The 69682-nt window shown below is 40.3% G+C and overlaps 7 protein-coding genes across 10 annotated transcripts in view; 3 read left to right on the forward strand and 4 right to left on the reverse strand.

Moving 5' to 3' along the window:
• The first annotated feature begins 464 nt into the window (after positions 1 to 464).
• Positions 465 to 1487, forward strand: kcnj15 (potassium inwardly rectifying channel subfamily J member 15). The gene has a single exon (XM_073480050.1). It carries the CDS (start codon positions 465 to 467, stop codon positions 1485 to 1487), a length of 1023 nt encoding a protein of 340 aa, XP_073336151.1.
• A 1709-nt stretch (positions 1488 to 3196) lies between these two features.
• vps26c (VPS26 endosomal protein sorting factor C) lies at positions 3197 to 7210 on the forward strand. The gene is made up of 8 exons (XM_073479885.1): positions 3197 to 3383; positions 4418 to 4561; positions 4831 to 4980; positions 5354 to 5434; positions 6167 to 6241; positions 6329 to 6479; positions 6557 to 6709; positions 6796 to 7210. Exons 1-8 carry the CDS (start codon positions 3327 to 3329, stop codon positions 6876 to 6878), a joined length of 894 nt encoding a protein of 297 aa, XP_073335986.1. The 5' UTR covers positions 3197 to 3326; the 3' UTR covers positions 6879 to 7210.
• A 605-nt stretch (positions 7211 to 7815) lies between these two features.
• ttc3 (tetratricopeptide repeat domain 3) lies at positions 7816 to 30608 on the reverse strand. Its single transcript, XM_073479883.1, has 46 exons — positions 30295 to 30608; positions 28121 to 28188; positions 27975 to 28026; positions 26337 to 26496; positions 26137 to 26212; positions 25401 to 25454; positions 24939 to 25071; positions 24616 to 24701; positions 23313 to 23407; positions 22888 to 22950; positions 22231 to 22285; positions 21844 to 22006; positions 21360 to 21384; positions 20803 to 20902; positions 19608 to 19638; positions 19331 to 19391; positions 19131 to 19215; positions 18786 to 18929; positions 18344 to 18424; positions 17997 to 18106; positions 17776 to 17902; positions 17503 to 17625; positions 17310 to 17411; positions 17127 to 17219; positions 16963 to 17027; positions 16727 to 16863; positions 15598 to 15918; positions 15073 to 15348; positions 14926 to 14969; positions 14254 to 14304; positions 14082 to 14161; positions 13840 to 13995; positions 13132 to 13744; positions 12952 to 13020; positions 12322 to 12471; positions 12094 to 12233; positions 11885 to 11953; positions 11705 to 11801; positions 10782 to 10885; positions 10615 to 10699; positions 10287 to 10388; positions 9732 to 9943; positions 9006 to 9120; positions 8696 to 8821; positions 8226 to 8318; positions 7816 to 8094 (listed from the first exon to the last, which is right to left on the reverse strand). The coding sequence occupies exons 2-46, from the start codon at positions 28175 to 28177 to the stop codon at positions 7984 to 7986; spliced, it is 5292 nt and encodes a 1763-aa protein (XP_073335984.1). The 5' UTR covers positions 28178 to 28188; positions 30295 to 30608; the 3' UTR covers positions 7816 to 7983.
• A 771-nt stretch (positions 30609 to 31379) lies between these two features.
• On the reverse strand, positions 31380 to 33210 carry LOC141007523 (uncharacterized). The gene is made up of 3 exons (XM_073479884.1): positions 32878 to 33210; positions 32492 to 32794; positions 31380 to 32314 (listed from the first exon to the last, which is right to left on the reverse strand). Exons 1-3 carry the CDS (start codon positions 33190 to 33192, stop codon positions 31670 to 31672), a joined length of 1263 nt encoding a protein of 420 aa, XP_073335985.1. The 5' UTR covers positions 33193 to 33210; the 3' UTR covers positions 31380 to 31669.
• A 1740-nt stretch (positions 33211 to 34950) lies between these two features.
• rabgef1 (RAB guanine nucleotide exchange factor (GEF) 1) lies at positions 34951 to 43201 on the forward strand. Of its 3 annotated transcripts, none has more exons than XM_073479946.1 (9): positions 34951 to 35232; positions 37604 to 37795; positions 37982 to 38193; positions 38602 to 38768; positions 38865 to 38946; positions 39432 to 39564; positions 39892 to 39983; positions 40195 to 40451; positions 40578 to 43201. In XM_073479946.1, the coding sequence occupies exons 2-9, from the start codon at positions 37617 to 37619 to the stop codon at positions 40989 to 40991; spliced, it is 1536 nt and encodes a 511-aa protein (XP_073336047.1). In that variant the 5' UTR covers positions 34951 to 35232; positions 37604 to 37616; the 3' UTR covers positions 40992 to 43201. The 3 variants fall into 3 exon arrangements, with proteins under 3 accessions (XP_073336047.1, XP_073336048.1, XP_073336049.1); XM_073479947.1 differs by having other exon boundaries at positions 35152 to 35252; XM_073479948.1 differs by lacking the exon at positions 34951 to 35232 and having other exon boundaries at positions 37548 to 37795.
• A 1214-nt stretch (positions 43202 to 44415) lies between these two features.
• kcnj6 (potassium inwardly rectifying channel subfamily J member 6) lies at positions 44416 to 48925 on the reverse strand. 2 transcript variants are annotated; one of them, XM_073479443.1, is made up of 3 exons: positions 48028 to 48925; positions 44593 to 44833; positions 44416 to 44538 (listed from the first exon to the last, which is right to left on the reverse strand). In XM_073479443.1, exons 1-3 carry the CDS (start codon positions 48923 to 48925, stop codon positions 44481 to 44483), a joined length of 1197 nt encoding a protein of 398 aa, XP_073335544.1. In that variant the 3' UTR covers positions 44416 to 44480. The 2 variants fall into 2 exon arrangements, with proteins under 2 accessions (XP_073335544.1, XP_073335543.1); XM_073479442.1 differs by having other exon boundaries at positions 44416 to 44833.
• Positions 48926 to 60996: 12071 nt separating this feature from the next.
• Positions 60997 to 69682, reverse strand: part of kctd7 (potassium channel tetramerization domain containing 7) — a 9348-nt gene continuing 662 nt past the window's right edge. The window contains exons 2-4 of the mRNA XM_073480011.1: positions 67478 to 67647; positions 64649 to 64827; positions 60997 to 63918 (exon numbers count right to left, since the gene is read on the reverse strand). Coding sequence (XP_073336112.1) covers positions 63542 to 63918; positions 64649 to 64827; positions 67478 to 67647 — 726 coding nt within the window. The 3' untranslated portion in view covers positions 60997 to 63541. The remainder of the gene's footprint in view (positions 63919 to 64648; positions 64828 to 67477; positions 67648 to 69682) is intronic.

Raw genomic sequence — 69682 nt, forward strand, 5'->3', positions numbered from 1 at the left:
CTGTCACCACTACTAAAAATGAAACATTTACACTGTGTTGAGTAATTTGCCTAAAGGAAGTTTTAATATCTTAATCTAAGTCTGTTTTCTTAGACAAATGAGATTAATCTAAAGAACTGGACGTCCAGGAGGCAAGAAAATCTAAAACACGAAAGAATATTTTTAGAAAATGAGCTTAAAAAAACAAGATGTAATGTTAATGTGTTAATTTGGTTTGTTCAGACAGAAAACAAAGTAAGTTTTGACCAGTGGACTGTTTATCCGCCCCAAACAGCCAATGAAACGACTGGACATACATTAGCTTTAAGCTAGCTGGCATTAAATGATATCTTGGTGATATGATATGCTTAATGTTGAGATATTAATCACATATTTCTTGGTTTTCTTTTGTCAGTCCTTCCACTGGGATTGCTACACTGAAACCTGAGGAGTCACCATCAGTTTTTAATTGACCCTCAAGCATCATGGCCACCAGGAAGGCCGAGGTCCAGCGAAGGATCGTGTCCAAGGACGGCCACAACAACGTGCGGATCGACAACGTGGAGGGCATGGTCAAGCTGTACCTGCACGACATCTGGACCACTGTGGTGGACATGAAATGGCGCTACAAACTCACTCTGTTTGCCTCCACCTTCGTCATGACCTGGTTCATCTTCGGGGTCATCTTTTACTTCATCGGCATGGGCAACGGAGACTTCGAGGCCGGTTTGAGTTCGAACCACACGCGGTGCGTGATCAACGTGGAGACGCTCACCGGAGCCTTCCTGTTCTCTCTGGAGTCACAGACCACCATCGGCTACGGTTTCCGTTACATCTCGGAGGAATGTCCTCTGGCTATCTTCACTCTGGTGGCTCAGCTCGTCATCACCGGCCTGGCCGAGATCTTCGTCACCGGCGCCTTTCTCGCCAAACTGGCTCGACCCAAGAAGCGAGCGGAGACCATCAAGTTCAGCCAGTCGGCGGTGATCTGCCGCCGCCAGGGCAAGCTGTGTCTGATGGTCAGAGTGGCGAACATGAGGAAGAGTCTTCTGATCCAGTGCCAGCTCACAGGAAAGCTCCTCCACTCCAACGTGACGGAGGAGGGCGAGAAGACACAAATCCACCAGAGCGCTGTGGAGTTCAACATGGACTCCAGTAGCGAGTGCCCCTTCCTCATCCTCCCGCTCACCTTCTACCACGTTCTGGACGAGCACAGCCCGCTGGCAGGACTTAACGCTGAAAACCTGCGCACTCGTGACTTCGAGCTGCTGATCACCCTCAACGCCACCATGGAGTCGACGGCGGCCACGTGCCAGAGTCGCACCTCCTACGTTCCTCAGGAGATCCTCTGGGGCTACGAGTTCAAGCCGGTGCTGTTCAGCACCACAGGTGGACGCTACGTGGCAGATTTCAACTTTTTTGACAAGGTGCAAGCGAGCAACGATGCAGCTTTCATCAGTAACAACACAGAGAAGCTCAAACTGGAGGAAGATTATAAGAGAGAATAGAGGATACGTGTCATCCCTACTGATGTAACTGTGATATGTTAATTAAGCCTCAACATGTTTGTATAATATTGTATAAAAAGTGATTTGGTCCAAGTTTTCATTAAAAAGGACTCTTAGATGTTCAAGATTGGAAAATCTGACATGCAATGAAATAAAAAAATTTCCCTGCATTTTATTTATTAGCCTAGTTAAATCATCATAATCATCATTTATATTTAATTAATATTAATTTTCAAGTTTTAATTCACCTTTACCTGAATGCTTCTCAGTAGAGTTGATAACCCCAAATAAAATGTATTAGTCTGGGTTTCAATTGAGAGCTTTAGCGTCCACAAATGTTAAATGCTTTTAAGGCATTTTAAGAAGAATTTATGTTTTTTTTAGATCCTTCAGTTTGACATTGTGATAGTCCTTTTTTTGATAGATCTCATTTAAGCTAAAAATGAAGCTAAAGCTAACAGACAATTGGTTTGCTAAAAGCTAGCAACACCTAGCCTGGCTGTGTTAAAAGAAAACCAACTCTGCCAAGCATAACAGCCTAACCGCTAACATGTTATGGCCTATCTTGTTTGATTAATTTGTCAAAAAAAAAAAAAAGGTTAAAAAAAATAGATACAAATTAGAGGTTGTGGTTTTTGTACCCCAAGTAAGCTAGCTAGGATGAGTCAACAGGTTAGCAGGACAAGACAGAAGCAGGACTTTTGATGATGCTAGCAGTCACTTTCTTCAGTGGTTGTTGGTCAAGAAACGTTTAAATAACAAAGATTTATTTGTTATAAATCAGACAACTTTGAAGTTAATGGATGGAAGTTGATGTTGATGTTTGACAGCTAGCAGTTTCCCTCTGTTCCCAGTCTTTGTGCTAAGCTAAGCTAACCATCTCTGGTCTGAACAGAAATTCACATGACGTGATTCACAGACACAAATGTCAGCTTTGTTTGTTATATTATTAGGATAGACAAATAAATTATGAGCTATAATAATACACTGGTTGGTACAAAAGATTATATGATGTAGACTTAAACAAATTGTTTTGTAAATTGAGGCTTCTTTATTGAGTAAAAATAAAATGAAATGTCATGTTAATTTTGTGCAAATAGATGATTAATACCTCCCAGTGCTTGTTGGGATAGTCTCCAGTTACCAATGACCCCGAATAGAAATAAGTGCTAATAGAGAATGAATGGAAAGATAATTGGATGAAGCTGTTTGAAGGACAGAACTGGTTCAGCCACCAGCTCCAGTTGTCTTTTGTTGTGGCAACACTGAAGAGCAGCCAGAATGAGCTACGAGTTGTATCTGGTCCAAACAACCTTTCAGTCCAAAACACAACTGATCTTTTACTGTGGGAGAGGAAACATTTTGATCAACAAGATTGTCTATAAAGGTTATCTTCAGGCAGATTTCATTCAAGTGAGAACTATTCACAGTGAGGTCTGTGGAAAAGGGGGACTCATTTTCCTGTTGCAAGGCAGTTTAATTTTTTTTTTTTTTAAAAAGTCAATATATTTTAATGCTTTGCAAACTATACATTAATTTCTATGGATTGTAAATCTCAAGAACAGAGGAAACACAAAACTACAACTATTTTTATGTCCAGACTCCATCACGCTTTTACTTTGAAGGATACAGGCAGGGGGGAAGCCTTTTCGAGGAACACACGGCTGGTTTTATTCTGAAGGATGTGAACCGGAAGTCGAGTTGTTGTCGCAGCAGAGCGGAAGTCAAACTAGAAGGGCAGCTACATGTAGATAAAAACAGCACAAAGTTTGTTTTTTATAACAATAAATACACATTAATCAGTTCATTAAATGTGTGTCTGACGTCTGATTGTCAGAGATGAGCGTCACTTTGGATATACGACTGAAAAGAGCCAACAAAGTTTACCATGAAGGGGTGAGTACGTTAATCAGCTAACAAGCTGCTTCTGTGGCTGGTTTAGCTAACTTTAGTCTTTCTGTCTTAGTGTTTACCTATAACTCTCAGTGAAGTAGTATATTTTATGAACACGTTAGCTAGCTAGCTAGCTGGGAGGCGTTGTCCTCACATGACCAGCAGCTGGTTAGCGGGGGGTGTTACGACAAAATCTGTCACCCTGTCAGATTGTGTGCAGGGAAAACACATGTGAAGTACTACTGCAGTACAGACAGACCTAAACACTGCTGGCTACCAGTCACTGCTACTACTATCAAGATTTCAGTCTATCAGAAATCTGTAAAAACTAATGATACTGATATATGAAGTAGCAGAAAGTATAAATACTCAAGTAAAGTACCTCAAAGGTGTACTAAACAACAGTACTTGATCAAATTGTACTTAATTTCATCAGTGGTTGTTTTAAATTTTGACACAAAGATTTAAAGTTTTACTGCAAATGAATATCGGTTCCAAAAAACAGTTTTTAGATTGATTGATTGATTTCTAATCATCGGTATCGGCCCTGAAAAAGCCACATCGGTCGAGCCCCACTAAGAAAAAATATCACATGATCATGATGTCATTGTTTTCTTCTGTGAAAATTAAAATTGTACTGAAAATGTAATCATCAGTAATCATATCTCAATATCTGTAAAAATAATCCCACAGCCTTTTTTGTATATGTAATTGAAAACATAACACAAAAAGCTCAGCACAGAAATGTAAAACTAGTTTAAAAAGAATGATTCAGTGAAAATATAGTTTAAAATTTCTGATTGGGTCACAGAATCTGGTGTAACACCGGTACAGATGCTGGTGCAGGTGTGGTGTTTGAACTGCAGACTGTGCTGTGATCAATACGGGGCGACAATAAGTCAGACACATTATTTGGTCATGTCTAATTCTGCAGCTAAGATCAGAGTTGAAGATATTAAAATGGACTTTTCACTATGAAAATCTTAAAAGCAGTGAAGACGGTGGTCAGGACCTCTGTGGTGTTGTTCTGTGTGCAGGAAGTGGTGGCTGGTGTCATCTTGCTGGTGTGTAAGGAGGCGCTGCAGCACCACGGCATCTCTCTGAACATGGAGGGGCTGGTGAACCTGCAGCTGAGCTCCAAGAGCGTCGGCGTCTTCGAGGCTTTCTACAACTCTGTCAAGGTGAAGTATGGGCTGAATCATTTAAATCAGCCAAACTCAACTCTGCTCAGACAAAGCATGATATCATGATAATGTTATTTGATCTCATAGACACTCAACAATTGAGGCAAGACAGCCAAGGTAGTTTGAAAACCTGTCATTTAAATAGTCAGACAGTCTAAAATGATGCCTAATGATCAGATCAAACCTAGATTAATCAGTATAAAGACAAAATAGCAAATCAAAAGTTCTGTTTTCAACTTCTCTAATGTGATGATTTGATGTCGCAGCCCATCCAGCTGATCAGCAGTAACGTTGAGGTGGCCAAGGCGGGGAAAGTCCCGGCAGGAAAGACCGAGATCCCCTTCGAGTTTCCTCTGAACACGAAAGGCAACAAAGTTTTGTACGAGACCTACCACGGTGTCTTCGTCAACATTCAGGTGAGTCAGAGACACAAAGCTGTGTTCAAACTGTAGCAGCTGCAGCTTTACATCTGTGATGTCGACATTTGGCGTGGAGGTGAAGTGTTTTGAGGTCGGCTGCTCGTACGCGGTCGCAGCTATTGTGAATTCGTACTCGTTTATTTGTTTGCACATTAAAAAATGACATTATGACCTGAACACAAAGACACTTAGACAGTATACAAACACATCTTTACCTACATATACTGAATAAAAATCTAAAGTTAACAAGAGCTCGTGCAGGAGAAGTAGGACAGTAAAAGTTTACACAAAGACATTGTCTAAAAATGCAAGGAAAGACAAACAAACGACAGATTTTTAAATTCAGTTCGTCCTGTTGTCTCCTCCTCAGTACACCCTCCGCTGTGACATGAAGCGCTCCCTGCTGGCCAAAGACCTGAGCAGGAACTGTGAGTTCATTGTGCACTGTCAGGTGAGTGAACAATAGACAACGTTTAGATAAACTATTGTGATGATGTAAATTAGACTAGAATAAGCTTTCTGCTTGTTTCTCCTTTGCGTTTCTTCTTTTATGAGCCGACAGGATTTGGCAAATATATACAGCTGTGAACTTTTGTCATTATTTTTACTCATTCTGTCAAGAAATTTGCAAAGTCAGCACGTTAAGTACACAAGTCAGCACGTTAGTTAAACAGACACAAAACAAGCCAGATAGAATAAAATAGACTAAATAAACTAAAAAAGATATTTACAGTATTTACATGACGTGCAAAGTAGCTTTGAGGTAGGTTGGATTTTTGATGCAGTCCTGGAATTATCTTGTTACGCTAAACCTTCAGCACCCTTTTGTCAACATGACAGTCTGGAACGAAAATGTCTCAGCAACTCTGAGGTTTTTAAAAAGTCTTATTCTGCACTTGACTTTATGCCTTAAGGTGCATTTTCTCCCTTTACACCTTGAAAAATGCTCATAGTCTTGTGTTTTTATCTACACAATCATTCACGTAGACAAAAAATATTTTAACATTAGAAAAGAAACAATCCTGCTGTCATATTTTATTTGCTGTCTCCTGGCATCAAAGTTAGTGAGCGTTAAATTATCATGATTAATGTTTAAATGATTAAAATGTTTTTAGCTGAAATCTTTTTTATCAAACTCTGATGTTCGCCGTGTTGAACTGTGTGGAGTCTGTTTGACTTCCAGCCCCAGAAAGCTAAAGTCGTCCCGACTCCGGTGAACTTCACCATCACTCCAGACACCCTGCAGAACACCCGCGAGGTGAGAAACACCAGAGATTCACTTCATTGCTTCTCTCTGTTTAAATTAAAGCTGTGCTGACAGGAGGAACTTCCTTTCTGTCTCCAGAGGTCTTCACTGCCAAAGTTTCTAATCAGAGGCCATTTAGACGCCACCAACTGCGTCATCAGCCAGCCGCTGACCGGAGAGGTGGTGGTGGAGAACTCGGACGTTCCCATAAAGAGTATCGAACTGCAGCTTGTGCGAGTAGAGACCTGTGGTGAGTACGAGCTGTGAAATGATGATCGGATGAATCTTTTCTGAGTTGCTGTCTTTCTAAGCGTCCGCTGTGTTCAGGTTGTGCTGAAGGTTACGCCAGAGACGCCACAGAGATCCAGAACATCCAGATAGCTGAAGGTGACGTCTGCCACAGCCTCTCTATTCCCATCTACATGGTGTTCCCCCGGCTGTTCACCTGCCCCACGCTGGAGACCACCAACTTTAAAGTCGGTCAGTAAATCCCTCCACGCTGTCTGATGTTCTTCTGAAGTGCTTCTGTTCTCCTGATGTGACGATGTTGTTTTCCGTCTTTGTAGAGTTTGAAGTCAACATCGTCATCGTGCTTCACGACGATCATCTGATCACAGAGAACTTCCCTCTGAAGCTGTGCAGAGTCTGAACCCTGAGGTCACAGTTCACTGCAGGCCTTCTGGACTCCCTGATCAACACAGACCTGTGCTTCTTCAAACCAGAGTGGACATGATGATCCTGCTCCCTGTGCCGTTTCCTTGTGGAGATCTCAACTGATTTTCTGAATAATGCAACAGTTGCTCTTAAACCAGGGAAAAAAACAAAAAAACTCATACTAACCCACAGTGGCTCCAGGCTTACTTGACTTAAAGTAAACCTGATTTTCTTTCATAAATAGATGAATGTGACCAAAAGTGTTTCAATAATGATTTTTTGTAATTATTATTTCAGTTTAATAAATGTCTAATTACTGAAAGTGAACTTTGGCATTTTTATTTTTGCAGAGAATGATGACTGACGTTTCAAAAAAACATGACACTGTCATGAGGTCATTATCTGACATTCAAAAAACAACAAATCTTAACTATGAATATCCCTGTTGTCACTCCCATTCAGGCACTTTGACAAAACATTTGCAAAGTCTACTTAAAAGCTCTTTTCCACTCCTCTTTCAGGTAATAATCCCACAATGCAATGCTGCGTTTAATAGATGCAAGTTTGTTGATGAAAATTTTGTGTCCAGAATCACTCTTTAGTGTTTGAGTAAGTGAATGAGTCGGTGAAGCGTATTTTCCAAAATCAATGACAACTATCCCTTTACATGTCACCTCGGGCAGCTGTGGGTGTTGCAATTTATAAAATGCAGAAAAAACACGTTGATCATTAGTAATTAGGCAGAAATGATTTGCTTATACACTACGAGTTTAATGAGCAGTAGGGTAAATTATTAAATTCTATTACACTAGAAGCATCATGTTTTGTAGACTGTATGCAGCCATATAAGTTAAAACCGTTAACACTTAATGGCATTAAGAGCCGCGTTTGCCTTCAGAAACTCCGACAGATAAACATCTAACAGAGACGAGTTCAAACACAAGACATATTTTGTTTATTCAGAGTACAAACTGGTCTCTGTGCATGCCTCAACATTTAAATGATATAAAACACTCCATGCTCATTTGAGATTTTAATGAAACAAAGCTGTAAAAAATAAAAGGATAAAAGAAATGTGTTAATGAAGGGTCTTGTTAACATCACGGGGCTTGGCGCCTCCTCCCAGACAGCACGGGGAAGTCGTCAGGCAGCAGAGCGTGATCTCTGCAGGTGGGACAGGTGCTCTGCTCCTTCAGCCACGACCTGATGCACTGAACACAATCAGAACAGAGACTCAACGTTAAAACTGGAAACAAGTCGGAGGAGATTGATCTAACCAGGCCTCTCACTAAAAAAGTGGGATCTTACGTCCATTTCTTTGACAAACAGCAGTACGGCTCACCTCTTTATGGAAGCTGTGTCTGCACTCCAGCACGCAGATGTCGTCCGGAGTCATGTCATCGTGACAGATGATGCACGGATCCTCAACATTCAGCTGCAATCCAGACAAAGACACAGTCAGCAACTGACAGTGTGGTCGAACACTTCTGTTCCCCTCAGGATGATTTGGAATAACTGTAGTGATCTGCTAACTTCTCATCTAACAGCATGACATTAAAACTGTCATTTGTCCACCCACCCAGTTGTTTTTGTTTTATTCTGCATATTATTATTCTTTTTGTTGTTGCCCTGCTTCTTGTGCTTAATGCGTAAACACACTGTTCTCTCTAAATGAAATCTGATATCAATAAGGTGGACTGTTGAAACATTTTTCTTCTCTATAAAATGTGGGAGCAACATTTCTGCTGCTTCAAATCAAACTCTTGGACTAATGTGAGTGCAGTTTACACGACGGGATGATTCTGGACTTACTGCGTTTGAGTGTGTGGTTCTCTGTGGTCCAAGTGACTGCCAGACTGGGGGCACCAGAGGGGGGGTAGCACTCTTAGCTGGACTCCCACGTCCCATGGCGTTCATCTTGGCAGCATTAAGCTTCTCCTGAGAAGAAAATTGATGTCACATGAGAAATAAGAAATACCCAGCAATTGATGAGAATGTAGTATAGGCATACTGTTGACTTTGTTTACACTGTCTTTAATGTGTATATTTATTGTATTATGTGATGACTGAATAAAAATACTCGTACTACTACTACTACTAATACGACAAATCCGATCACTACCTGATGGTCCAGGATCAGCTGGGTCACTCCACCGACCATGTCCTGCAGCGCCATGCTGTTCAGGCTTCCACCGCTGGTTGAACGCAACTCCCGAACAAACCTCATCAAGTCCGGCCTGAAAACACACAAACAAAGTAAATGTATTAATATTGCCTACATTTGAAGATTAAATTTATTTATCATTATACAACACAGGATTAAAAACAGAATTCCCTTATACACACCAGCTCTCTATAATAACTTGATTGTTTGTGTTGATAATAATAATAAAATGGTTCCTAATTTTTCAATGCCAGGACACAACAACCGAAAAAATATGCGGGATTATTTCATTTTCAAATATTAAAACGATTTTTAGTTAATATGAGTAGAAAAAACACCAGATTATGTTGAAAATAAAAGGATTTTATATGATTTCAAGCATTTCCTAACCTCGAAAACAGTTCAAATTTTACATTTTGCAAACTTCCAAGATTTAATGAGCCCTGTACACAGACACCAACATCTCTTTGATTAGCTAATGTTAGCCAATTTAGCTGTAATAGAGTGGACTAAAATCTATAAACACAAAGCCGACCATCTGACAGGCTGAACTGCCAAGAAGGCAGCCATCTGTTAATAATCTGGTTACAAAATATGGGAAAGAAAAAGAAAATAAATTAACATGTGATTCAGAGTTCACTTGCATGCAATGGAAAGGAGTATATAACTTGGTATCAGTGTTACCTTGTGTAGTCGGGGAACATGGTGGCCAGGCGCTCCATGCCTTTATCAAACACAGTGCTCTGTGTGTGTGGAGGCTCCACAATCCTGGCTGGAGGTTTGTGCAGCGTCTGAGGCGGAGCAGCCGGCGTCTCAGCTGCAGGCAGCGGGAGGAGCGGAGGAGAGCTGTGGGAGGCTGCAGACGCAGGGACAAACTCTTTGGCTGCTCCAGACAGCTGCAACAAACAGAACACAGGAGAGAGTTTATATTTTTCTACATTTAATCAGTCATTACTCGTAGATTACAATTGGTTTTGCTACTGTATATAATTTCTGATGGACATATTCTACTATTAGAGATACACAAGGTATTCCTGTGCTCATTTTGTCTGGAAGGTTTTTGTTTTTTATCTCTAGATAGATATCTTCCAAATCTATCTAGTAATGGAATAGATCAATCGTTTGGTATTACAAAAAGTCTGAAATAATGTCCTTAAATGACTGATTTCATATAAACAAAAATGAAAAACGGTATTTAATAAATTGTACTGGTTTGGCTGAGCTGGTGAAATGTCTTACTGGTGCGGCTGGAGGTTCAGGATGGTTGTTGATGTTGACTGAAAGCAGCTCGCTGACTCTTCTGCCGTTCTTCACTTGATCCATCTGCTCCTGGAACTGTGTCTGTGCAACATACAGAGACGAGTCTTAGTAAACATTTGGTTTAACACACACATCATGAGTCATCCAACCCAACATGGATCTTTAATACTGCGAGTCCTGGACACCAGTGACGCTAGATTCTCGATTAATCAATACATTTCTTTTGGAAAATAGTGAAAACTGCCTCTTAAGTTGATTCATTCAAATATCTTGTTGTCTTCTGCTTTCCAACGGTTTCATCCTTTACCTCTGCAGTGGAGATTTTCTTCTCAATCTCTTGAATGCTGGTTCTCACGCCGTTTCTGGGGATTTCCAGGTCTGGGTTTTGGAATCTGGAAAAGATGAAGGTCATCAGACTTAAAACTGACACAGGCTCATCTCTTTAGATTAAAGCTGTGATTTCACTCCTCTTACCTGTGTGCTGCTTCGTCCAGTTTGGTCAGCAGAGCTTTGGCGCTTGCCTGCTCTCTGTAGAGGTCGTATAATCCCTGATCGCGGTTGCTCTCCACCACCCACAACTGGAGGAGAAAAACGACTCATTCACTGAAGCGGACAGTGATTGTTTTAACACAATTTGCACACAGAAAAGCTGAGAAGAAGAGTGAAACAAGTGAATCTTAACGATCAGATCCATTGTAACCTTTTAGTCTGCTTTCGTGTTCACACTGGGACCGGGAGGACATTTAATTGTTTCCAACACATAAAGTCTACTTGGGTGGTCTACCCAGGTATATTAATGGCAGCCCAAGTATATTTGGTGACGCATTTTATATTCAAATATTTTTTTAAATCCGTCCAAGAGAACGCCGCCATCTGCGTCGATTTACTAATAGACAATATGCCCTTGCTCTTCCCCCTCCCGTCTAATCACACCTGCTGTGCAGACAGTGAGAGAGAGACGCTCTGTGGTTTTACTTTCCTCCTGTAACCACATCGACTGATGCGACCTCTCCTATTTAAAGTAGGCCTATGTCGTTGTTTTGTACAAACATGTAGCCTAAGTGCACCTGGTTGGGTTTGATCGGCTGAATAATTAACAACAAGCTTCTTCCACACGCGGAATCGCAGGTAAAAAAAATCCATAAAAGTTTCCTTTGTGGGAGAACAGTTGTATTGGATTGCATTAGATCGTAGACGTGTACCTACAAAAGTGGCCACAGTCTGAATGCCACTAATTATGGAGCATGTGTCATTTCCTGTTTCCTTCCTCTTTCTTCTTGTCTTTAAAAATAAACTGGCACTCTGCTTTTCTGGTGTTTTCTGGTTAGATTGAAAATGTGGTCAAACCAACTCACTAAATTTAAATTGTCTGATTAGGGTTTAAGATTTGGACCAACCTGTGCCGTGTTAGACCTCCTGGTGGCCGAGGTAAACGAGACCTTACAGCGCTTGATCTCATCCTCCAGACTCATCTTCTCAGCTGCTGACTGATTGCTGAAGGAACAGGAAGAAAAGAGTTTAAAAAAAAAAGAAAGAGGATTTTTGAGTTTAATCTTCACCTGTCGCTCATCACTCACCTCAACTCGAGGAAATCACGTAACTTTGCGTCATAGTCGGCTTTCTTTTCGCGGATAGTTCTGGCGAGTCTATGCATTGGAAAAAAAACAACACAAATGTACAAAAATAATAAGAGATCAGTCATCACATCATCAGGAATCATATGGCGTACATTAATAAGAGATATAATTCATGCAGTACTGATCCAGCTGATCGTATTCAGTCTTACCTGCCGTGTTCCTCCACAATCTCTTCTGTCTCCACTTTGAGGGACCTCAGTGTTTCCTGGTTGGCTTTCTTCTCCTTCTGGTCCTTCTTCACCTCCTCTTCCAGCTTCTGCTGGAACAGTGCCAGCTCTTTATTGGTCACCTACACAAGAGAAAACAACCAAAAATAGACAGCTTAGTCATTCAGATGCAGCTCATCACATATAAAATCAATGGGTATTGGGACATACTTGTATATTGACAGTGATCTTCTGTACTTCTTCCTCCAGGTGAGCAACGTCTTCTTTGTGCCTGAGGTTGACTTTGTCACAGCTGTTCTCCATTTTCTTGATCTGCTCCTCCAAGTCCTTGTTGCTCTTTAGCTTTTTGTTGATGTCACCCTGGAAGAAGAAAGAAGGCAACAACAAAACTCAGATAACAACTAAAGCGATTAGTCAGCCAAGAGGATGTTGGCCAATGTTTGGTATCTGTGTATATGTCGGCCAATGAGTGACAAAGAATTGCAGGACTGAAATACTCAGCTCGGTTTGAGGTAATCTGGAAACAATAGACAAGTTTCTGTCTAAATTCAGCACAAATTTAGACAAGTTTCCAGAAAATCAGCACCAGAAAATGTAGTTTTGGAGAAGAAATTCAAACTCAGAATTTTAGTATTTACCATATTAATGAGGTAATACTACAAACTGAATAAACAAGCTGTTCCCTCAGAGGAAAATAAGGTCCCCATAACACTGTTTGAAGCTAGAAAAGGTGGCAGTTTGTCGAGTTTGGATCGGACTCTGTTACTACTCTCTTGGATTCACTCGGGTTTGGATAGTTGCACTCTTTACAGATAATGCGGTAAGCTACATGTAACTCACCGGGCTGGTCTCGAAATGCTCATGGGGCTCAGTGTTCACCGCTACACTCCTCATGGTCTCCTGACACGTCTAAGAAAAAGATTTAAAAAAAGAGCATTTTTCACACAATTCAACCTGCATTTATGTATTTACATATTCCACCTAGTTTATTTAAAAAGCAGGTGAAAAGTTGGTTTTAACCTGTGATGCTGCATGTTTCTTCAAAAGGCTTTCTTCAGTCATCACGGGAGCGCCTCCGTCTGATGATTGATCAGTCTCTGAAAGTCCACCATCAGCTTCACTGGAATAGAGATCCAGCTCTGTGTAGAAAAAGTTAGGGGCTTCATATTGACTGTCGCCGCTAGCCCAGTGTGAGTTGGGATCATTCCCAGGGAAAGTGACTTCATGAGCCAACAGTGGAGGAGGAGGAACAAAGCCAAAAACATAAGGATTTGGGAGGAGGGGACAGACATCAGGCTGTGCAGATGAATAACTGTCCACATAGTTTGTGAAAGCAGGGTCATGCAAATCAGGAAGTTGAGAGTCTGTGTCAGAATCCACGATTATGTCCAGGTCGTCCAGGTCATCCAGGCTGGCTCCGTTTCTGGCCTGCTGCAGGGAGACGGCGTGCTTCGCCAGGCCAATAGACCTCCCCATCTTTATGAAGCGAAGAGACTCCAGCAGGAAGTGCTCGAAGCCTCCCGCCTCCTGGATCTTCACTTGAGCTACAGGAGGGAAATTTTCCAGTTCTCCCACCAGCAGAGGGTCCTCGGCAACCAGGGGACCGTGCTCCTCCAAGATCTGAGCAAAGTAGCTGCAGGAGAACAGAAACATCAAAATATTCAAATCAGAAGGAACAATATACATGAAGAATATTATATCTACAAGGTATTGAATCATTTCACTTACTCATACAAACTCTCTTTGGTTGGGTCGGGGTTGTTGTCCAAAATCTTTTTATAGTGGCTTGTGTGTCTGGTGTTGTTGTACTGGTCCTCGAAATTGGCCACTTGCTCTCGAAGATGACTGGGTACACTGAATGGATCACCGGGGTCAAGGAATGATCTGTTGACAGAAAAGTCTCAACGTCAAAAACACTTATAATTACAGTTACAACACAACACTGTGTCCAAGTGGATTGTCCAACTTACAATGGCTCATCTTCAAAAAAGTCTTGGTCCCACTCGTCTCTTGAAGTTACGCCTCTCGTCCCAGGCCAAACAATAACACCCTGAGAGGAAGATGAGAGGAAACACTTCAGAACGATGCCTACACAGCCAGATTATCATCCTGAGAAAACAAACTACCAATCAGACGTCTGACCTTTGGCTCTTTCTGTTTCTTTTTCCGGCCTCGAGTCTTCATAGGAGAATTCTGAAATGAGAAGATAATGAATAAGAATTAACTTTAAAACCAATTTTATGACATCTGCTGAATGCTTCGTTTAATATCAAGGGTATCAGGCAGATCCAAAAGGTTAAAACAGGTTAAAAGAATAGTTTTACCATGGACCATTTCTTGGCCTCACAACTTGTCACACTATCCATCAACATGATATATGTCCATATCTATGCTTATTTAACTTTATGAGATACTGATCTTTCTAGCTATGGTGGAACTTCCACAAAAAGGGATTTATAGCTGTGTGATGTCACCTGACAGCCCACAACCTTGTAGAATATAATGTATAATGTTACTGTCTACAGCAGTGAAGAAAAAATGTTAAATACCTTCATTCAGACCTTTAAGGGAACTGAATTCAATACTTTTAAAGACCTGCGGACACTCTGTGCTAGCCATTTCCATTTGTTTCCAGTCTTTACGCTAAGCTACGCTAACTGCCTGTCAGCGGAAGCTTTATATTTACAGTACAGACCTGACACTGGTGTAGATCTTCTAACTCTCAGCAAGAAAACAAAGTATATTTCCCAAAACGTCAAACTATTTTTTTCAATTTTTTAAAGACAGACAGCTATTATGTTTTTAAAGACTTACATTTTGATTTTCATCAGACTTTTTTAGGACTGAACAATGGCCATCTGAAAAACAAAGAATGAAAGTTACATCGTGATGTTAGAGGAGAAGACAGCAACAATTGAACAAGTCTTCAAATCAAATGTTAGTCAAGTTAAATATACGCACCCATCATATCAAAATATTCATCCAGTATAGTGTGGCAGGAGACATACTCATCTCTATGCTCCTCCAGAGTCCAGATAAAGAGTCTCATGTCATGTGGTGGGGCCTGTTTTAGGTATTCAGTCACAGTCAGGCCAATGCTCGAAAACTGCTCCGGTCTAGTACCGAGCTTTTCTATAATCACCTCCTGCAGGGGAGCAAAGTTGAGCAAAAAAGCCAAATCAAGCTGCTCCAAGTGTCCTGAGTAGCGCTCGATGAAGGATTTCGCAGCATTCAGACCTTAAGGAAGCAGAAAGTAGTTGGTCAGATAAATTGGTACTGATGTCCACCATTTTTACATGACTTCTGTATGCAAACTAATTTGTTTCACTGCCGTCCCAAGACACGATCTTAACCCTCATGAATATAAGCCTTTGAAATATCTTAATCTTGTTTATTCTTTATCATCTATCATTCATTACCATCTAAAAAAGGTAAGCATTCAAGGTATTTTCACCTCCAAACTGTACTTAAGTCTATTTTATCTACCTGCATTGTTGAGCTGGCACGCCCAGTTGTTGAGTTTAGGATTTATATCCAGACAGCTGCTGAGTAGTTGGACAAGGACACGAGCCCAAACCCGGTTCTTCCTCTCCAGCAGCAGCTCAATAACCTGAACAAGAGTCTCCAGCTGCTCCTGCTGCCAGTTCAGTATCCTCCCAGCGATCTGGTTCCCGTTCGACAAGTCCAGCTCCAGCCAGGGCTTCAGACTGCTCATCACGTCCGACACCTGCAGGCCTTTCTCCTCTCTCAGAAGTTCCAGGTTCTGGCTGATCTGCAGAAGTACTCGATCTCTGTAAAACAGCCAAGCTGAAAACAAGGTGGAAACATGACAGAAAGTGAGTCATCAACACTTGTTTGTTTGACTTAAACTAAGATAAATGCAGCTTTAATAAGCATAACTGCCTGTGTCCACATGCGTTGCCCAAGAGATGGTTCAGCAAATTTAAAAGCAAGAGGAAGTTAATTAAAAAAAAAAGGAAGAAAAAGCCAAATTGTAAGATAAACTATCCTAGAACAAAAGTCTAACAAGCCTTCGAGTTTAAATGATTCAGCTGGGAAAACATAGGATGCATCGGCATGGCTGATATTATTTGTTCACTTCAGATTTTCACAGATATTTGTTGGCTAAGTAAAAAGAAACTGCAGTACAGAAAACGCTGAAGATAATTTGTCAACTGCAAAATGTCCCACTTTGTACAAGTCTTTGTCACAATTCCTTAACAACGAAATTAAAAATATTCTGCATATTACAGACTTGGGTATTTGTGAGTTGTATGAATGTGGACTGCTGAAACGTCTCTTTCTTGCGTTTTGCTTTTTCTCTTTAACGTATGAATTATAGCCTGTTTCATAGTAGTGGATGATAAAGTTTTTCGTAATCATAAAAAAGGGACCCTTGTCTAAAATGTTCAGTAGTGAGTATCTCTGAATTCTGCAAACTTATCACAAAGATCTATTATGCACACAACATATGTATTAAATCAGAAATATCATACTTTAGGTTCTCCTGACAGTACACAGAAGGTTGAGCAGTGCAATTATAAAAATGACCTCTTCAATAATGAATGCAGTCAGTGAAACAGTTCAGACATTGTGATCATTTCAGCAGCAGTACCTTTCTGTTGAATCTGTGTCGCTGAGTCCTCTTTCTTCTGCAGAATCTCATCGTTGATCGCCTGCTTTTCTTGAAATGACTGCTTATGCTGCTTCCTCTTGAGCCGGCGTTCTTCCTTTGATTTTAATTTTTTCAGACTGAAAAGTAAAAAAAAAAAAAAGGCAATATTGGTTCGTTAGAAACCACTGGAGCTACACTCAGTCAGCACTATGATCTGTACTTGGCCGCAGCCTCACCTTGTACATTTCTGATTCACTTTCAGCTTCTTTGCCGTATACAGTTTCGGGATGGTGGCTTCGAACTGCAGAGAGAAGGAAATCAGATTAAAGTCACACTCATCTCTTAACTCATGAGCACAGCGACTCTAAAATCTCACTCCACCTGCAGAGTATTAGCTTACCTTACACTTCACCAGGCCTGTTGGACCAAAGATTTTGATACTACAGATTCGTCCGACACAGTCTGGAGTCATACAGGGCTCTTGCAGGAAGTCCTGCAACACAACAATGGACTTAGACTTGAAACCGGTGGAAACATTCAGCGAAATGTTTAAAAGAAATGCTGCTCTGAAATCTAAATGTACCTTTTCATTCTTTTCAGAGAAGGATGACGCTTTGAGGGTCTTCCAACAGGTCATGTGATATTCAATGATGCAGCTCTGACAGCAGCAAATCTGAATGAAGCCCTACATGAAGCATATACATTTAAAGTTGATCAGTCCTTTTTATTTTTGAATTAAAAAAACTGTCTGGCTGTGTTTTATGGCTGACATTTACCTTAAAATCCGGGTCTGTGAAGTAGATTTCAGCTTTCAAATGGCCATTGCACTTCTCGAGTCGACAAATGGCATCAGGAATAGGAGGAAATTTGCACAACTCAATAGCACTGTCCAGAATTTCCTAAAAAGAGAAAATACAATTAAGATGAGCCCAGTGTGTAAACAAAATATGTATTGTTTGGCACAAAAAATATGAAGTGAAATGTAATTACGTAATATATTTATTTAAAAAAGTTTGTCACATATAAACAAACCTACAATGACAACATACCTTGAAATAGTCTGGCTGCGTTTCTTTGACAATCTCTTTTGTTAAAGGCCAGGTGAGTTTACCCGGAGTTATTTGATTCTTGACCATCTGCAGGGAGTCTGAAAACTGCTGCAGAGCAACTGCAAACCTGTCCGAAGAAAAGACACGCATGTTGTAGTTAGAAACAGCAAAAAGGAGTAAAAAAACAAACAAAAAACAGGTTTGATCAGAAGCTTCTGTACCTGTTCTCTCTGACATACACCCTGCCGATTGCATAGAAAACCAGACACTGAAACGTCCTCTCCTCAAATGATTTGATCTTCTCCAGAAGTCTTTGTGCTTCTCCGAGTTCCTGTGTTTAACAAAGCAAACGTACATAATGTCACGTATAATTTGTCTCCTCAAATTATCCTGGCCATGTAAATCCACCTCGACTTGAAGCTGGAAAAACTTACAATTTTATGAAATATATCAGGCTTATTAAGCTTCAGGGAAAGCACAATGTGCAGCTGGATCTCACAAAAATGGCCACATATTTAATGAGTGAGGACATTGTTTACAACAACATAATCTAGTAAACTACACCAACCTCAGGCTGGCCGATCTCGGTCAGGGCTGACGCTCGGCCAAACAGCAACAACAGCAAATCCAGTGTGGAAAGTCCAAGTTCCTGAGAAAGAAAAAGGAAAATCATTCTATCATCATGTAATATTAAATGTACAGGTTTTGGACATTTTTTTGCTTGTATTTAACTGTTGACGGTGGAGACTGACAGGAAACACTGGGAGAGAGGGCATGACTTGCAACAAATACTTTTGTTGTCTGGATGGTGCAGAGTAGCCAGACTTAAAGACACAGCAACAAAAAATACTGCAGTTAAAGATAAACTGATTTGCTCTTAAAGCGCAACTTCATTGCACAAACTACCAAAAGTAAGTACCATCATGTCCTGTGCACACACTATACAGCATTTTTTTTTGCAACAGTGTAAAGAGCTACAATTCTGGTTTGCACATCTGTAATATGATCACCTTGGGTGTGCTGGTTTCCAGTAAGGCCAGTGCCTGGCTGAAGGCCTGCTCTGCATTGCGGCTGCGGAGGTCGGCCAGAGCAGTGTGGGCATCCTGCACCATAGATCTCAACTCTTTAACCACACAGTCATCCATCTTCAGGGTCTGAAGAGCAAACACATCACAGCAGGTCAGAAGTTTCAGTTAATGAGACTTGTATGACTAAAAAGCTTAAGTTAAGATGCTATTCAATAAATATAATAAAATATAATATCTGGAAAAGCTTTACAAGTCTCATAACTGAAGATACATCTCCACATGGTTAAATTACAGTCTTACATGCAAAGTAAGTAAGAACAGCTTTACCTGCTCTTCAGATGGACTTTTGCTCTTTGGTTTCTTCTTTGCTTCAGTGTTGGACTCCGCTTTCCCATCCTTTGAAGAAATCTCACTGGAAGCACATCATTTTCAGTCAGTCTGAATCACAACAACACCATATTCTGCTGCACCACAATAGTGTAACTAATAACATCAGCATTAATATCAGTCTAAGAACTTCCATTAACCTTTTTGATGTTTTGGAGTCTTTAGTGCTGCCATGTGCCTGTGCAGTCTTTTCATTTTTCCCTGGAGAGAGAAAATCAGTCATGAAGTCATTAAATGCCATCGGAACGGAGATTATTCTCTCTTGGATATGATCAAATTAGACATTTGTGTAAAATTAGCGTATGATTGCTTGAGTTCTGACAATCAACAAATCACTTAATTGTTTCAGCTTCACAAGTATTTAGAGAAACTGTTGATTGAAATACTTTCTTGTTGTCAGGTGTGCCAGTGACTCACCTGGCTTCTTGTCCATTTTATTCTGTGGGACCTGTCGACACACGAGTCAATGATTAACACTGAACGACAAAGACACTGTACAGACAATTGTGCTTGCTGCCTTCAACATCCCTGTTATATTCTAAAAGCTGGCTGACAAAACTACAGGTGCAACTCACAATGTTTTTGTTATCAATTAATATGCATTCTTTTCTTGATTTAAGCAACATCATGTAAATTTGTAACCTTTAAACAACAGGTTCAACATCATTTTGATGGTACAGTGTCATGTAATAGGGTGAATGGTGTCTCTGTCACAGCGACTCCGCCCTGCATCATTTGTTTCTGCACTTTGTAACAGGCTGGACACACTGGTTGCGTGAGCTGTGCGTGGCATAGTGTCTTGCTTTTCATTTCAGCGTCCATGTAAAACAGGTTAGTATGGCCACAATTACTGCGCGAGTCGCGCTTCTCACATGTGTGTCAAACAAGGCTGCAGTGATGAGTCATCTAGAGATTCTGAGTCTGGCCTATTTTTCTCAGCTAAAATAGACTTCCCGGAGAGAAGATGCAGCGCCCAGTGTCCACCTTTCTTGTGCAGCCGGTCCAAGCGCTTTGAGTTGAAAATCTCTCAACTTTTCAGAAAGGCACTGGTGACGCCTAGGCGATAATACTGACTGTATTTTTGTCTCCTACGGACCGTGTCATGTGCCCATATCCTCTTTGCTCCGATGTCCCGATGTCAAATACAAAAACAACAGATAGTAAACCGCAAAGGGGCAGTGTCGATCATACAGCAGCAGCTGTCAAGATATTGTTGTCATAGAGACAAGACGCACGAGCAGCGTTTTTCCCCCTTAGCGCACAGCTGCTTCATCACAGCGCTCCCGAGCGCACTGCCAGCGCTGTTCTGCCCGAGAAAAAAATGCCCCAACAGTAAATCTTACGTCAGGGGAACCCCGACAACCTTGGTTCTTCCCTCACGTTGGGTTATGACTCTTCTTTTAACGGTCACCTGTTTCACACAAACCAGCTTCCCTAATGGAACTGTCTCACACTGAGCATAACAAATCTTTAATACCGACCTCACGTGATTAACATATCACTTTATCTTATCTTTCTTTCACTGACCGATTTCTTTTTATGTTGGCAAACATATGATAGGGATGGTTTGGGTGTAAACACAATAATATCCATTTATCCAAGATTTACTCACCTTACTCTGCAGAGCAGCGTTTGTTGCTGGATCAGTCTTAACAGCTTTAAAAGTCTGTGGTCGCGTCTCCACTACATGTGTTCGGTTAGTGCTGTCCGGTCTGGAGGGGAAAAAAACAGAAATACAACTGATTGTCCATAAGTGATAGGGGGAGATTCTGAAGACCCAGGAATCAAAATATACACAGAAATTGACCGACACTTAATAACCGTCAATAAAAGGTAATAGGTGTTTCAGCGCTGGGAGACACAACACAACCTGCTGATTGCAGTCTCTCTCAGAGAGGTCCAGATGAAGACTATAAAAGGGATTCTAACCAAAGGAACATCTGGAGAAGATTAACTGGCTAGTTCAGGCCACCCCCGCTCTGAGCCTATGACACACTATGTTGTTTATTTTCAACCCTCCATACATTAACAGAAATGTGAAACAGACAGTTGCTACGTACCAAGAAAGAAATACAATCCAACAATAACATAAGATAGCAGAACAGATAATCTATTCCATCAATAAGTAATCATGTTTGATCTATGTGTTTAAAGGTGGTACACACATACCTTTTACTTTTCTTCATCTTGAAAACTGAAAGCAAAGCACAGAAACAGTTCCAGTTATGAGTGACAGCAAACTACAATGATTTTAACCAGATCAGTGATTACCTAGTCACTTTTTCCTCAAACGTTGTCAAATGTCAACCCTCTGGAATCGCAATTTCCTTCTCTTAAATTCATTTTTTTTTTTTCAAATACAGACCAGAAGACTTATGTTCATAACTCAAAAAACGTATTTGCAACACTAACTGTAAAGTTTCTCATTAATTTTCTGCTCTTGAGTCTTGACCTTACATTTTTGAGCTGTGTATAAAAGTAAAGTACAGGTACTGTTTACTGTCACCAGTGTTAATCTGTCTGGGTTGAGGCATTTCTCTATGAGGAAATCTTGACTTCCACTCTCTTTTTGCTGTTTCAGAAAGATTTTTAAAAAAAAGCAAATATGATCTAAAATGCTGCTGTGAACATCACATCAGAACAGTGAAAATACCTTTGGGTTCTGGCATTTCAGTGATGAATTTCTGGTGTTGTTGTTCCAGGTCTTTGATCCCCTCTTGGTCATCCTTACACAGACTCCGGGCTGAATTGTTGGCTTCGATGGCCATTTTGATCTCTCCCATGGAGAACAAAGCCTCACAGTACCGGTAGTGACCCTGTGTTTAGAGTAAATGTTAGCAAGGATGGTGGGAAAGACAGTTTTGTAAGTACGAAGCACAAAAAGGGTGTTTGAATGACATTTTAATTTTAGTCTCTGAGAAACTCATTAAGCAAAAAATATTCAAATAACAGATTAAAAAAACTGTCAAAGACCAGTTTCATTTCCTCTGTTGCTTGTCTGCACAACATTACTGTGACAAATCGTAAAAGACAGAAGTACCTTTGCCCAGAGCGGTTTTATCAGAGTAGCACGTTTTCCATCACCGACAGCTTTTCTGTAAAATAATAAATTCATGTTTGGGTAAAAACATTTCTTAAGCCTTGTTAATACATCCTTAAAATCAAGAGTTACATAGTGTCTCCATCTTTGTCTGGACAGGTAAATAGCTTTTGACCGCCGAAGCAGCTTGTTGTTGCAAATCTCGCTCGTATTCTTGATCTTGGACTTTGACTCATCAGACATGGTAAAGTTTATCAGCACGTCAGTAAGGTCAATCCAGACGCATTGCCTCAGGGGCTTCATGTATTGGCTTAGCCTCTACATATAGGATTATGAAAGCTGATAAAAAAGCCTTTATTTCCCGTCCTAAAAGTGGGACCAAAACTGCATCACTGAGGAATTTCGGCCAGTTAGAAATGATTTCCCACTTTGAGCCACTTGATGAATAAAAGGATAATTTCAGATATGAAAATATGACATGAAAGGTTTCTGAGATTAAAAATGTCAATGGAAACAATGTAAGCTCGCTTCTTTCTTTCTTTTTTTTTTTTCTACCTCCAAATATTAAACCAACTCATAACTTCTGATCTGAATAGGTCAAACAACTTTCCTACCGATACTACAAATGAAAAGTGCTCTGGAATAAGTGATACTTACAGATATTTCTCACTTCGGATATAGCATAGGGCTCTGTTTCCATAAATTATGTGGTTGTCAGGACTGGATGGAGAAAAAACACCTTTCCATTACAAAATTATCAAAATAACGGTTATACCCAAACAATCTAATACAAGTACTCTGCAATGGATCCCATCTTTGTGAAACTTATGTACAAATATTTGTCGACAGAGTCAGAGAGGTGTTCAGTCTGCCCTCTTTAGACGTAATTTGATGTGTCTTGTATTACACTGTCCCCTCTAAAAGGTTCACAACGATGAGGATAACTTGCAGGACTATTACATTTTATTGTATTATTGTAAATGTGTATCAAATCTATATATGTAAATACCAATACAATACAGATTAATGTTTCATGTCAGCAAAAGAGACACTTTTTAAGATAATATAAAATAAATACTTACAAAAATTTGATGGCTTTGGAATAAAACTGCACAGCGTCTTCATACTGCTTTTTCTGAAAGTTCTCATTTCCTTTCTTCTTCATTTCTTCACTTTTCTGGACGAGGAACATAAAAACACATTTTTATTTCTACAGGAACAAGTAAAACATTACAGGATAGTCATGGTTATGACTGCCACTTTTTATTTGAAGTGTAATCCGTCATTGGAACATGGGATGAAATGAATAAAACATTCAACCTGTAATAATGTGTCAGCAGTGTGAGAGCGCCACAGGGCGTGACTTCTACTCCAACTTGTTAAAATGTGTGTCACCAATCGACTGCACGCTCTGTTGCATGTTATACGAGGCTATTGTTGTTATATGAAAAACTGAGAAATTGGAGACTGGCTAGCTGTACTCAACAGGTAATCATGAGCATCTAGGAAGCACTGTGAGGACACATTTAGAATATGACACCACAGATGAAAAAATTTGAATAAAAGGTGAGGCTGTTCACCGCCTTTAAAAAATGCATTATTATTATAGCTGTCATAAGTCTGTGATACCACTATGAAGAGCTTCCCATCTTGGAAATGATGGTAGTCTTTAAATTCGCTGCAGTATTTTTTACATCGTTAAAGACACAGTGAAATAAAAAGTATACATTTCCCAGGTTCTAGTCTTGTATCCCTGTGTTAAAGGTGCATGAAGGAACTTTTTTATAGGTCTGTAACAGACAGAGCTCTTGATACAAGGAACAGCACCTTGTAAGAGCTAACATGAGTTAAAGAAGTAGGCTTCAAACTCCCAAAGAAGGTAGTTGAGGTTTAATTTCATCGTTATCCTCCTCCTGATCCAAAATGGTGGGTGGAGGCCAACAGTCTCAGTATTTCGCTACAACTCTGCATCACTACAGTCCAATCAAATCTGACGGATTTCACTCGGATATACTTCGCACAACTGAAGCTGAAGACATTCTGCCATTTTACTGTGTCTTCAAGTATTATTGTGTTTAGAGACGTAAGATGTTGTGTATACCACTTGAAGTACAGCAAATACTTATATTTGGACGCAGGAAAAAGTAGGTGTGTTGTTATAATAGCTAATGGGAATCTACAGAGTAACGTAACACATAATTACTGTAGTTACTCTTTATTTTCAAACCACCTGCAGTTACTCTCTCAATAAGGCTGCTCAGGTAATTTCGCAGTAAACATAGAGTAGTGTCCGAACTCAAACATAAGTACAAGTTTCAGAAAGGACAACCAGGTGCCTGTTAAAGCAAACAGAGACAACCTGCAGATCATGTTGTCTCGTCTTACCTCCAGTTGGTAGTCCGATGGTCGAGCCATCAGCGACCTCATCGTTTTCTCCTTGTTTCTACCCATGTCCTGAATATACTTGGCAACTGAAAGCAAAAAGAAGAGTGTGTGTATGTGTTAACGAACTACATACAGGTTGTCCAGACTAAAGTGTTTGCACAGTTTGGAAAAAGACAATACACTGAATTCCAGCAACTGCCCGAGCTAGTAAGGTTTTCCTCTTTAAATGAATCACCAGAAATGTCTTGTGACCAACTTGTATAAATGTCAGAGGTGCGTTACTGAATGTTTTTGTAGCAGAGCTGTCTGTGAATGCGTCTTACACTCTGTGAAGATTAGATGCAGGGCTGTGAAGCAGGTCTTTATATGGCCGAGATCCATTAAGCGATTGCGAATACCAGGTTCTCCTGTCCGCTCCAACCAGTGTAAAGCTTCATCCACAACCTCTGGGGAGCGCTGATGGTACAAAATCACACTCAGATAAACCCAGAGAACCCATCAACCATGTCTGTTGAGCATTTCAGAGGCAATGACAATTACGATACACAATTAACCAATCTGACATTTTCTCTCCTGATACCTCAACTCTATCCTGGCTTTTATTATATTTGACTACAAGTTTGATTTCATGTTATTTAATCTTATTTATGCTTTACTTACTACAATTCTACTTCACTCAAAGTTAGACAGGGCAGCTACACTTCTGCCTTCATTTGAAGCACCTTTACACATACCAATTAATAATCTTACACATTCAATGCACACGATCACTTTTTCAGACTCACCAGGTTAAACATGTTGCTTATCCAGAAAACATGCTTTGTTTCGTCCTTTCTCAACTGGAACAGAGACCAAATAAGCAGTTTAAATCAAAAGCTTTTTGTTACAACTTTTACGCATTTGCACTGAAAGAAAGGGTCACACAGCCATTTTTTAAGCTGTGAGGGAAAGGGGCTTTATAGGCTGTTTCCACCACAGGAACTTTCCACAGAAACCAGGCTCCAAAATTAGCACCAGCTACTCAAATACAGATAAAAATCTAGGTTGGCGAATTAAATAAATTAGGTCAGCTGACATTAGTTGGTGGCTGAAATAGGCCTTTCTTCACTTTAAGCTCTCATCACTGCAACACACTGATTGGCCAGATTTGTTTTGCAACTCCTACACAGTCTTTGTTTTGTCCAACAAATGGTACAACACTCAAAAATTAAATTAAAGAATAAATTAAGAATAAATTAGCAAATCCTCACATTTGTGAAGTAAATCATTTCAGTTTACTAGTCAGATGGACCAAAAAGTTCATTTTGGACCCTGCCAGCAACCAAGAAGCTTTTGATGAACTCAGGAACTACATTTGCATTTTAACTTGAGGATCCAGACAATAAAGTTGATCTAGTTCGATAGATCGATGTGCTAAAAAGAGCCCTACTCCAGGCAGTCTTAAGGTTTAAGTTTATTTGGTTCCATAGTTCCTGTTTGGGGAAAAAGAGCTCTTACTTAACTACTACATAGTGAACTTACAGTCCCATGCTCCAAGGCTCTGAGGACCGCTTCCAGTGTTTCTATCTTGCGAATTTGCCTCAGACTCAGATCCTCACTATAACAAGAAGGAGGACAGTTAAAAACTCACAAGACAAACAGACTGACTATTACAGATCAAAAGTGTTATCACTTGGTGGTTTACATTTTGTTTTGCAGATACCATTCATAATTGTACTTACTTTTGGTCAATTAGACCGATGTGTAAAGCCCAGGCGAGAGTCGGGCTGGACTCATCACGCTGCAGCAAAATGGGAAGCCAGAAGGCACAAAGTTTCATCTTCTCTGTGGAGTCCCTTCTTGTATCAGCAGGAAGATGACTCCATTGCTCAAGAATCTCATCTTAAAACAAAAAACATGCCAAAAATACCACTTAGTTCCACCCAGTGAAGAACAGCATAGAGAATTTACCTATCTATCTTACTTTTGAGATAATAAACAGCAAGAGATGCTCTACATTCAGGGCCCATTATTTTCTCCTTATATTCTTCAAAAGGTGTAGGTAAAAACTATTTACTGGATTTTGATGTGAAATCTAGTCCTGACTGAAATAAATGGGTAGAGTTTGAGATTGTCTCAAAGCGCTTTACAACATTCACCCATTCACACACTGATGACAGAGGCAATGTGCCAACTGATCATCAGGAGCAGTTTGGGGTTCAGTATCATGCTTAAAGGATGCTTCGACATGCAGCTGGGGGAGCCGTGGAGAGCCGAACCAGCGACCTTCTGATTACAAGACGACCCGCTCTACCTCGACCTCCTGAGCTACAGTTGCCCCATGTGCTATCATAATCAAGTCCAAGTCAAATAAAACAGCTTTACCAATTTACATCAGCAACTCTAAAAAGAATACCAAAACTTAATGACATATTATTATCATCTCTGGGCATGAAATGGCATTTTGAAATATGTAAAAAAAAACTAAAAAAAAACTGAGGCCACAGTGACTAACAATAACGTGTACTGCACACAGAAGAAGTCATAACTTAAACTTGAGTCATCAAACTTCATGAAAACATTTCTATGTTCACAAGAAGTGTGTGTTTATACAACTTCATGTTCAACTTATTATTGTGAAGTAGCTACAGAAGTGAAGTCTCAAGTTATGGTCAAACCACATTCCCTGTAAATGAACATTCGCCTATCATTCCTTTCATTCAGGGACAATGCACATTGATTAATGTCACTGCAAATGCACCAGTGTTAGCCAAAAGCCATATTTTCAAGTGTTGTCCCTTGTCCAGGTCTGTTGAAGCCAAAACAGATAGATTCAAGCATATGTCTCCAGCAGGCTTTGACAGAGCTCAGGTCAGAGGTCACCTCTGTTAAACTCTAGGCAGATATGGTAATACAGAAAACAGGAACACTGCTGCACTGCCTTTAGTACATTATCACTCTATCAGACTACTGAGTGTAGCAGCACTCTCACACACTTAACAGTTTATGATTGCTCTTTTTTTAGGGCGAAGTGTAGGGAAAGTTTGTTGAAAATATAATCTGACTGGTTGTTCAGTCTTCAAAGAAGATGATTATCTCTGTCCATCTTAGACAGACAATTTTCTAAGCTTTTATTGTCAGCAGATCTGGAAAATACGCAAATAGATATGGAAAACTGAACCTCCAAGTAAACAAATATGCAGATCTTTGAAGTTACACAGTCCGCATTGAACGCAGTAAATACTTCATTAAATACTCGAGTAAAAACTTACATGACAGGAGACATACATCATCCAAACATGTCTAAAAATGACTGAGCTACAGCACTGTAGCCCAGAATATTAACAGTAATGGTGTAATAAGACTTCAATGTCCCTTACCTGATGGATTGAGGGTTATCATTAAATTATTTTTTCGTGCAGCCATGAGTTTCTGAGGGGGAAAAAAAACAACAGTTTTTCATTGACATACAAAATACAATACTTTGGTTAAATGCTGTTACTTTGTTTGGCGGTTAACAACTCACAGCAGCCATGTCTCTGATGTCTTCACCAAAGTCCGAATCAGAGTCTGAATCCGACATTTTGTACAATGCTGTAAGAAGATTTGCATAAGTCATTCAAATCCACTGAATGAAAATCAACATGCACATTTTCACTGTGACAGATTTCCTGACAAACCGGTTTCAAGTCTCTACAAGTTCATATTTCAACTGGAAAGGAAATGAAAAAAGTGGCCTCCTGAAAGCTTAACAAAACACATACAGAACTCCAGCATATCATTTTATCAGCATTAGACAAGACTAGTTAATATCTTGTTTTTTTCTATTTATTTTCTATTTAACTGCATACTTTTCTGATTCTTTTCCCTGTACTGTTGCATCTCGAGCTGTTGTAACAAGTTAATTTCCCCGTTGTGCGATAAATAAAGCCAATCTTAATCTTAATCTGTCCTATTACTCAATTAACTGATGGAACAATGAGTAGACTACTTGATTGCGAAAATAATCGACAGCTGCAGCTTTATTTTACATCATTATGAGCTGGATATCTTTGGGAACTATTGGTCAGGCAGAACAAGCATCATGAAGGTGTCATCTTGGGCCCTGTAAAATAGTGATGGGCACATTTTCACTTTTTTGGACGTTTTGTTTTTTGACATTAACTAATGATTCAAGAAAATAATACAATGAATAGGTTGTAAAAGTAATAGGCGTAGCTCAACTTATAAGATACCAAAACTCTTAAGTGGTTTATTAAACTATGAGTCAGGATTTCATAAGAAATGAAACTTATCATGGCATTAAAATGATTGCAAAGTAAACAATAGAAATACAGCATGCTTGTTTTGAAATAGTAATGCACAGGCAAAGTTACTCCCCTTCCAGTGGACCACCTTGAGACCTTATTTCAGCAAAAATATGTGTGAAGGTGAATGGTGAGAGATACGTAAATTAGAAAGACTTACACACCCAACAGTCGCGTAAGTGGTGTTGTCTCGTCTAACCCATAACCAAACCTTGTAGAGCTGCTACTTTTGCATGACTTTAGCTGTTGATATGAGGAGATCTGCTGTGATTTTAACCTTTTTTTCCATACTTTTTCTGTGCCGGTAACGCCGGAAGGGGCAGGACTTCCCCTCTTTTCATACAACAGGAATATGAGCCCTGTCATGCCCACAAAAGGCCTCAATGTAATGAATCTGGCTGTTTTTTCCACACAGTACCAACATCTGTCTGATCACCGCCTGAGAGCGGGGTCAAACTAATCTCCATCTCCACCCTCAACTAAGCTGTTGGAAGCCACATAGACCATTTGTTGAGCAGTAATTGTCCTCTTCCCACCATGGGCCAGATGTATACCATGTGTATGCAGCATAAACATGAAAACACCCAGAAAAGTCAACATTTATTTGAATGTTTATAACAAGATGGGCACTGAAAATATAGTTATTCACACATCTGGGCCAGAGGGTACACACCGTCAACAAGATGTAAACAAGAAGAGGAGTGATGACATCTGGCAGGATGAAGAGTGTGTGGTGGGAATAAGGGGAAATTAAACTGTAACGTTACCCAACTATGTGTGGGCGTGGTTAATTTGAAACGCCTACAGCCAGTTTGACTTCATTTAAGAGCCATTACTCATGTTTTTGTGTTGGGCAGCGCTGGCTAACACGTACCTGAGAGTCATCTAATGTGTTGTTAGCTACTTATATTAATCACCCAGCTGTAGTGTGATAACATCAGTCAATTGTGAAGGACAGTGCCATCAAACATTGTATAACTTGGTGTAGTCACACAACAAAATGTCGAGAAAAAAACGAAGCTCGTCAAATCAAAAATCTCTCGAAAAATGAGCTAACTTTGCTAACGCCCCTCCTGACTCCTCATCATGGTGTTAGCATTTTAGCATATGGCTAACCTACGTAGTAGTTAATTCCGGTCGGTAATTCGCTTACAGTGCGAAGTTGACCGCTGGATAAACATATTAAAGTGTCATATTGTTAATTGAGGGGGCCTAAACACAGCCATCTTCTCATGACGTGGTTTAACGCCAACATTATTAACGCCACGACACTTTTTTTCCTAGTTTGTTTCAGCGTGACGAGCCACGAACCAAACTAGGATGTGTTGAGCTCGTAAGTGAGCTGCAAAGATTTACACAGAGTTCATTAAGCTGTTAATCTGAAAACTCTTACCTTGCGATAAGTATTGAGTGGACGCCTAACAGCAGTCTCAGCTCGTCCTGTTCATGTTATTGTGCGGAAGTTAAAACTGTGGCGCTGTCACGCAGCGCCGCGTGTCGTCAACACGGTGGTTCAAAACTCCTTCTTCTTCTACGGCTGAATTTGTGGTGGCGCGGTGGCGCGGTGCAACCACATCCGGTAAATCTCGTGCAGCGTTTCCGGTCCCATTTAAAGTCCCTCCGCTAACTATTTAAAGGGTGTTGTTTAAAGTTTTACCACACAAAGCTGCATTTTGTGTGTTTGACACTTATGTAGACAAGATTTAAAATGCCACACAGAAACGGTGTAAAGAGGCATTTGGGTTCGTACTTGAATATTTATGTTTTATCCTAAAACCGCATTTCTGCACTTCCGGTTCCCTCAAAGTTAGCTGGTTTTTTGAATGGGTTTTCGGTTATATGCCAGAAATAAGGTCTGTCTTAAGATATTTACATGTTTTGTTCTACGACATAAAAAACCTCGTTAAATGTCAAAGCGCTTACTTGTCTTAAAAACAGCGGTTGCTAACAAGTGGCTAATTGAGACTACAGAGTTGTCAGGAACATGAAACGTCATCACACATTAACTCACTAGTCCGTCTTTACAGGCAGACCTAATTTGCAAACTCTTCTAACTTTAACTTTCCAACTTATAGATTGATCAATATATATTATATATTGACTCTGATGGTGGAAACACTTCCAATTCTATCCACAGGGGCCTCCAAAATCAACGCAATATCAAAGTTCCCTGTAGTAGCTTTAAGTATTTCCATTTTTCTACTTTCTACTTTTTAAGTACAAGTGGTTGAAATTAGCTCCACCTCAATTAGCTAAAGCTTGCTCTGAGTATTTTGCCAAAAGCATTGCACTTACGTAAAATTTTGAATGTATGACTTGTATGCAGGTTGTTGTGAAGTATTTCTAAACTGAGACATTACAGGGATTGAAAACTGATAGTAGATCTACAGTGTATGTAGGGTATTTACATATGACTGCTGCACTTTTTCTACCACTAGATAGTGATGTTTTGTCAAAGAGGCTGCAGAACAAGGGAACTACTCATCAATATTTATTACATTTTAAGTGAGATATTGAACATCGAGATGTCAAACATTTTTTAAATTAAAAATGTAAAGAAAATCAAATATTTAAAGACAATGGTATGCTGAATTTGTTATAACATTCATTAAAATAAATCCTTACACTTTCTATGATTTTATAAAGAAAGATGAATAAAGTGACTGATGGTATGATAGTTTCTTGAGGAGAACCTCACAAAGTTAAGGTTCATTTGAGGGACTGTACATGATCAATTAATTATTTAATCTCACACCGTTCATGTCTGTCTAATTTATCTTAAGCTCAAAGCCGTCCCTCTGTCTGACAAAGCTGCGAAAGATTCTGTCCTGGTACCGGAAAAAGTTTCTGTTCCTCTCCAGGTCCTGAGCATCCATAATACGAGTCACTAAAGCTTCCTGTATGGCCGAGGACTGACAGGGGTGATGCTGCACACTGTGGCTCACATTCCTCAATGGCTCGATAACTAACAGACCCAGAACTTCCTCATCCCGTTTAAATCCAGAAGAATTGTTTCTGTTTTCCATGCCTACAGTGGTTTCATCACTTCTGATTGGCACATTGAGTCCAAAGTCTTCACTGGATCCGTTTGTTCTACAAATCCTGTTAATGTCAGCAGTTGCATTGGGTGTGGACGTCCCATTGAATTTACCAGATGAGATAGTTGGACTAACCTGGCTGTCATTAAAAAGGTGATTACCCGAGCAGATCATATTAGTTACCCTCAATGTGTAAGTTTGTCTTGGTCTTCCCCTGGTTCTGTGTTTTCGTGGCCCTTGAGTTCCTGATGGTCCAGTCTCCTGAATATTTCTGCGTAAATAGGCTGCGTAGTCCTGATGCAGGCGACCTAACCCTGACTTATAAGCCCGACGCAGTGACTCAACTGTTCCTAAAGGCACCGAGTTCAGACGAACCTGTTGGAACAAGAACAAAGGAGATTTCATGTCAGCCCAGCACAGTCACCAGGATAAAACGCTGGATCAGCACTAGATACAACTAAATCCTTCACAATGAGACCTTTTCACTATCATACAATGATAACTGTATACATTTTTCCCTTTTGGCTACTGATTGGTTGATTGTGTCATGACCTGGTGAATTCTCATGTGTAGATGAAATGCAGCTCCCACCAACCACTGCTGCATGGACACTGAACTCATTCTCTTCTTTGTGGTCATCCTCTCATAATGGTCAAGCAGCTCAAGTTTCAGCAAGTTGTCATAGATCTCTGTAGTCTCTGCCATCTTCTCCTGGTTGTTGGCAATGCCGGGGATCAGGCCGAGGTAGCTGTAGATAATCCAGCCGATTCTTGAAGAACTGCTGATGCCAAAAATCCTCTTAGCCCCGGATCCCTGAGTAGATAAGTCCCCTTCTGTTGATCCTTGTGCTCGGACCTGGTGAGATGACAGAAAATCTGTAATTCTGAATTTTAATTCTGTTTTAGCATCTTGCATTGTGAAGAAAAAGCTTTACCCACTTGTTGGGCAACCTGGTCAAAAAGCATGGACAGAGCCAGAGCAACGACCCCTACTCCTCCATAGGTGACCCTGCTGACACCTCCCAGCTCTCCAGTCAGGTTGAGGCTGAACGCAGACTGCTGCTCCCTGCTCATGCCCCGCTGTAAGAAGGCATACTGATGCTGCAGCGCTGCTGAGGAGTCCAGCGAAAGAAAGGTGGTGAGCACAGGATCCAGGGAGATATCCGGGATGATGTTGGCGTCTCGAGCCACAAAGAACAGCTCCTGGACGGTGGCTGGAGAGGGAAGACACAAACTGCGACCTGTCAGGATCATGGCTATATCTGTCTGTCTAGACAGTGTGTGTTGGTATGACTGCTTGTTATCTGTGTGTCTGACCCTCGGTGTGTTTATTCACCCCAGTCAGGATGATGTTATCAGCATGACCTGTCCACAAAAGTACTTGTGAGCAAAAATACAACTTCATTAACCAGTTGCTCAATTAAAACAAGGCTTATAGTCACATATGCAGTAGTTACAGGAATATCAACCTTATTTTCTTCCTATTATGGTCCTGTTCATTCTCTGCTTGTGCCAACGGTTGGCACAGCTGAGACTGGTGGTGGTGGTGCAGTGCAACTTTGGTGCCTTTAAAGAGGAACTGCGTGTTTCACTTCCGTCTCTGATTAAAGCCTGTTTCACTTCAGATGTACTTAAGATGCTCTGTTGCATCTGTAACCACACCTAAAGCTTAATTTATACTTTTCCATGTGTGCAGGGTGCATTAATTGCTCCAATGTCTCAAGATCTAATCTACAGAGTGAAACAAGACCCTTTACAGAGACTTATCTCTCTCCGTCTGTCGCATGCTTTCTTTGTCATTCTCGTCACATTTCTGTATCTCCTGCTAAAGGTTGAAAGTGCAGGATTTATCTCTGTGTGTTGTTCAACAGCATAAAACGCTGTCCCATAAAAAAGTGTGACTGTGTTCCTCTTGATGTTTTGAAAGCTTTTGAGATGTTAAATTAATGTCACTACCAGACCAAGCTTGCAACAGCCATCTGTTTCAGAATCAGCATAGCAGATACATGAAACTGAAATTACAGAATTGTTTGCAATCAGATTGGCGTTCAGACCGAACCGCTGAACATTAACCTTTAAGTCAACAAGGAAGCAGTCAGCTAGCTGTGACTTCAGCTCAAGTAAGAGCCAAAAAAGTATTGAGCTTGTTAGGTGATGTTCACAGATACCTTTAGAGCTTCTGGCTGTCTACAGATCAACTGTAGCTGTTGAAATTTTGTGAGGATGATAAAATATGTGTCCATGTAATTGTGTTTGAATTGAAGTACCAAATAATCACACATAACTCCCATTTTAACCACACGTTTGAACAGATTTGTTATTGTTACATGTTAATGACTGAGGTTTAGATGTGCTGGTGGTTGGAGCCAGGCTAGCTGTTCCCCCTTGTTTACAATCTTTATGCTAAGCTAGGCTAACAGTCTCCTGGCACCAGCACCATAGCCTATTTAACAGGAAAATGTGAGAGTGTTATCAGTCATCTCATCTGAGAAAGAAAAAAAAACCGATTCCCCAGATTTCAAACTATTTTCCTTAATAAACTGTATTATGTTTTTACACTTAGCTAATAGCTGTTGCTCCTCCGGGTCACTGGGAGTTAGGAAAGGTTGTAGGAATAAAGAGGCAGAAAAAGTTAGCTAGACTTTAGCTAGAGTGTTGGATTTATTGTTCAGTATTAGCCAACCTTTAACTTTTTTAAGCCCTCGCCATGAAAACTAAAAAATGTAAAATTGTAGCCCTACATAATAAAATTTAATAAACTACAGATTACAGATAATATAATGTGATTTTATGACCCCTTAGTCAATAATAATAACAATAATAATAATAATGATAATAATAATAATAATAATAATAATATCAGTGGGATAGTTTTACAATGAAAAATAAATAAATAAATAAAAAAATGCTCCCCACCTTGCTCGCTCGTCGTGTCACATGACGCTCGCCTTCACATGTCCGGTTACACGTGACGTCACGTACCAATCCTTGAATATTTGTCCCTGATGCGGAAGTAAATAGACTACTCAATTGAACTAGCTATTCACGGACAAAACAATCCTGTACATTTGAAATAGCGGTGGAAAACAACTACTCTGGTCCCGCTTTGAGACAATAAATCAGAGACACGTTTCTAATCTCGGTAAAGCCACGTCGTCGCTGGACTTCCGCGAAGGTCGTGGATGAAACGTCACTGTCTCGACCCTGTGGACCGTGGTCGCCTCACACGGCAGCGAAGAAGAGGAGGAGGAGGAGGAGGTCTGCTGCTGCCTATGATCGCTGAAAACATTACGGGTGAGCACCAAAGCAGCGCAGTGAGTACGAGACATGGTTAAAGTTAAACATAACTGATAAGACTTTGTGAATAATCGCCTCGGCCGACTTCATCTGTGTGATAGCTAAGTGCAACACTGCAACGTGTTTAGCTAACTGGACCGACAGACGTGTGACAAATTAAAGGAAAACCCCTGAAAAATGAGTGGGGACACAACCAAAGGTGCTTTCAGGGTCAGATGCCTTCAGACAGAGCAGAAGGACTAACTGAGTAGTATGAAGATTAAACAAATTGTTGGCTATGCATAGGCCTTCACAGTCACCAGATCAAAACTAGCCTACCTTGAACAACCTATGGTAGATGTTTGGCTCCTCATCAACCAGCATCAAAACACAAAATGAGGGATTATCTTCTGTAAGGACGTGTTTATCCTTCCAGTGGAGATTTTAGAGACTTAACGAGGAGATTAAGGTGCAAGAACAGCTTACTAACTACATCCTTACTAACACACTTCAGGGTCTATAAACTATCCTGTCCAGGGGGCCACATGAGGTACCTGGAAGTCATTAACAGGCTCTAACAGAGTCAATCAAGGCTGGACCAGATCCACTCACACCTTCAGGGGGGTCCAAAGCTCCAGGCTGTCTGTCTGGCATTTATATTACTAGTTAATTACTTGTTTGGTAATAACTCAGAGGTAGACCGATTATCAGGGCCGATATTCAGCATTTTTCCATTTATCGTTATCTGTCAGATTGCTGATAAATCTCCACCCTCAGGACTTGCGGACTCAGCCCCTCTTGAGTCGTACGGACCATGACGTGTTCACTGTCAAGTCTGCGAGTGCGTGAGACCGCAAGGCAAATGTATAAGTCGCTGATAGACAGCCGTAAAGACTACAGTAATAAAATTAATTGGATTACCTCTAGAACTTTCTGTATCACGATGTGGTTATTGAAGTAACGTTTCAACCTCACGTCTGTATCGCCATGAATTGTGGAAAAGTAAATCAGTGAAGTTTGCTGAAGTCTCTCTTGAGAGGCCTTGTGGACTGGATATATTGGACAGCCCTCGAAACTCACTGACTTCCCGCGAACGCACCCGAAAAGTCCACAAGTCTGCAAGTGCAGTGAAATAACTGCAGCGGAGAGGAAGAAGAAGTAGCAGAAAATGCCATTACTCAAGTAGAACAGTACTTGAGTAAATTGTACTTCACTGTCACCGGTTGTTCGAAATTTTGACACAAAGATTTTCATTTTTAAGGCAAATGAATATCGTTTCCAAATATCAGTTTTCACTCAGGTGGCTCCTTCCTAGTATTGAGACTCTGCCTTATAGGGGGTCGCTATGTGAACATGTAGTTGAACCACCTTAAACCTGCAAAAACACACCACTGACGTACCATCAACTTGTGAGTGATATGTGGAACTTTACAGATTAACATCACATTTTATTTGGAGTCGTGTTTTCTGGCCACCTGGTGAATGTCAGTTCAATATTTACGCTCTTTTAGCTTGATTGTGGATCCGCCTACCGGAGATTTATAGCATTTCTGTACATGTATAGATAGATATCTACACATTCACCTTATCCCTGCTGTCTTATATTTTTATTCTGTATGCTCTGTTTTTCTTTTTATTTATTTATTATTGTATTATTATGATATACATTTTATTTCCTAGTTACTATTTACCATTTCTACAGTGGAGTCTCTAAGCAAAAGATTTTCACACGAGTGTACTGGTACAATCTGGGTGTACATACTGTTTGGTAAGGTTAGATAAACTGGCCAATAATATCACCAGACAGGCACTAATACCTTGTGTTTTCTTTTTTGTAAAGACAGGATACTGACTTGAGACTTGGACTAAAATGACCTCAGTCACATGTCTGCCACCAACTCAGAAATATCTGTCTCTTTAGCTGCTAAATGTGTTCACTAGTTTGTTGCTAACTTTGTCTGTGAGCTGTTTGATGCTGAGCAGGTGGTGTATACGAGGTCTTTTAGAGCTTCTTCACTGAAATCAGCCGCCTGCTGCTGCTGAAAATAATCTCACCATTGAGAGTGAGCCAAAATCAAAAAGGCTGCGAGCCAGACGGTAAAATAATGAGCTGAAACTCGCTGTGTTTCTAGCAACTTTAAGGAGTAACTGTGACAAACATGTTTGCAAAAGCTTCGTTTCCTGCAAACATTTTAGCGTTCACCTGGTGTTGCGTGTCTTAATACCTGATCAACATGATTGGATATGCTGTTTTTGTGCAAAGTGTGAGACCTGTGCCTCAGACACAGCGTCTATAAACTGTAATAATCTGAGATTGTGTCATAAACACACGATGCAGGCAGCACAAACAACTCCACCAATAAATTACATTATGAATTTCTCACTCCAGGTCGTCCAGCATCATGAGTCAGCGGACGGAGCGCCGAGGGATCCATGTGGACCAGTCAGACCTGCTGTGCAAGAAAGGATGCGGTTACTATGGTAACGCAGCATGGCAGGGCCTGTGCTCCAAGTGCTGGCGGGAGGAGTACCAGCGGGTACGGCAAAAACAGATCCAGGACGACTGGGCCTTGGCAGAAAAGTAAGACGTTGCGCTGCATCGTGACCGACACCTTCGCTTCAAATTACCCTCGTTGTGTATCGCAGTAGGTTATTTAGATTGGAAGTTTTCCTCTGTCAAATAAGTGCAGCTTGTTATGTTACTCCAGATCATCATAATTTCCCTCTGATTACTGGCATTTGCTCTGTCAAACGTCCCTGGCACCAGGCTGCAGCGGGAGGAGGAGGCAGCATATGCCAGCAGTCATGGAGCGCAGACACAGTCCCACTCCCATTCCACAGCGCCACAGCCTCACCCGGGACACGCCTCTCTGGGACCCTTCTCCAAGTTTGAGGAGAAGAAGACCAACGAGAAGACACGGAAAGTGACCACCGTGAAGAAGTTCTTCAGCCCTTCTTCACGCACTGCTCCCAAAAAAGGTATGACATTAAAGGGCAAATTCACAAAGAATTGATAGAGGACACTGATAGCACCATGGACCATTTCAAGGTCCAATTCATGAAAGATAACGTGCTAGTGATACGACAGCTCGGACACGCTCATAAACAACGGGCAACACAAGCTGCACTAAATGCTTCTAAGTGATATTTGTTATCTTGTGAACATGTATTTAGTTTTCTTGTGTAGAGTTTAATTTGTTTTCATGCCAATAAAGCTTATTTTGACATTTTGATTAACTACCACCAACTGCTGAGGCTCACTAATTAACATTTTACATCTTGTCTTGTCGTCTGGCAAAGTTGGCTCCGTGTAGAAACAGATTGCGGAGGAGGAAAGGCAGGCAGCCAAAAGTATGGCTTTTTATAAATGTGCTTCTTCCTCACCAGAAACCCAAGAGGGTAAGACCCCCAGTCCGTCCATCAGCCGCCACGCCAGCTTCGAAACGGACCAGGTGTCCAAGGACTTTGTGGACTTCTTGAAAAACCTCCAGAAGCCCGGACGGGAGATCCATAAGCAGTGCCGAGCCTTCATTGTCAACATGTCGAGCAAAAAGGTTTGTGATTTGACGTCTGGTGTAGCCTTTATAATAAAAAAGTGTGTTTTGATGATCTGATCGGCGCTGTGAGCTTCTAACTTCTTTTCGTTTCAGGACCTGAGTGCTGACGAGCTGTCGGAGTGTGTTCAGGATTTCTACCAGAACATGGCTGACCGCTTGATGAGTCACTTTAAAGGTTGGTTCTGCAATCATCCAACAATCACTTCCATTAAAGGGGAATTCCGGTATTTTTATATATTTATCGGGTTGTTATGACATTTTATATCCAAAAGTCAAATATTCTGGGAAAAATGTTCTGGCCACCACAGCTTAGAAATAACAACTTGACCGGTGCGTGGAGGCGAACAACTACGAGCAAGTAACTCTAATTAAACCGACGGCCAATGTTTACGTGTTGGGGTGCGTTGTAAACGATGAGTATAAATGATTTACATGTATCATCAGCTGGCATCAACCAGCTCATTCCAAAACCTTTGGTAAGTTTGAATCATTTACAAACCCAAACATGTAAATATGGTGCCCAGGTTTTAAAAATACCTGAACTCCCCTTGAAAACGTTCCTATAAATCAGAGTTTGTAGCGACCACTTGATGGCAGCAGATCAGGTTTTTTCCACCTAGCTCCAGCTCTTATGTGTTCTGACTAATCTTTGTTTACCAGGCTCTTCAGAGTCTGTGGAGCAGGTGATGGACCAAGTGGAAAAGTACATAATGACTCGTCTGTATAAGAGCGTGTTCTGTCCAGAAACCACCGACGATGAGAAGAAGGACTTGGCCACGCAGAAGAGGATCAGGTATAATAGCAAATGTAATGGTAGTAATGGTAATGACATAGTGTGTCAGTGTGACATGTAGTGGGAGAGTGGGCGTCTTTATGTCACAGAGTTCACGTGCTTTTTCAAATTTGCTACACGTTCCTTTAGAAAGCATCAATGCTCGTCTTTAATCTTCAGCAGTGTGTGAAAACATCCGTCTGAGTGCAGTCCTGCATAGTTGATAACACAGATTACATTGTTATTTCCATGTTCTTCTTACATGTGAATGATCAGTCGCAGCTGCTCACAAGTGAATTTAACAAATGTGTTTCAAGCTTTAGCCGTCCTCTCTTCTCTGATGTGCAGGGCCTTACACTGGGTGACCATCCAGATGCTGTGTGTGTCGTTTGATGAAGAAATCCCTGAAGTCTCTGAGAACGTGGTCAAAGCAATAACAGGTCGGAGTGTGTGCTTCTGCTACATACATGCCAATTAATATTTACGTCTCAAACAGCGGAAACCAGTAATTTTTCTGCCTTTTTGAGTTAAAAATGATGTACACAATGAATCAATTATCAAAAAAAGTGGCCGACTGATTGTCTGATGACTAATTTCCAGCTGTCGCTGTGATAAAACAAGTGTTTTTGTGTCTTTCTTTGTCTTTTCCAGATGTCATTGAGATGGACTCGAAGAGGGTTCCTCGGGACAAACTCGGGTGCATCACACGCTGCAGTAAACACATCTTCAGTGCCATCAGGATCACCAAGAATGAGCCGGCCTCAGCCGACGACTTCCTCCCGGCACTCATTTACATCGTGCTCAAGGCCAACCCTCCACGACTTCAGTCCAACATCCAGTACATCACCCGCTTCTGTAACCCCAGCAGGCTGATGACCGGGGAGGATGGATACTACTTCACCAACCTGGTCTGTGTCCACCCGTTTCCAGTCTTTATGCTAAGCTAAGCTTAAGATTGAGGCCATGTGATCTTGCTGTCAGACTCTCAGCCATCTTTTCAGCTTCTGTGTCTCCTGTGTTTTGGTTTTTTCCAGTGCTGTGCGGCGGCCTTTATCGAGAAGTTGGACGCTCAGTCTCTCAACCTTTCCCCAGAGGAATTTGAGCGCTACATGTCGGGCCAAGCTTCACCGCGATTCAACAGCTCAGAGGTCGACTGGGCCCAAAGCGGCCCGGCACCTGCCGCGACCAACCCCGTCTTGGCTCAGCTCAATCACAACCTGGAGCTGCTGTCGGGGCTCAGCAGCCGGCAGGAGTCGCTGATGGAGGCCGCTCAGAGCCTGCAGACCGACCTCCTCTCCTGGCCCGAGGGTGTAAAGCGGGAGGTGAACGACATCCTGGAGAAATACCCACTAGAGATTCTGCCTCGCGAAGTTTCTGCGATTGATGCCAACAACATGGACAATGACAACCTGCCACCACCTCTAACGCCCCAGGTGTTCGCTGGGTAGTGGCGCCTGCAAAGGGAAAAAAAAAGATTTGGTTTCAGCGAAGGTACTCCTGCTTTTAAATGTCAGCTCATTGCCTGTGTTTTGAGTTTGATGGTAGCTTCTTCTGCACCTTAAACACCCCATCACTCCAGTATTTATAAAAGCAAAATCAGTTAATTCAATGGAATAGAAGGGAGGGAAAATAACATTAATAACAACAATTGACTTGACGTAAAACATTCATGGCATTAAGGAAGTTGTCTAGACAGGGCTTACCTTCGAGGGAACGGAGAGCCGCAGAGTTCAAAATGGACGCTAATGTAGCTCGGTAGTTGTGTGGCAACATCTATTTTTATTCAGATTTCTTTGTCAGAGTTAAAACTCTTGTTTTTTTAGACAGTTAATGAGACAACAGCTGATGCAAATAATGTTTCTTGAATAAACAGTGGGAACTTTCCCAAAAGTGAACAAAGCAAACTTGCTAATTGAAAGTTAGCAAGCTAGTTAGCATGGAATCCTTATTTTCCCTTCTTCAGTATCTCTTATGGTGAAAATAAAACAATGTACAATCTTGATAACAAAATGTCAGGAGGGATTAATTGGCACAGTACAGAGATAAAAGAAAGAAAGAGAGATATTAAAACTGAAACTAGCACGGCCTGTTAGCACGTTAGCAGCTAGTAGTTCACCAAAGGGGCTAACTAACTGTACATATTTGTGGTTTGAAAACTAGCCTAATATTCTCTCTTGTAGTGCGTTAGGTGTGAAAAAAACGGTGCTAAATTACTTTAAAAAAACAACCTGCTAGACACATGAAGAACAGCTTTAGCTTGTTTGAGAAGCTAACATTTATGCTAACTCCATATATCCTCTGGAGTTAAACTGAAAGCATGAACCTCTCCTGTTCTTAGTTTGATCGTACTGCCTTCAAAACAAATACAGAAAATATAGAAATTTTACAAACAAAACCATCATTTTTAGCACCTTTTTGCTCCTTCCCCCTCAAGATAAAAACGTAATGATGCGGTTACTTCATTGATAAACACAAAGCCATCATGCACAGCAGGCAAATTATCAACAGCACGTTAGCTGACCAACGTTAAATGTTAGCACTAAGTTGGATTTCACTCCTTGCTAATGTTAAAATGCTAATGACAGGTACAAACATCTTTATGAAATACTGAGGAAGTTATATCTGCCCAGGAGCAGCCTAAATAATATATTTCACTCCTTGTGTGGCTTTCTTGTATTTTTTATTTCACTTTAATTTTATACAGAGGTTGCAGTACTGTAAACAGGCCTCTGGTGTGGTGTTGAGGGGGCCTTCATCATGATCATCGTGCTCTTTCATCGCAGTCGCTAAATGTCACTGTTTCCACTTTTAGCAATATTTTACAGGAAGTATAAACTTGTGTTTTATGCGATGTGTTGATTTTCGGTCTGAGGCCAGTGTGACTTGTTAAAACATAATCCCATTTCTCTGAGCTGAGCTGTTTATGTGTCCGTTACGGAGCTCGGTGAAGTGAAAACCGCTCTGGATCAAGATCACATTTTCTCATTACTGTCAAGCATCAAATTAACTTGAAGAGGTCCTTCAGTTTGTTTTTTTTATAAACACACCATTTTTTAACATCGTACTGTAGTTTTAGAGCTAACTATATTTTGGCAGGCTTCCTGCATGTTCACCTCAAAACACTCTGAATAATGTATTTTCAAAATGTTGTTTTATTTTGTCATTTGGTGATGTACTGTATAATATTGGGTGTTGTCTGATTGCCTGTTGAAACACTGCTGTCGTACTACTGACTTTGTTGTGGATCTTCTTAGTGTGACCGAGCAGAACAACATCACTTTTAATTAAACGACTAGCATTGAGTTAAAAGCTCATACAAGCCTGTAAAATGCTTGATCACAGAAAATTACACACTAACTCAACTGCAGAGAGAACCAGGGCGCTGCTTGGCATGTGTGGCTTTAACTAACTGAGACTAACATGATATTAGCAAACTGAAATGAACCTGTTCAGTCTTAAAGCTAACTTGGTTCACTTATAAGGGTAAATCTGGTGATGGTTTGTATTTTTCTTATTGTCAACAAATCTCTTGAAAATACTAAAACCAACAATGACTTGATCAACTGACATGTATTGTTGCCATATCTTCTTCCTCTGTCCCGTAACGCTCCATTGTTGTCCAAAAACAATTAAAAACACATCAGTGAGCCTCACTGTTGACCTGAGTGACGTGTTCCTTCACAACCTCGAACTCTCAAGCTTTTTTTAGCTGTTGTTTTTTTGAAATCACTCTATTACTATATGTGTTTTCTATAAATTGATCAACCTACAAGTTGTAAAGTTAGAGTTAGAATAGTAGACATTTTTAAGACACGTAAGCACTTTATATAACTCAATCGTGGGACATTTAATGATGTTTTTTGTTCTTGTGAAACAAAACATGTAAATATCTTCAGCCTGTAGTAACCAGAGACCTTATTTCAGGCATTTAACCAAAAACCAATTCAAAAAACCCATTGACTCCGGAGCAACAAAAGGCTTTATACTACTGTAAAAGAGACCTGTAAAGACACTTTAACGTCTAAAATGGTGGAGTTGCCCTTTAAGTAAAGGATCCCAGTAAAATCAACACGTAGAAAGAGAAAAAGTCAAGTAACACAATTTGCAATTTACTGTTTATTATTTCTGATACTGTTAGGTGACATGTGAGGGATTCCTGGAGACTAAAACAGCGACTAACCTCCACCAGAGGCCTCCAATGTGCAAAAGTGACGAGATGCAGTTTTAAAGGGCCATTGTCTGAAGTCACTCGGCTGCAAACAGCAAGTCATGGCTTCACGAGGAGTTGTACTGTAGACGTGTCGACGTACTACCTTCAACAGACATTTATCATTCGGGGAAGTATTCGTCATTGGTTTCAACTAGTTTGCATCCATTGAGATGTACGTGTTCCTTATAGCATTATCATCATACAGTATATATACACAATACAAGATAAATTAACTGCTGATAATGTTTATACATGCTAATATATTTCTGAAAAAAACAATAATGAAAGCTTTATACATACAGTAAGGCATAGAATATATACAGAACTAACCTAAAGGTATTATTAGTATCAAACATCTGTCAAATATTCACACCGCAACAAAACAAAGAATTCAAAACGTTTCATAGTATATACAAAAATACTTATGCAAATGCCCCTAGGAATATCTTAATAGAAAAAATAATAGGAATCTCATCAGGAGGACATCACATTATATTTGAAACATGCACTTGCCGCAGAGGGTTATCAGTTCAGCGGTGGGTCACATGTCTACATAGATGTTGTTTTTGGGGTAAATCACTGAGAAAAAGCGGTTCTTGGTGCAGGGATACTTGGTCTACTGTGCTCGTTTTGTCCTCGTTTAGTACTTCAAAAGTCTCACCGCAGGCTCGTGCGGCGAGACGTACAGTACGCAATAATCTCATATGGACCTCAAACGTGCCGTCTCTCACACTTTGGACTCGCTCTCGATGTTGGCAATGTCCCCGTTCCTCTCAGTCTGCTGGCTCTTCCCCTGCTCGTCCAGGCTGGTCTTGGTCTCCTGACCCTCCTGCTCGGACTCTGGCAGTCCCTGCTGGCTCAGCTTGCTGGCCATCGACCAGGTGAGGGGCAGGCGGCTGCGGTTGGCCATGTCAGAGAGCTCTTTGGCACTGTGAGGGGGTGTGTTGGTTTCGTAGATGTCGTGGAAGCTGTTGTAGTCCACCTCGTAGAAGCCGTCCTCCAGCGTCAGGACCGGGGTGAAGCGGTAGCCCCACTTGATCTCGCTGCTGACGTAGGAACTCCTCGCCTGGCACGTCATGCCTGGACACACAATGCAACAATGATGATTAAAAGTGGGGTGCATACAGCGGATTTATGGGAAAGTCAAATTTGAGCAACCTTAGAGGGTCAGTTTATTCAAATTACAACAAAAAAACAAACGTTTTTCCACTTTTCTCTGATGGTTCTGCTTGTTTTGTTCAGGTTTTGAGATATTTGTCTCTCAAATTTCTGCCTTTTCCCTAAAATGTTGGTTTAAATGTTTTATTTTTAACATTTCTGTTACAGATAATGTGTATCATCCGAGTACAATGTGTCAATAACTGTTCTGTGAATACTTTTCTAATAAATAAATATAGCAACTATAGCACTTTCAGACCATTCAGAGTGCAGCCGGGGATATAGATCATTTAGTTGATGATCAGAAACAGATACAGATAATAACAGTGCACTTGCTCATCCCAATAAGTATATGCATACAAGTATAGTGTTGCCATGGATTCACAGTGCTGAGATGCTACAACTTGTACCACGTTTTTCTTTATTTTAGCGTATAATCGTTGACATTTTCGCAAATTGGTTCAGTAAAAGTATGCTGAATTACCTTTAAGCAGCTCTTGTTTGTGCTGCATCTATAAATGTACAGACAACTATCATTGTTTTCATTTGATAGTGATGAAAACTTAAAAATATAAGGATTCTAAGGCAAGTTCTGCAGTTAGGGGGAGCATCCTTTCTCTACGATTACTCTGTGTACATTTAGTCAAGTACTATACTTAGGTTCAATCTTGAGGTACTTTACTTGAGTATTTCCATGTCTTGCTTTTTTATACTTCCACTCTAAATATATATAGGCTAAAATAAAACAAGTTGTAGCATCATAGCTATGATTACTTGTGGATTTATTTGGGCTGGACATGGAAATATGGACATGTAAGTCAGACTAAATCAAGTTACGAGTTATGAGGGACGAAGGAGCACAGATTTTGAAGGCAAACTAACTTCATGTTTCTGTAAAACACCTGTCCTCCTCCTCACCTCATGCAGTATTGTTGCCTCACACCTCTCCCTTCAGCTGTCTCATGAAAACCTCAGCTCTAAATAATCCACAGACCAGCTTTTGTTTTCAAGAAGTGAAAGTTTCTTGTCTCTACGGTCGGCATTGTTGGTCGTTTGTTTGGCGTTTCGAACATGTCTGCTTTTCACTGTCACACAGCCTGAAAGTTTTGAACCTGACCGATAAGATGATTTTATCATTGCACATATGTTTTATTCAGTCTTGGAGATCTGAACTCTATCATCCATTCCTTCACAGTTAACCAGACAGATCTCTCTGTGTCTCAGAGGCCAGTGTCTTTTAATCACTGTCAGATATCATTTACTTGTGTTTGGAGACATGAATCAGTGTCCTGTTTGGCTCGGCTGTCAGCAGGAAAGTCCTCTGTGAGGCTCCAGCAGCAGCTGCTTGAAGCCACACTACTCAGACATTATGTAATTGGTTTCATTTTCTTATGACTGTTAGTGAGAAAAATGATTACATACCATTTTCTACCAGATATCAGGCATCTTAACACCATCTTATCCAACTTATTATTAAACATTTAAGTTGAGATGTTGGGCGAAGCTATTGGGGGAGCTCACAGCTCTAGTTTCTGCCTTCACATTTGTCTTTCTATACATATTTCAGTTAATGTTGACAGGCAGTTGACGAGTAATGGGCATCAGTGTGCTGGTTGTCACACAGTGGTTTAGATCTGACAGCAGCAAAGACAGAATGAAGTCTTCTATAGATCTGTATGTCAGACACAATCATGTATACTGTGAACGGGGAGATTTGAAGTTGTATTATGAGACATGCAAAGAATGGTTTGAGTTGACAGTAATGATGAGATATAAAGTCTAAAATTCAGTTAAACTGTGTATAAGCATGGGGCTAGGAACATGGGGATGGGATACGCAGGTCTTGGAGACTGTGTGCGCTGCATCACGTCGCCGGTGCCTCGGACAAAAAGCTGCACTTCAACACGCCGCACGTGTGAGAGGAAATAACTATATACTTCAGATATACAAAAGATCGTTAAGATAAGGCAGTGTTTGTTAACCATTTTTCACACCACTCCGGCTAATATAGTGGCTTCAAATCAAGATGATGTCTGTTGAAAAGTTGCAAATGGCACTGGAGAACAGGTGGGTTGGATACTGTAGCGACAGGCTCGAGGGATTTTCCCTTTTCTTTTCCCCGTTTCTCTTCTCGTGCATTGATTCGCTTAGCTGATCAGTCAATCAGAGTGATTAGGGCCACAGACACTCACTGACAGGGCTAGATATGTAGCGATATATCGGTTTCAAGGTTTCAAAATTGACAATTATCGTACTGTGTGCATTTGCTTGTCTACGATATTGAATTCTACTATATAAGTGTTTTTTAAATTACATATATTTCAAGGTTATATCAAATGTCATGTGTCAGGACATACTAGCTTATGAAATTCTAATAAAGTGCCGTTTCAACCAAAAAAAAATTGCAACTGATAATAATACCTTTTTTTTTTTTTTTGATACTGCACGTCATAAAACCATGATGTTTTCTAAGATGGTTATCATACGGTGAAGATCTCATACCGCTGCAACCCCTAACATTAACCCGCTCCACACAACATGCTGGTGTTTAGCAGGTATGTTTCACACTATGCTCACCATCATATTTTAGTGTGTTAGCATGCTAACATTTGCTATTTAGCTCAAAACACAAGTACAGCGGAGGCTGTTTTGCAGGCATTTAGTCATAAACTGAAGGATGTTGGATGATCGAAAACTTTGACCTGATGGATGAGACATTTTACTAAAGCAACAAAAGTAAGTACTGTAGGATTCATTGTCAACTTCATGGTAATCCATCAAAGAGTTAATGGACCAACTGACAGACCAATATTAAGCCGTGGATTAAAATCTGTCATTGCATTGTTTGTTAAACTGAATGAAACTAATAAAGAACATTTTTAAAAAGACAATATCGCTTATTGAACTGCATTGTACTCTTGAAACAGGTCTGTGCTCAATAAAAATGAAGTAAATGAGGTCCTTAAATCCGAGGTAATGAAACACAATAATCATGTATTTTCTAAAATAACATGCGGGATAAAAGGAACAATTAATGTACACTTTGTTGTGATCTATGCACAGTATCATCCTATATTCAGCATCTAATTGTGGCCAAAGGACGTCTGAAAACTCACCTGTGGCCTCCACCATCCCCTCCAGAATCACAACGATCTCCAGGTCTTCCTTGGCCAGGTATGCTTGTGAGATATCCCAGAAGGGGCTGTGCTGGTTTATCTCATGGCAGATGATGAGCGGCGACACGAGGAACAGCCTGTCATCTCCCGTGTTGTAGCCCACATTTATGTCCGTCTGGTTCAAAGGGATGAACTCCCCTTCCTTGGTCTGCTTAGACTTGATGAGCTTGGCCCTGATTGACGCCTCCACGATGTGCGAGTTTCGGAGGTCTCCAACTCTGAACATCAGGCACAGCCGTCCATCTCTCATCGAGATGACCGCATTGGTGGAAAACACTAGTGTCTCAGCTCGCTTCTTGGGCTGTGAGATCTTAACAAACATGCAGCCAACCATGAAGGCATTCACGATAGATCCCAGCACCGACTGAATTAAAAGCAGAAGTATCCCCTCGGGGCATTTGTCCGTGATGACTCTGTATCCATAACCAATGGTGGTCTCTGTCTCAATGGAGAACAGAAAAGCTGATACAAACCCATTGAGGTTATTGACACATGGAGTCCACTTGTTGTCTGCTAAATGCTCCAGATCGCCCCGGAGGTATGCAATAAGCCACCACATGAAGCCAAAGAAGAGCCACGTCACTGTGTACACCAGCACGAAGATGAAGAGGTTGAACCCCCATTTGAGGTCTACCAGCGTGGTGAAAATGTCCGTCAGGTAGCGGTACGTCTCCCGGATGTTCCCGTGATGGACGTTGCATTTCCCGTCTTTCCGGACGTACCGCTGGACCTTCTTTGTTCTGGCTACCTCTGTAAGCCGTTTAGGCAGGTCCTCACGGGCCTGCTTTGGCAACTTGGGCTGTCTGATGATGGCCGGGCTCTCCACATCCTGCTCCATGGGGTTTCTAGGTCGATTCAAGCCTGTTAGAGAGGAAAAATGTGGTAATTGGTTGTAATTAGCAAGTGCAAGAAGCTTTTTTCTGCTTTCATTCAGAGCAAATGCACATGAGACTTTCTGTGGTGGAAAGAGACAAACTACCTTTACAATAAAAATTAAAATTCTGAGGTACTTTCAGTTTTCAGTTTTAAAAATGTTTTACTGCACTACTTTTTACAGCTTTAGCTAATAGTTACTTTGAATATTAAAGGACAAGTTCACACAAAACTGATAACATTTACACCCATGACACAAGGTCCAGCTCATGCACCCACATCAGACAGAGTGCACGCTAATGCTTTAAGCTGAGCAGCTACAGTGAGGATTTTGGCTTTATAAAGGCTTTAAATAACGTCTTTTCAAAACAATTTGGGATCTCAGGGCTTCGGAAGACTTGGACGAGCTGTATGGAGCTATTGTATGTTTTTTTTCCAGTTGTTTTTGGATTTTTAAAACAAGTCTACGAAACGTCACCTGACTTTCCATCGACATGAGGGTGAGTATATAATGACTCTTAATGAATTTTCATTTTTGGGTGAACTTATCTTTTAAGTTATCATAACATGGTCAAGTAAAAAATCACATCAAAATTAGTAGACAAAACTTTAGAGGAGCATTAAAATGCACAATACATCAGAAATAATACACCATTCTGTCACCGATGAGTACCTCTGATACTTATTTCTGCCACTAGGGGTCTCTATCAAAACAAAACAACAGGCGTTTGCCGAGCCCTCCACACGGCAGGGTGTAGCCACAGCTCAGCCAGACCTTCTGGAGGAATAAACACCCAGATTCTGCTCTGAGACACGGCTTATTAACTTTTGGTATTAAAAGTGTATTTATCTTCACTCCTGTTTATCAACCTGACTGCAGCAGTGATCCAGGGAGCTGACCTCCATTGTCGGGTGTTTATGTAATGTAACGTTGACGACAAACTGGAGCTGGAGTGGAAATGTACTTTACTTCATGAACATAACGTGACAGACAGGAGAGGGGGAAAAGAAGAGAGAGAACCGGAGTCTCTGGTGGGTGCTGAGTGTGGTGAGAGTTGACCTGAATTTAAACACACAAACACACACATGCAAATAAACATGAATAACCTGTCAGTCAATCTCACTTCCCTGGTAGTGAACACATCAAATAAGAATCACCAGTGCGGATTAAAAATCTTTCTGATGTGAGTCAGGCACAAATGTGAAAAGGTATGTTTTAAAGCTTTATTAACGTTAAGTTTTGTTTCGTTTGCCGACTTCCCTATCCTGAAGGTACAACAAAACTTTGTATCTGAGCAAAATCATAATTCTATTCATGGCTGCGGCAATGACTGTGCTCTATAATTAGCCATGTTAATGTTTAAAAATGTGTAATCACAGAAAAAGTTCGAGATGTTATTAACTTTGCTGACACACAGCTCCTGCCCGACTGGTCTTCACACATACGGTTATTCTGCCAAGTGACAGCCCGTTAATGAGATTTATGCACTCTGGAGGCTGTTTTGGAGGAAGCAATACGCTGTTTTAGTCAGAAAACAGACTTCAGAAAGACTTAATGTGGACGTACTCTCAGAATGATTGGCAGCAACACAAACAAGGCAAGCATGCAGATGATATCATTAACAATAGACCTCCTACTCTGCCATTGTTTTCCAGTACCACCACCACATGAGTTGAGACCAGTGTGCTGATTTGCCAGTAGTACTAAATCGTCTCAGCGCGAAAACTGGAGCTACAGTGAGGCCGAGAGAAAACGTGTCACCACCCACACTGCAAAAAGCAAGCCTCACTTTGTCACAGTAGCTCCTGCAGTAAAGAGTGAGTGTGTAACCTGGTTGTAATGCTTTGTGGGTGGTCGGGAGCTCCTCAGCACCCACAAGGAAACCAGACTGTGAGGTGACCATATTTGAAAAATAGGATAATTATCCACTGAAGATATATAAAGGTTTAGAAACAGGGTCAGAGCAGAGCTTTAACTGTGACCTAAACTGTGCCCATGTCTATATTTACATTCCTGACAGGCATCTGACCTAACTGGCTCGAATAAGCGCTTGTCAAAAAAACTTTAATACGAGGTGGAGATCAACCAGTGCAACAAAACATCCAGAGCTCTTCCACCTGTGCAGGTGACAGAAAACACAGAACCTCAAATCACCTTTTCACTCTGTTATCTGTGGTGTGGTTTGAATGTGGCTGGGGAAATCATTTATTCAATTATTAAAGAGTAAGGTAACATTTTATAATAATAAGTTAATAAGTTGGTACATTTATAGTTAACTGGAATGGCACTCAGTAGAGAGCATACCTCCTCCAAGGCCCAACAGTCCCTTTTAATACATAAAGCCTAATCCAATATCAAGCTTGATGGCCCTGGATCACCATATATCCTAAACCAACCGTAACTGCTTGACCATAATCTGAGCTCACCAAATCTAGGATCCATATCAACTTGTACTGAAATTAATGAAAATCTTGAAAAACATCTCACGATGTTACAGAAAGTGAGAAAAACAACAACCAACAAACAACCAAACAACTAAGCAACCGACAATCAAACAACCAACAAACAAACAACCAACCAAAATATAAAACAACCAACCAACCAACCAACTACAAAAGCAACCAAACAAATAAACAACCAACCAATCAACAGCCAACCAACCAAACAACCAGGCAACCAACCAACAACTAACCAACCAACCAACCAACCAAACAACCAACCAACCAACAAACAACCTACCAAACAACCAACCAACAACCAACCAACCAACAAACAAACAACCAGGCAACCAACCAACAAACAAACAAACAAACAACCTACCAAACAACCAACCAACCAACAACCAACCAACCAAAAAAAACAACAACCAGCCACCAAAAATAACAAAAAACAAGTAAAATCAGTTGTGATATATTTACATAATTAACTATAATTTGACCATTTATTAATGATGGCTATTATAAAGTGATACCAAGAGTAACTTTCAACATGAATTAATTATGACACAGTAAATGCACACACTCACACACACACACACACACACACACACACACACACACATTTTAAATCTTTCATAGACCAGCTGCTGGTAAAACAGATGAAGAAAAATCTGTTGAGTTTTCCCCAAAGGTTTGCACGAGTTAGTGTGACTGAATCAAACGTAACGTACGGAAGTTTTATGGCGCATTCACGATATGATTTACAACATCGTGCTGCTCTGCTCTATTCTGGAGCTAATCTGACCTCCACAGAGGGGGAAATAAATCCGGCGCCTGCGAAGTACAATGTGATTGTTATGTGATCCCTCTGATGTGGCTGACACATACACAGTTTTTTTTTCGTTTTTTTTCCTGCCGTGCTGCGTGTGGACAGATTCTCTTTACTTTGCACATTGCCTAAGCCACCATCAGTGTTTTTACCACTGGAACAAATGGCCGTGCTGAAGCCGTTCTGCTCTCCATTCACGGGGGAATATTATGAGCTTGAGCAGCAACTGGTTTCCATGGCAACGCCACAGCTCAGTCTACCAAGTGCTCACAATATAGAAGGAATGTACTGGATGGATGAGGCCACACGGCATTGGGTAACATTTGTCTGTTTCATCTCGTTTCAGAGGGCCTGAGGAATAACAATGTACTGAATGTATCTGCTTTGTGCATACAGGTGTCATTCATGTAACAGCTGGTAGTGTTTTTTTTGTTTTTTCTTTCTGTAACAGATGAATATCGGTGAATAGAAACATTATTATGCGGGCTTGTTGTTTGGAGCACGTTTGATATGATGGAGCTGACAGTAAAGAATAAAATCAAATACAATCAACAGTAGTTTTAATTGTTGCTGATGTTGTAGTTTACTCTCATGGGATGTAGGGAAGATATTGATGCTGCTGTAGTTGACATTTTTATATTACAATGGATCGAGTGACTATGTGAACAAGGGATGTTAGTGGTTAATCGATTCATCGATTATGTGCTGTTAAGAATTGAATCAATGTATCAACCAACAAACAGAGATGGGCACAAATACATCAAAAAGTATCTTGTTCAAATTACAAATACTCAAATAAAGGTGCCCCGATCAGGATCACTGATTGGTGGAAGCAGTATCAGCCAATACCGATCACCGATCTAAAGGACATTTCTTTACTCCATTGTCGTCTGTAGTTGTTAGTTATTAGTGGCATTAAAACACATCATTAAAATGTTGAAGAAAATAGAAGTAGTTTAGAACAAAATGAAAGTCATAAGTCAACTGTAAAATACAGGGTTGAGACAAAATAAATAGGACTCAGAATTTAGTTATCAGTTTTCTGGGTCTTTGTACGGAGGTACCACGACTCCACCACCTGGTCACCGCTCATATCTGGTTACTTTCGTTTGGTAAAATGTACACAGATGTAAAGTGTCTGTAACTCAAACTAAACTAAACCTCCAAACTGTAGTGAGCTAAAGTACTTCAGTACATCTATGTAGTGTAAACTTGTTGTGTTGTCACATTAAACTTCACTGTTTAACACCTCTGAACAGAAACTCTCAGTCCTGCTGTGTATTTGGCTCAGCTGTAGCCTAAGCTATTAGCTCTGTTAGCTTTTAGCTCCCACAGCAGGACTCTGCTGCTCGCTGGCTGCTAACAGCTAACTAGCCACATGTCAACATGTTTCGCAAGGTCTTGCCAGCAAGCCCTTTGTGACTGAGGGGATAGATAGACTGGTATCACGGAGCATTTCTCGTGACGTTAGCTGTTGTGCTGAGTAGCCTCTCAGTGATTGTAAAAAGGGCTGACAGAGCGCTGTGGAGAGAGAGAAAACCATGGTAACAGCATGAAAAGAGGAGCTCTATTGTAGTAAGCAAAGACAGCGTATGTGACTTCAGTTTGTCCATTTGCTAATTGACTAGAGTAAGAAAGAGAACGTCAGGTGCAGAGCCAGGTCTTCTGGAGAAGGCTGGAGAGCTCAGAGATTACTTTTAATCCTTTGAAATAAAAAGTGGATTTATCTTCACTCCCATTTATCAACCTGACTGCAGCAGTGATCCGCGGAGGTGAGCTCCATTGTTGATTGCCGACTGGAGCTGGAGTAGAATTTTTTTTTTATTACTTCATGAACGTGATGTGACAGAGAGGAGAGGAGAGACGAAGAGAAAGAAGTCTGGTGAGTGCTGAATTTAGTGAGAGGTTGCTGTTAATGTAAACACATTCGGGGCAAATAAACACTGTCGCCAAGAAACACAAACGAACAGTCAAAATCTATCGAATGTGACTCAGTAATAAATGTTCATGGACAAGGAAATAGCGACAGGCGACCCAATGAAATGCACCAAAACTCAAGAAAACACATAAGAAAGGTCATTTCTAGATGTTTAAATTCAGAATTCTTATATCTTTAAATATAATACAATTCTTATTTTTGAAAGGCTTCAAAAATAAAATAAACCCTTCAAACTCTCTTATGCAATGACTGGATGATAACTGATGGGAGGAAGGGTTTAGCAAACGGTTAATTAGATTGGTTAAGCAGGTGTAATGGAGAACCAGCAGCCACTCATGAAGTTACTTGTGGACTAAATCGAATCACCGGAGTTTATGGCATACAAGATGGTTTGTTCCACTAATGGTTATAGGGAGCCTATGCTGAAGACATGCAGCAGGATGTGCTGTATCGGATCAACCTTATAACTCAATGAAAAGTGTCTCGGGACGCATTAACATATCAGCAGACTCTCATTGTAATCATGATTTTATTTATAGCTGCTTTCTTTCATTATCTCCACTGTGTGGTGTAAATTTCAACCAGGTAGCTCGATCCAGATGTGGCCGTAATTGAGCTGAGGCCACAAGGGGACATGAGCTATTTTTAGGCACACAAACCGCTGAACACAGGCAGTATGGATGTCACACAAAAATCATTTTCAAATCTTACCATAGTTATCGCTGTCTTTTTAGATCTCAGGCAACAATGGTGTTCGGTGGATGAAAACTAGTCTCATTTAACGAGGGATTTGCAAAAATACAGCAAAAAAGTCATTGTTGTCTATGGAGACGACTCATCAGCGCAGTGCATGGGACCCAATTACATAAGATCATGCAGGCTGGTAGACGGATCAGTTCACTAAAATTGCCCAAAAATAAAATAAAAAGGAGAATGATAGGCTTAAAGGGCTTTATTTATATATTATTGATAAATAGACGTTTGAGGGGAATGATCTGTGAAGCATGAAGCCCCAGCCAGCATTTTACTGTTGCAATCCATCAACGTTTAGCATTAATATGACGAGGTAAGATATGGATTACCAGATCCAAATTTGACCTTTTTTGCAGCCCAGTCACCAGAATAAAATGTTGGTATTTTACATTTCTGCAAACAACAGGTACAGTTATGTTTGAGCTTCATGTCAGCAGGTGCAGGGGGTGATGGTGGCATAATAGCTGGGCAGATATTTCTTAACGAGGGAAAACTCCTGGAGACATTCTGACATTTGAAAGTGTGAAACCGTGGGATACATTTAATGAGACATCGTGGCATGTTTCAGCCCTGTTTGTGGCAACAAAACTGAATAATTCAAACGAGACAATAAAGTTTATTGTTGAACTGCAAAATGTCCTGACTCCAGTGTTCGATAAGCAGATTTTAGGGATTGTTGCAAAAAATGTGTGTGATATACACATGTATTTATATAGATATCTGAATTATTTACTACTTTATATTCGTATCGGCATCGGCCCCAAAAATCGCATATCTGTCGAACCTTACAAATCATGATCATATCCGAACCCTAACCAAGACGTATTTGTGCCAAATCCCTCAAATCTCCTCTTCATGAATGCCAAGACTGGGCAACAAAATCAAATATTAAAATATTTCTGATCGAAAAGCTGATCTAAAAACTGTGAGATAAAAAGTCAGATATTATGAGATAAAAGTAAAAATTATGAGATATCAAGTCGATATTATGAGATGAAAGTCAAAATAATGAGAAAAAAAGTCAAAATTATGGGATAGAAAGTCGAAGTTATGAGATAAAGAGTGGAAAAAATGAGATATCAAGGTGATATTAAGAGAAAAAAAGTCAGAATTATGCTACAAAATCACATCATATTATTGATCAAATACCTCAATATCGAGTTTTGGAAAAAATTAACACAATAAGATTTTTTTATTAATTACCATCAGTAATGTGGATACAATGACTAAGTGGTTAAAGGTCAGTACTAGACCAAGTAGAACAGTCTGGAAAGTTCAGGTCACTTTACTGTAATGCAGCCGTTAAAACCAAGAAAAGACATCACTTATGTCATATCAGAATATAACGTTATATTGCCCAGCCCTCAGAAATATTAACAGAAAAATGAAGCTGTCAGTGTTTTGTGTGTCTGCAGGTGTTCCTTTCATTCTGCATTCAGCCCCCACCAACCTTCACCAATAAGCTACTGTAGGACAGACTGTATTTTTGCCCGGAGGTGCATAACATGTCCACCAAGCTGCTGCGGAGCTCATTGCTTTGAGCTTTGAGAGCAAAGGCACTCATTAAACATACGACTTCATCGACAGATCCTCTCTCATCTGGACTACAGAGTCTGGACAGCAAGCGAACAGAGCGCCAGAGAGAGTCGTTGGTGAGAAAATGTTAAAGTGAGGGGGGCCAAAAATAGGATTTTGAAAAGTAATTTCCATCCTCGGTGGAAATTACAGCCTTCCAGCCATCAGACAGAAAGCCCACTGTCTCATTATTAACAGAGGGTTCAGTTCAACCTCTCAGTTTGTCGCAGGGAGAAGCAGAACATCCTCTTCACGTTCTCAAGCAAACCTTTAAACTGACACAGCTCTGAATCATCACGTTGCCAGATACCGTGTTACTACCAGGATCCATCCTTCAGAGATACACTTCACTACAACGACTGTCAGGAACAACAGCTTTCTGCTCTGCTACGGCTGCAGAGCAGGTGGTACTCTTAGCTGGAACGTAGCACGAACTGAAAGATCCTTTTGTTTGGAGGAGGAAGCTTCTGTGGGAATTTATTAAAGATGAAACGATTGTAGTGGGTAAACAACCAGTACGCTTTTATTAGACTATGACTAAGATTTATTATGAAATCTAGTCATCAAACATCTCGTTAAATTGTAGAATGATTCACTTCGTGTTTGTTAGAGTCGATTAGAGATTAAGAGCCTACAGATTAACTGGATTGATTTGAAATTATATGGTTTTAATTGTGATTAAATTAACATTGTGCAACATTAAAGGGATCTCTCTCACATTAATTAGCAAGAAATGATCTGTTATTGTGAGCTGTTAGTGCTTCCTGGTGTTAATATATGATATTTGAATTATCTCAGGGTATTTATCCACAAAGCTCTGCTGTTTAAGCTTCCACATTACCTCACATCTCTTCTCTTATTCGACAATATATGATCCAATAACTACGTATCCTTGAAATCCCATATGGTTGCTGTTTAAAGGGTATGAACTGCAAACTGCCCTGAACACTTATTTACTCTTTATTCTAATTAATTCTATGTTAGTTAAGGTTGTCTGGTCTTATTTGTGTTGTTTTGTTGGTGGGCTGGTTGTCAGTCTCAACTACCTAATTAAATAAAGTAAATAAATGTAATAAATAAATGTAATTTGTCCCTGTCACGACCTAATAGCCATTTAGATATGGTGAGCTGTAATTCTTGTAAACACTGGTGTAATTCACATGTATGATCTGTAATAATGTTCAGATGAGAGACAGAGAGAAAGAAATTGTGATTTTCCAGCTATATGAAGCTGTTTAACAGCTGTCTTTAACATCTAGAGAACAAACATGAGTTAGCTGATTAGCAGATGACTGGCTCCACTTTATTAGCTTGTAGTCGGTTAACTGAGATCACTTGTATGTAAGCTTATTGTCACCAGTTGAAGAAAAAAATGAATCCATCCCATGGTAAGTCATAATGATGAGATCAAAAGTCTGATTTATGAGATTTAAAGTCACAATTATGAGATAAAAGACACAATAATGGGATATAAAGTTAAAATTATTTGATGTTAAGACTATATTATGTGGTAAAAGTCACAATCATGAGACAAAAAGTCACAAATAATAGGATAGAAAGTCGGAATTATGAGATATTAAGTTGATATTTTGAGAGAAAAAGACAAAATTATGAGATAAAGTCAGAATTTGGGGACAGAAAGTCGAAAATAAGAGATAAAAGTCATAATTATGAGATAAAAATCTAAATTACGGGATATAAAGCCCCAAAAAGTATGAGACAAAAAGTCCATGTTTAATCTCATAATTTTAGTTTTTTCCCAGCAGTCTCAGTTATCATGCATTATTTCATGTATAAGTGGCAGAGGTGATCCTCCATACCGGCTGTGTGTGAGTCCCGAGATAAAGCCCAGTAACAGGCTGAGTTTATGACAGCAGGCTGGGCTCCATGATGTTTGGTGGCTGGGGATCAGGTGCAGGAAGCAAAGCGAGCACAAACCAACAGACTGGGACATTTCCTGTTGCCGTGGAGATGGCGGCTAGATCCAGACCATAATAATAATAATAATAATAATAATGACAGCCTGCTAATCTCGGTTGTTTTCACCGGTGTGCGGCTCGTTTATTAGCCCGGGGTCCAAGCGGCGACGTGAGGCCCGCGGGCCTGCGGGAACGTTTCTCCCCTTTCAACACCTTCCAGCTTTTCTTCAATCTCACCGGGCTCCTCCATCATGTCACAGCGGGAGGATGAGCCTCACATCTACACCCAGCTGCCTCCACCACTGCTCATTATTCTCTTAATTAATCTCTGATTCGTCTTCCACTGTTATGTAACTCTACCACCACCAACACCCCCCCATATATATATATAACAGATGATTACATTTCAAGCAGCTGTGATCCAGGAGCTGAAAAAGGTGCTCGCCTACCTTGTGCAGCAGATTCACGGTGGTCACTCCCCGGGTCATTTTAAGTCGTTTTGTTCCCATCAAAAATGCTCCAGCTTGAGAGGGGGGAGATACGCTGTGATTATCAAGCCGCTGTCTGCGAGGAAACCGACTGAAGGATGGCTACTAATTCCCTCTTTCCTCCATCCCTCTCTCCACTGGAAAAAGACATCGGCCGTCAGCCTCCACCCCTCAGCTGGGAGAGAGACATAGGTGAAGACTGGGGAGAGAGAGAGAGAGAGGCACTGAGAAGGAGGAGGAGGAGGAAGAGAGAGAGAGAGGGGGAGGGAGGCGGAGAAATTAGCCTAGTAGTGATACAACAGTGTACTGCATGTTGAAGATGATACAGCTCGTTACATCATAAAACGTGTTTCTTCATCGAGTTAAAGGAGCGATATGTGAGATTTTTTTAGATTAAAGGAGCAGTTTACATAAAAATGAAAGATTCAGTCGTTATCAGCTCACGTTGAGTCCATAAAATGATTTTGCGTCCTCACAGACACCTGAAGTAGAAGTGGACTTATTTGAAAATGTAAAAAAATAAATAAAAATAAAATAAAATGGCTCCGTACAGCTCATCTGGCGTAATCCTAGTCTATGAAAAGACGTTATTTACACCCATTGTAAAGCCACAATCTTGATTGTGGTAATAAGCGTTCTGAAGTGGGTGCACAAGCTCGACCGTTTCACCATCACATCTGCTCGGTTTCACTCGGCGCAGCAGCCCGTTGCGGAAAAGGAGCAGCGTTTCCACCACAACAGGGCCACCCACTTGACGGTGTGTCTTAAACGTGCTTGTCTCGATCCCCGCAGTACTATCGAACAATCACCGCTAACAAAAGTGGCTCCGCAAATTCAGTTAACGTGTTTCATTTCCTGTAACTTCTCCACAATAAAAGCCCCCCCTGTTATTTAGCCATTTAAAAAGCTTTTATTTTGAAGCAGCATCACAGGAAATGGTGTGTTTGCCACCAACATGACTCCTGAAACAGCTGAAGGCGAACGCGATGAAACAGTAAAACACAGCAGATGTTGGAAAGAACAAACAGGACGAGAGAAACTAAAGAGACTCAGGTAGAAGCCACAAAAGTACTGAGAGCTGAACACGCAGTTTTTTAAAAAACATCTGTCTATCAGTTTTCCTACTCCGGAGCAGGTCCATTGCAGGCGTGGCTCTGCTCAACTCAGCGCAGTAAAACTGGTGATGGGAAAGCAGATCGGCATGGCTTGGTTGAAGGAGTAAATATTGTCTTTTTTGGGTGAACTTAAACTTTATTTGTACTTGTATTCTGTATATTCTCTGAATCAAAAGCAAAAAGAAACAGACTTCCGAACCTTGAGAAAATAATAATATGACTAATTTTCAACGTAATGTCAAAAACGACCTACCCCAGGCCTGCGAGCTGCAGGGCTAACTGAGCTAACTAGCTAAGGGCAACTACAATTGGCTGCAGTTAGCGGTTACTCTGGTGATACGCTGCCAGCTACTTTTTTGGAGTATGAATTCAAAAAGGTGACCAACTCTTACGTACTGCACCTTTAAATAGGCACATTCATGAGTAAAGCCTCCACCTTCGCACAGTTCTTTAGCTGTGAGTGAATTCTTTGAATCCCACGACATACAAAACATGAAATATTTCCTAATTTACAACATCTATTTACATATTTTATCCAGTTTGTGGCAAAGTGAAGGGTTCCTCCTTACAATACTTTTCCACTTTTGGTCAAACATCAGGTCAGGAGACAATAAAAAGAAAAAAAAAATGGTTATAATCTTTCATTATGCAGCACAGTGGACCGAACCTATTAACACTTTGATTTGGATTTATGATTTCCCCAATTTGTAACCTAGCAGACAAACCATCTACAGGTCAGCATCTATCAGGACCGTGTGCCTCGGAGCTCTCCATGGTGCTGATCTCTTGTACACACCGGTGGGAAGCTCCAGCCAATAACTCATCACTTCTAATGACCCTCAGACGACGGCCATCTTCAAATGCGGACTTCATTTTGATCAATTTTATTCACTTTGGTATCTATACAATACTGATACTTATCTATACTCTCATAATACGAATACATATTTTAATAAATAAATGAGGGACACATTGTGAAAGCATTTAAATTATTTTTAATTTTTACCATAAATAATAAAAAAAATGACACATCTCTTTTTCACTACAAACAAACGCAAACATAGAACTACAGCTTCCTAGAAGCTAACAGAAACAGATAAATAACAATATAAAACCATTTAAATCTTTGCAAACATAACGGTGTAAATCAACATTAGTAGGAAGAATGTAGCGTCTCTCCTGCATGATTTGTTCAAAGTACAACAAAAATAAGCATGTCGGCTTTCTTAGTGAAGCTAAATGAACTGTTGCTTTCTATAGTTTATAACTAAGGAGTTTATCAGATACTTTCACTTGAGGTAAAAATATATATATATATTAGTTACAATCACAAGGTGCTCAGACTTCATCGTTAACAGTAGGAAATAACATGTATCTTAGCTCTGACTCTAAACCAAAACGTCACTGAATTTCATAATGTCGTAATATTGAAAACGGATGAACGGAAGTTAAAGTGACATCTGAAAGTTTGCATTAGCGTGCAACAAACTTGGCTACTTTCAATCCCCTGTAACCTGGTGACACAAAGCAACCGAGTTAAACATGAAAACTGACTAAATGGACATCACCCAAGCTTTCTCAAGTCTTTAAAAACACACTCCTCAGGAGGTTGCATAATTAAAATATACTCTGTTTATCCAAAAGGAACAGGCTCACAATTATTCTGCACCCTGAAACAAAACTTAGCCCTAAAAAATACAGATTTGACTTCAGTTTACTTACTTACAATATTCAATATTTACTACAAGGTCATTTCTTTGAGTTCTGGAAATGTGGCAAGACACTTCTGAACCCGATCACAAATCAATCCACTGATGAATCAGTTAATGTAATAAATAATGAAATAAATAATAATACATTTAGGATATGACCGTACAAAGGACAATGTTTTTAAATGAGCTCCACGGTCATGTCACTCACTTCTACAGCGACATCATGTCAGACTTCAGATTTATTTGCACATTTTTGCTTCAGTCACTGTAGTTTCACACACACAAGTTGGAACACAACAGACAGGCGAAGTCATGTCCCCTCTGGTGAAACACCATGTGACCTTATTTCAGAGTAAAAATATGTGTGGAAGTGAACGGCAAGAGACAAATCATTTTTTGATCACATCAATCTGTGCCGAGGTGACGGCTGTGTTAATTTTGGTGATGTGCAGTATATTGAGCGAGAAAATGTAGTTCACTGTCATGGTTTGGGTTTTTGGTTCAGTCATTTCCCATTTTATTTTGTAGGTTTTTCTCTTCATGTGTCATGTTTTGCTTTACACTTCCTGTATTTGTCTTTTTCCTGCCCTTTTTGTCCTGTTCACCTGTGTTTCATTAGGGACTCAGTCTGCATTTTCTACTCGAGTGTCCTCTGTGTTATAGCTTTTGATCTGTGTGGCTTTCTGTTTTTATTTCTTAGTTTTGCGCTCAAGTTCTTTCTTGGATTCTCTTTAGCCTGGTTTTTTGTAAATCTTAACCTTATTTTTTCTGTTAAAATTGTTGAAGAATTTGTCAAAGAGTGAAGGAAAACCACCTACTTAAATACACAAGGACTAATTAACTAATGAAACGCAGGTGAACAGGAAAAAAAGGGCAGGAAAAAGATAAAGACAGGAAGTGTAAAGCAAAACATGACACAGGAGGAGTTAAAGCGAAAAACACAAACTATGACAGTTTCATGGGCAATTACACAACACAAACTGATATTTTACTATCTTTACAACAAATAATGACTTTCTTTACTGGGAAAATTGGCTTTTTAGATTCAGACACGATCAAAAATTTATTCGTCTCTCTTGACATTGTTTTTTCTCAAATAAGGTCGCATGGAGTGCACCGGTAGGGCCGGGACTTCACCTCTCTAAAGATTTGAAGCCTTAAAAGACACTTCAGGTCAGGACTTTTAAAAGAGTAAATGCCATGTTTTTTCTTACAAATGAAAAATTGAGTGCATAAGCAAAGTACGCACCATAGTTTAATAATTCAATAAACTCAGGGATTTGGCAGCTACAGACATACTTGATCTGGTTTGATCAGTAGAATATGTTGGCAGATGTTAGCAAATGTTGGCTATATCCAGACTATAGCTATATAGTATAGCTGACATCAGTTGGCCAAATCACTAGCGATGCAATGACTAATTGATTTAGTATTTTTAATAACCAGGAGCTAAAATCATACCAATATCCCATTTATCTCTTTATAGCCATTTGAACCACAAATCTCTGAAACCATTTTGGAAATCAGTGGCAATATCCAGCTCTAAGTAAAAGTGCTTTTCATTCGCCTGAATTTCACTGGAAAGTGTTGGTATTAAATTGATTATCTTTTCTTTTTCATTATGATGTAAAAAAAATAAATAAATAAAATATTTGGGGAAACACATGATGAAGATGATTTAAAGGGTCACATTTTAAGACATCAGCACAAAATATTGGCATATTCGATACAAAAACCAATATCTGCCGACTTATCGTAAAAATCGAACATCCATCCTTTTTCTTTTTGGTCCACGACTGCCTCCCTCCAGCTTCACCACCATGTGATCTTAAACTCATAGATGGGCCTCTTGCAGTAGTAATGGTTGATAAGGTGCTTGTCACACACACCGATGCACTGCTGCTCGGCAGTGATGCCGCGCTCGGACAGATCACTGACGATGCAGTGCAGCAGGTCGTAAACGTCTGCCACCGCCTCCCAAGGTCCGAAGGAAACGTCCACCTCGCAGTGATGCTCAAAGAGCTTTGCCTCGCTGTCCGAGCGCTCGAAGCGAAGAGAGTTAAAAAGAGGACGCTCGTATGGCGTGATCGGCATCTCCTCCTTGTAGACGCAGATCTTCAACTTGGCAAACCGCGCCTTTTTCTGCATGGCCCTCAGTTTGGCGATCTCCACGATTCGCTCCAGATTCTCTGAAATGAAAACAGTTACGATGTTAATTACATCAATAAATATATTTATCCATGTTTTTTCTACAAAACAAAATTATCTGATCTAGTTTTATTTCTTCTGACCTGAAATAAAATGGTCCAAATATATAAAACAACTCCTAAACTGAGGAGTCAGGTCTGTTTGTGCCATGTACTGTAAGGATGACCCATCCACACCCTACCAAGCTCTGTGTTTGCACGTCCTGTATGAAGCTCTCCTATTCACCTCACGTCAGTGTGAGACTGAACAGGTTGTGAACATTAATTAAGCTGTCACTTAACGTTGTTTCTACCTTCTGAGCAAACAAGAACTCACTTTAATCTTTGAGTTTGAGCTATTTTTACCTTTGGCTACAAATGCTGAAAGCTGATTCAAGTTCAATAAAAACACAGTGCTTGATTCACAAATCTTTGTCCATTGTATAATTTATCAGGAAACCCAACAGGATATCAAAGGCTCCTGCAGTTTGGCTCACCTTGCACGTTTAGTTCAGAAGCCAAGGCACGTACCGAACCAAATACATCATGTAGAAGGCATTGTGAAACAGTGTGAATCAAATCTTCTGAGGACATCATAATCTCTAGTATATATCCTGTATAAACATCCATAAATGAGTTTAAAAAAAGAAAGCCCTTACAAGTGCAGAACTTGCTTAGGAATCATCACGTTTTTAAGTTTTCTTTAGCGTAGCAGAAATCCAGCTGCAGTTACCTTTATAGTAGGGCAGCAGATCGAGGAAGGCTTGTCGAACTTTCTCCCCTGTGAGTGGCTGAGTGTCCTCCAGGCTGTCCAGCAGTGGGCCAATGGCGTAGTACTGAGCCTCTCTGTGCACCGCTCGCACCCGGTCCCTGTGAGGGAGCTCACCTTCTCGCAGGAAGTTCAGGATGTCCCTTTGGATGGAAACAGAATCACTGGAACAAATCCACAAAAAAAATATATTCCTACCTGATGAATCCTACCTTAAAAACTTGGCGTCAATGTAAATCAAATAAGTGATTAAAATTTCAATGGTAAATTATGCTCTTATTGTTTCACTATGACACGATTTACAAGACACGTAATCTGGATTATTATCTCGAAAAAAGGTTTCGTCGACATTTACACTGATATAAATATATCTGTGAGAGGCCAATATCAGCCGATAATACACTTTAACTTGCCCTCGATTCAGATTGGAAAAGATAAAATCTGTGTCTAAGTGGTGATTATCAAACTAATTTCAACCTCCAGCTTTTTCCTCACACATTCCCACCTGATGTGACTGACTGAGCCAGCTTTTCTTCCTCTACTTTTGTTCTCAGCACTGTGTGAAAGTACACAGAGAACCACAGACAGCTGGACTTGTTTGTATCAACATACTTGGCCAGGAAAAGTTTTGTTCTGCTTCTCTGCAGCAGAACCTGCAAGGCTTGTGAACACTGAGGATTAAAATGAATGCAGAGAAACACAGAGAAGTCCTTGAGGAAAAGCTGCTGCAGTGAATAACACAACAGAAACCTGGAGGAAGATTTATCTTTCAGCAAGACAATAGTCTCAGAAACAGAAGGCTGGCTAAAAACAAGACAGTATTAATGCTCCCAATGAAAAGGCTGAGTACACCTGCAGTTGACCCGCCTCCTCCATTTTCCTTTTCAATTTAATTATATAGTTAGACATCTTCCATCTCTCGTTCTGTCTGTTCCCTTTTAAATCTTTAATGCACACCTCCTCACACATACAGACACAGAGGCATTCATACAGCGCTGACCTTACCGACGTTCCACTTCTTACATAAGTCCTACATCTTCACTCTGCTTGTTTTCACATTCATATTTAAAGCAATTTGCTTTTGCTTTTTAACCACGACAGCAGCGTGGCTCCAGGGATGCTAACGTTGGACGGTTGGTCCGCCACTTAAATATCTTTCAAGGTTCATGGTCCCCAGAGGACGAAGCAGAGGATGTGGTTTTGAGTGAAATGTCTCAACAAATATTATTGGTATGAAATTTGGTCCAAACATTAATTTCCCCCTCAGGATGAACTGTATTAACATTAGTGATCAATTCAAGATTTTACCTTGTCCAACAACCACATTATTATAACCAAATACCTGCTAAATTAATGGCATTTCCTTCAGCCTCAGCTGTACTTTGTATTTAGCTCTACTGTTACAGTTACGACTTAAATATACACCGAAATAAACAAGTTTGCCACTTTCACATATCTCTGACGTCACGGTGATTTCATCTCAAGATACAAAATTTGTCATTGTGAGCATTGAGAGCATGTTAGCATGCTGATGTTAGCATCAGAGTCTTAGACAATTACAACTGAACCCCACTCAAAGTTGAAATCCTTCTTTCAAACTTGGGGCGAATCCCTCTACACTGACTTAATGCATCTGTAGATACCAGTATTTGCATAAGGCAGGTGAATGGAATAATTAGATATGTTTCCAGGTATAAAAATGCTGTAAAATAAAATGTATAATGGCGTCTGTTACCTCAGTTATCGCTTTCCCTCCTCTATTTTCCTCATTTATAAATGCAAGCAGGCTGCACTGCTGAGGGTTCACTCCTGTGTACACTTGCCAAAGAGATATAATTTTGTTATGGTCAGCTAAGTCTTTTGTTCACCTTTGGCTTTGTGCAGCTGGAACATTTGAGGTCCAAAAATGGACATTTCAACGAGAAAATTACAAACTCAGACTTTGACTGGAACACAGCATAAGACCGTAATCTTGTTATTTTGTTAGTTTAGGCTGTCAATTACAGTTAATTTAAAATTAAAAGTAATATTATACATTATTGTATTGTAGGTTTTAGGCTGGAGGCAGCGGTGAACATACCTTCTTACAGATCTCAGGGAAGTTCTGTTCAGCTCTGATGAGGTTCATGATACAGAGACATCCCACACAGCTCATTATTTGTAATTACCTAATTACCTTTTCACTCTGTTTCCTCTGACTTTGCTCATGACTTTCCACTTGCCCTTTCCACTCCTCCACAATGCAGAGCGACACTGCCGTGTAACTAAAGGCTCATTGTGTAATTGTGGAAATGCAGACTGTTTTGGCAGATATATACATCGACCAATTCTATCTTACTAAATATTTATATGGACATGTATATGTCAGCCAAAGTAACAAGTAAGAAAAGTGCAGCAGCACAGAAATAGATATGCAAATATGTTTACAGCACTGGCAGACGGCAGCCAGACTAATTTGTGTCAAAGAATGCCTGACTCACGGATACCTGTCAGATTATGATGAGTTGCCATCAGCAGATTTAAAACCGCCTTGAGACTGCAGTGTGAGCTTTTTAAGAGGCTAAATATCTGTTTCCATACACACACACACTTTCTACTTACACATAACCCTCCTCTCCCAAGTGTTGCTGTCATACTCACGAGAAGATATTACTTCAGTCACTCCACAGAAAAACAACAACCATATTAAATGATTGCGATAATAATGTTGATGTCTTCTTATGTATGACTAATGAATCAATAGTAAATATATTGTTAATATTTTATATATTTCACAAAAGTGCTACTACTCACCCAAAATACGATCCATCCCGATCGATGAAGTAGCGTCCCTCAGCGTCCCGTGGGATGTAATGACGCCCGCTGAACATGGCGGCCAACATGGTGTCCTCGAATCGCCGCAGCGTGGAAAGGCGAGTGGTGAAGTACGTGCCCCCGACATTCAGAGAGATGACCTCTGGAAACTTTACAATGAGAATGGAAAATAACATCATGAATTTCAGTGTTCAAATCTTCTTCTCATGCTTTTATTCTTGCTCTTGTTTGCTTTACAAGATGCACACAAAGTCTGAAAGTAGCCTAGTTTTTGTTATGTGTTCTTGTAATTTTCTGTAGCCAGTCTACCCATTAGGTTCCTTCCTGTACATTGAATTGTTATATTCAATGGTATGCACCCACCTCCAGGACAGGAGTTTATCTTTTAACCTTGTTTGTTTTACAATTGGAAGACCTAATTGACCTTAATTTGAATGGATGCCAGGGAGATGCTGCTGGCGCCCTCTGTTTGATGGCTTTTACACGGGCTATATTTATATATACATACATTATACCAGTACTGTTTGTCTTTAATTAAATTAATTTTACCTGATAATGGTCTGAGGACTGAAACTTTGTTATATATATATAAGTCCACATGTTCTATAGTGTGCAGGATCTCCTCACAAATTATAGGACTTGAAGGGCAATTTACTATGTAACCACTAGGATGCACTGTACTATAATCTATCTATAATCATGCTAGTTGTTAGAGAGGTAGTTAACAGTGACTTTAACCATCCTAACAGTAGTTTTGCAGTGCTGTTTTTTTAACTACAATTAATAACAGATGTTAAATGATAAAGTGGTGCAACTTCCTGACTCCCAATTTTCCAGGGAGACTCTGGTTTTTCATTGCTCTCTTCCTGTTTACTCTCAGGATCACAATAATAACACATTTTCAAATCTTTTTCCTCTTTTAGTTATCATATCCTGTTTCTGCTACTGTACAGTGAGCCCTCGTCCTCCTCAGTTAATTAGAGAGGGACAAAGAAAGGTAGGGAGAAAGAAATACAACATTCACCCTTGAAAGAAGTATTTTTGTTTCTTACAAAATTTTTTGAAGGAAAGGGGCGATGATTTTTTCTGATGATCACGGGGGTCGCACCGATGTCAATCACCACTGAGAAAAACAGGGCGGTGTTAGTTCAAGACAGAGCTTCTAATTATTCTGCATTCCTTCCTGAGAATTTAAACTAAAATTTGAAGTATTCAACATGAATTTGACATTTAAAATCACCAGAATGAAGGCGACAAAGACTCTGCAACTCTAATGTCTCTGGGGGAGGACACTCAGACCTCTATTCTTGACATCTCACGGTTGGTAAGTGTGTCAGGTTGTTGTAGCTTACGTGAGAGACTGAACGTGCTGTTCTGAATCTCTCGACAGCCACCAATTCACTGTCTGACCACAGAAATAAGAGGATTATTCTGCGGTGGACCTGTAGATCCATCAGCAGGCTGGAGTCACATGCTGGCTCATTAACTTAAGTCATGTGACAGCCAATCATGACAGGTCCCAGCTGGATTAACCGACTGACAGATATCTGTATAAATAGAAATATACAGATACAAAGACACAGCAATGTAGTGTAGTCTAATCATTTGGTAGTAATGTTATATATTGGTCACTATGGTCATAATTATGATTGTTTTATGGAAGCTTGAAGGTGCACTATGTAGTGTTTTTTATGCCTAAACAAACTTAATAAACAATCTCTCTTCAGAATAAACATGGCAGAATAAACAAACTGACCTTAAAGGACAACACAGACTTCCGTTTTACTTTGTTTATATTTGGCGGACCCTGCCACCTTTCTAGATTCAAACAGTCCTCTGAGAACAGCTTGTTTATTCAGTTATGGAAAAAATAAATATTCCTGAGTTTGTGCAATTACCTCATTAATATGATCTGAATCTGAAATCGTTAGAAAATAAAATGTGTTAAAACATTTCCCCCTATGTCGTTATGGTGAAGAAAATGTAATCAGAAGAGAAAGATCTTCACTGACTGATGTTTTTATATCTAAACAAACTGAATAAACAAACTGAATAAACAAACTGACCTTAAAGGACAACACAACCTCATACTGTTTTACTTTGTTTATATGTGGCGTACCCTGCCACCTTGCTAGCTTCAAACAGTGTTTTGCTCTTATTTTCCTCTGAGAACAGCTTGTTTAT

This window comes from Pagrus major, chromosome 13, assembly GCF_040436345.1.
Source record: "Pagrus major chromosome 13, Pma_NU_1.0".
Classification (NCBI taxonomy): Eukaryota; Metazoa; Chordata; class Actinopteri; order Spariformes; family Sparidae; genus Pagrus; species Pagrus major.

What these genes read in the sequence shown, in the direction of transcription:
- kcnj15 (XM_073480050.1), top strand. Translation starts at nt 465, where the DNA reads ATGGCCACCAGGAAGGCCGAGGTCCAGCGAAGGATCGTGTCCAAGGAC.
- vps26c (XM_073479885.1), top strand. Translation starts at nt 3,327, where the DNA reads ATGAGCGTCACTTTGGATATACGACTGAAAAGAGCCAACAAAGTTTAC. An exon ending in ACAAAGTTTACCATGAAGGG is followed by an intron (nt 3,384 to 4,417) that starts GTGAGTACGTTA and finishes TTCTGTGTGCAG; the next exon opens with GAAGTGGTGGCTGGTGTCAT. An exon ending in TGTGCGAGTAGAGACCTGTG is followed by an intron (nt 6,480 to 6,556) that starts GTGAGTACGAGC and finishes CGCTGTGTTCAG; the next exon opens with GTTGTGCTGAAGGTTACGCC.
- ttc3 (XM_073479883.1), bottom strand. Translation starts at nt 28,177, where the DNA reads ATGTCGGATTCAGACTCTGATTCGGACTTTGGTGAAGACATCAGAGAC. An exon ending in AAAGTCCATCTGAAGAGCAG is followed by an intron (nt 18,930 to 19,130) that starts GTAAAGCTGTTC and finishes TTTGCTCTTCAG; the next exon opens with ACCCTGAAGATGGATGACTG. An exon ending in GTGTATGTCAGAGAGAACAG is followed by an intron (nt 17,903 to 17,996) that starts GTACAGAAGCTT and finishes TTCTTCGGACAG; the next exon opens with GTTTGCAGTTGCTCTGCAGC.
- LOC141007523 (XM_073479884.1), bottom strand. Translation starts at nt 33,192, where the DNA reads ATGATCCTGACAGGTCGCAGTTTGTGTCTTCCCTCTCCAGCCACCGTC. An exon ending in TTGACCAGGTTGCCCAACAA is followed by an intron (nt 32,795 to 32,877) that starts GTGGGTAAAGCT and finishes TCATCTCACCAG; the next exon opens with GTCCGAGCACAAGGATCAAC. An exon ending in TACACATGAGAATTCACCAG is followed by an intron (nt 32,315 to 32,491) that starts GTCATGACACAA and finishes TTGTTCCAACAG; the next exon opens with GTTCGTCTGAACTCGGTGCC.
- rabgef1 (XM_073479946.1), top strand. Translation starts at nt 37,617, where the DNA reads ATGAGTCAGCGGACGGAGCGCCGAGGGATCCATGTGGACCAGTCAGAC. An exon ending in CGTGGTCAAAGCAATAACAG is followed by an intron (nt 39,984 to 40,194) that starts GTCGGAGTGTGT and finishes TGTCTTTTCCAG; the next exon opens with ATGTCATTGAGATGGACTCG. An exon ending in GATACTACTTCACCAACCTG is followed by an intron (nt 40,452 to 40,577) that starts GTCTGTGTCCAC and finishes GGTTTTTTCCAG; the next exon opens with TGCTGTGCGGCGGCCTTTAT.
- kcnj6 (XM_073479442.1), bottom strand. Translation starts at nt 48,925, where the DNA reads ATGGAGCAGGATGTGGAGAGCCCGGCCATCATCAGACAGCCCAAGTTG. An exon ending in GGGGATGGTGGAGGCCACAG is followed by an intron (nt 44,834 to 48,027) that starts GTGAGTTTTCAG and finishes TTGTGTGTCCAG; the next exon opens with GCATGACGTGCCAGGCGAGG.